At 37.2% G+C, this 72,089-nt stretch overlaps 2 protein-coding genes and 3 pseudogenes across 2 annotated transcripts; all 5 read left to right on the top strand.

Annotated features, from left to right (window-relative positions):
• The first annotated feature begins 17,270 nt into the window (after positions 1-17,270).
• On the top strand, positions 17,271-20,613 carry LOC118850971 (annotated as a pseudogene).
• Positions 20,614-23,724: 3,111 nt separating this feature from the next.
• On the top strand, positions 23,725-24,660 carry LOC118851460 (olfactory receptor 2A5-like). Its single transcript, XM_036760919.1, has one exon. It carries the CDS (start codon positions 23,728-23,730, stop codon positions 24,658-24,660), a length of 933 nt encoding a protein of 310 aa, XP_036616814.1. The 5' UTR covers positions 23,725-23,727.
• A 9,160-nt stretch (positions 24,661-33,820) lies between these two features.
• On the top strand, positions 33,821-35,613 carry LOC118850970 (annotated as a pseudogene).
• A 9,216-nt stretch (positions 35,614-44,829) lies between these two features.
• LOC118851459 (olfactory receptor 2A1/2A42-like) lies at positions 44,830-45,765 on the top strand. Its single transcript, XM_036760918.1, has one exon. The coding sequence runs from the start codon at positions 44,833-44,835 to the stop codon at positions 45,763-45,765; it is 933 nt and encodes a 310-aa protein (XP_036616813.1). The 5' UTR covers positions 44,830-44,832.
• Positions 45,766-64,570: 18,805 nt separating this feature from the next.
• On the top strand, positions 64,571-65,539 carry LOC118851511 (annotated as a pseudogene).
• The last annotated feature ends 6,550 nt before the right edge of the window (positions 65,540-72,089 follow it).

Genomic DNA, 72,089 nt, shown 5'->3' with positions numbered 1-72,089 from the left:
GGGGATATACACTTGCCCTTAAGGAACTTGCATTCTTTTTGTGAGAGGTGTGTGTGTGTGTGCGCGCGCGCGCGTGTCTGGTGATCGTTAAAAGAAGGGCTCTAGCATCTGGGGGCATAAAAAATGACTTCAAACAGAAGGTGGCTTTGAGCTGAAATGATTTTTTAGGAAGAATCTCAGGCAATTAGGCTCCAATCCACTAGGGCAACAGGGGTGGGGTACTTGCAGCCTCAAGGCCACATGTGGCCCTCCACTTTCCGGTCTACTTGTGATCCACACTTGAGGACCTAGAGGGCCACATGTGGTCTTGAGGCTGCAGGTTCCCCACCCCTGGGTAGAGTTTGATTGGGGTAAGGGTAGAAGTAATTCTAAGCTAAGTATGCCACATAAGATGGGTAATAATCATTTTTTGCAACTTTTTTTGAGGTGGTGGGGTAATAAGATTTGGGTTTTTTTAAATGTGGTTCATAAACTATCTCTGAAGTCAAACTGGAAAGTTCAAAAATATTTGAACTAATAGCTACATCATTGGAATAAGAACACAGCTTCCCCAGGGGACTACTGAGAAAAACAAGCCTGATTTGGATGGATAAGTTTTGGTATCCTTTTTCTTTCTTACAAGAATATGAAAGTTCCTGTCCTTAGAAAAACCCTGCAGCAGTGAAGAGGTAAGTCCCAGTTCTCTGCGGCATTCAGATGTCCCTCCCACATAAAAATGCAAGTTGTTTTTCTGTCATGTCTCTGCAAATCTCCTTTACAAATGATTTTGATTGTTATCACAATCCAGATATCTGTAGCCTTTGTAGGCTTACAATGAGTCTTTTTTTTAAAGCAGAAAAAAATAGTACAAATACTAAATGTATTTACAGGTGAGTAAACTGAGGGGCCGAGACTTTAAGTGACTGAGATCCAGGGTCACAGAGCTAACATTTGCCTTCTCAAACACCCAGAACTGTGTCTCTTTCGCCTTGCCTTGTACCTGAATTTGCAGTAGCTGACCAAGCTCCAATCTCACCTTTCCCCTAGTGTTCAATCCTTTGTGATCTGGTTTGACAACTACAAGATTGTATAACCCTCAGCCACAAACTGGCTTAACCAGATGTAACACTTGAAGTTAGAGTCAAAATTACATAGAAACATCTGTAACCCTCTTAATGTCTGAAACTAATTACTTCATTCAAGAAAGCAAAGTCATTTACAATTCTAGCTGGAAAGGAGAAAGGAAATACTAAATGTCCCATCTTCCAAATGAGGCTTGAATAGCCTCATTAGGATACTAAGCATCCTTTGCCAGAGAAATAGTCAGGAGAGTATCTAAGGACCTGAAAGCCTGATTAACTTTTAAAAAGGACAGTAAGAGACCCCCATTTAAGATCACATCAGGCATTATTATTCATACTTTGGGTTCATAATACAGATATTGCAGCGTAATGCATGGCTTATGCCTAATAGCTATTTGGTTACAAAAGGTATAACTCTTGTGAGCATCTGGCTTCATTTCCCAAGAGATGAAGGCCGCAAGACACAAACTGCTTTAGTTAAAGAAACACTCCCTGGGAAATGTCATTGAGCAAAGTTGCTGCAATGGAATTATAGGTTCTACTGCCCTCTCGTGACCAAAATGAGTAAGTATTCAGAAATAAAAGCCACATAGCACAACACAGTAAATCCATCAAAGGATTTAGAGCTAGAAGGGACCCTAGCCATCACTCAGTTTGAACTCCTCATTTTATAGATCAAGAAATTGATGCCTAGAAAGGAAAGTGGTTTACTTAAATTCACACAGGTAGCAATTAACAGACATCTCTGATCCATGTTCTCTGACTGTAAATGAAATGTTCTGTCCCCTGTAATCAATCAACAAGCATTTATTAAACTATGTGCCAGGTGCAGCATTAGAAGCTAGGGACACAAGTACTAAAGTGGTCTTCCAGGAGCTTACATTCTATAGGAGGAGATAACATTTATACTTATAAATACAAACAAAATGCAGACAAACCAACAGCAAGCAATGGGGTGGGGGTAGGGTGAGAACTATGAGGTAGTATTTTAAAACTGAAGGGAACCTTACAGCTCATCTAATTTAATTCTTTAATTTCACAGATAAGTAAACTGAGGACCAAAGAAATGAAATAACTTGATTTAGGTCAGAGATTCCTTTAGAAATCAGAACATCTTTATTTAGACCTATTCAAAGCAGCATATTAAGCAGTCTGGGGTAAACAAAAAACTGTAAAACCTCTTCTCAGACTTCAAAGAGCAAGCCTACCATTGAGATCAATGAGATAATAATTGTCAAGTGCTTAGCCCAGAACCTGGCACATAGTAGGTGCTACGTAAATGCTTATTCCTTTCCCTTCTCTACTTGGAGAGATGAGACATAAACACATGAAAAATTAAGCAGCAATAAAAATTTAGGCAGCAGCTGAACAACAATAAAAGAGACATCACAAGTTAGTACATAATTATTTCATGAATTCCATGGACTCTGATTTATATCAGTTCAGAAAATGAGAAGTCAGCCTGCGGCAGGTTGGATGGGTCAAGGAAATGTTCATTGAAGAGGTGGGTATGTTAAGTAGCACAGCAGAAGATTGAGATTGTCTCAGGAGAGAAGGAAGGGCCTTCTAGCTGGCTGGATAGATGTGACCCCATGTGCAGAGATAAGAAAGTGCAGTATATATTTGGGAATGGTGGGTAATGGGTTTATAACGAGTATCATATGAAATATTTACTTCAAGAGTCTAGGATTTCATTGGTATGGGGACTCCCTCCAACGATGCAGAGCTCAAGCTCTCTATGACTTTGTATATGATCTTCATGAGTCTCTCTGGCAAGAAATCGTTATCATTTCATAACCAATCATCTGGTGATGAGCCTCTCTTAGTTTTGCTAGGCTTGTCATCAGGCAATAGATGTACTGTCCATTGCCTTTATTCAATGACTTTCTAGTTTTATGAAACCTCACATGACATACTCAGTCTCATCTCCACCCCTATGATAAGGGTGCCATTGTGCCTTTAAGTAGAAGTGCAGGAAATGATAATCATGAAAATTCACATCATGTAAAATGATGAATGTGACAATTTTAAAGTATATTAATGTGTAGTGGATTAGTGCCATTATATTAGATTGATGGAAAGAGAAGGTTTGGGAAGGTGGATAGTAAGAAATGACTGGAAAGATAAGTTGTAGCCTGATTGTAGATAGAATTAATTACCCGGGTAATTTAATTTTTGAGGCATTGAAAAGCCACTAAAAACTTTTCAACAAAGTGGCAATATAACCCAAAATGGTGATTTAAGAAAACTTGTCTGGTAGCAGAATGTAGGCTATATTGTAGAGGTAGAAAAAATGTAGGATATGATAAAATAGAACTAAGGGATTTGCAGTGGGAATAGAAAGGAAGGAAAAGAGAATACAGATAATGTGAAATAAGAATCAATCAAAAATGGTTATTGAATAATGGGATGGGTAGTCAATGAAGACACTCTATGTGCCTGTCATGTGTGTGTACATATATATATATATATATACATATATAAATAAGATTATATGAAATTTTTACAAAATAAGTACAAGGTAATTGGACAAAAAAACTATTAGTGGTATGATCTTTGGTAAGTTACTTAAACTTTGTGGGCCTTAGTTTCTTCATCTGTAAAATGAGGTTGGACTAGACCTCTGAGGTCCCTCCTAGCCTTATAGCTGTGAGCCTATTATCTTAAGATCATCTGCTATTCCATACCTCCTTGATACCTTTCCTGCCTGGCACATAGTAAATGCTTAATAAATGAGTGCTGACTTGACTTGACTTAAGGTATAAGGGACAATAAAAAGGCACAGATTGGGATATGAGGGTCTTGTGTGAGGAACCCCAAGGGTCACTGGATTTTAGAGTATGTGTAGGGGAGTAAAATATAAGAAGACTGGGAAACTAGAAAAGGATTATATTATGAAGTATTTTAAAATCTAAACAAAGGATTTTACTTTTGATCCTGAAGGTAGTTAGAGGCCCCTAGTATTTATTGATTAGAAAGGTGACAACATCAGACCTACAATTTGGAAAGATCACTTTGGCATCTGAGTGGAGAATGGACTATAGTGGGGAGAGGCTTGAGGGAGGGAGACCAACCAGAAGGCATTAGTCTATACTAATACCAGAAGGTATTACTCTATATACCAGAAAGTATTAGTCTAGGTGTGAGGTGATGAGGGCCTGCACCATAGTAGAAGCAATGTCAGAGGAAAGAAGGTGGTTTATATATGAGAAATGTTATAAAGGTAAAAGCAACAGGGCTTGCAACTGATGCAGTGGGGGTGGTGGTGATTAGAGTTTGCACGTGTGGGTAAATTGGGAGGATAGTGGTACGCTTGACAGTACTGGGTAAGTTTGGAAGAGGGGTAGGATTTGGGGGAAAAGACCATGAGTTCAATTTTGAATATGTTGAGTTTAAGATGTCTATAGGATCTATGGGATATCTAGTTGGAAATATCCAATAGACAATTAGAAAGGTGAGACTACTCTGGTAACAGAACAGGAGTGAAACTGGATAAATAGACCTGAGAATCATCTGCATAGAGATAATAAGTAAGTCTATAGAAGTTGATGAAATCACTGAGCCAAGTAGCATAGAAGGAGAAGAGAATAAGGTCCAGGCCAGAGCCTGGGGGGACACCCTGCCCCATTAGTGGGCACAACCTGAATTGAAGATGCAGCAAAGGAGGCTGAGATGGAGCAGTCAGACATTTAAAAGGAGAACAAAGACAGAGCAGTGTCATGAAAACCTAGAGAAAAGAGAGTATCAAGGAGTAAAAGGTGATTGACAGTGTCAAAGACTGCAAAGAAGTCAAGATTAATGAGAACTGAGAAAATGCCATTGATATGGCAATTAAGAGATTTTTGGTAACTTGGGATCTATCCACACATAGAGTATAATAAATAATTTCAGGAGCAGAAGAGTGAGAAGAAAGGAAGTGGAGGTGTGCGTTGTAGATGGTTTTTTCAAGGGGGTTAGTCACAAAAGTGAAGAGAGCTGTAGGCCCACAATTAGTGGGGATGAACAGATCAAGGGAGGGTTTTTTGGGGTTTTTTTGGTTTTTAATGATGGGAAGACATGGGCATGTTTGTAAGCAGCAGAGAAGCAACCAGTAGGCAGGAACGGATTGAAGATTGGTGAAAGTGTGGAAATGGTAGAGAAAGGGTAGGATGAGATTATTTGTACACATAGGGAAATTTGTTTTAACAAGCACAAAGGCTCTTTATGTGAGACAGGAGTAAAGGAGGCATAGTTATGACACGAGAAAAAGAAAAGAGAAAAAGGAGCTTTCAGCAAATGGCCTAACATTTTTCAATGAAAGATAAGGAAAGATTCTCAGCCGAGAATGTGAAGCAAGGGGAAACCCTGGGAGGTTTGTGGAGTGATAAAAACCTCTGGAAAAGCTGCTGCAGTGAGTTGCATATTGAATCATTTAGGAATGGCCTAATTAAGATCATATTACATAAATTTGTAATAAACCTCTAATCACTCATTTTTCTCCAACTCTATTTAACAACAAATAAATAGGAGCAAAAGCAGTTGATACTAAGATTAATCCAAGTTTGGCAGGGCGTGACTGGTGACAGGATAACGGGTCAAAGGGATTCAAGAGTAAAGAGTATAAAGATGAGCTGATTCACCAAGAGATCAAGATGGGGAAAGGAAGAGAGTATGTTCAGTGTAAGAGTGATGACCTGGGAGAGAACTGAAGGATGGAGGAATTGAAGTTAATGGTGAGGAAAAAAAATCAAGGATAGAGACCATAAGACTGAGGGCCAGATGGAAGGATAAAATATTATGAACAGATAAAAGAGTTTCAGAGTTCATGAACATGGAAGAACATTTGTGGATGATGTATGACCGAATCTGTATGTACCTCTGATGGGATAGAGGAATAGGTTACAGTACACAAACAACCTGAGGAAGTGGAAAATTAGGGTGTTTTAGGGAGTATCAATGTATATGTCGAAGTCCCCTCGTGTGAGGATAGCAGTTGAGGAGCAGAAATGGATGGTAAGTCCAGCACTGAGCTCATTGAAGAAAGAAGAAAAGTGTCATGGAGTTTCATAGATAGCAGCTACAAGAATCTTAATTGCTGATAGATCTGCGATGAATGAACCTCAAAGAAAAAGAAGCTGCTTAGTGATGGGTTATAGAGGGAAAGACTGGAAGTGGCTATGAGTAACAAGTATTCTGACAACCCTGCCAGTCTAGGGAATGAGTGAAAGTGTAACCAGTGCTGGGAAAGGGTGGTAAAGAATACATGTTATCAAAAGGGAGCTAGGTTTCAGTGAGTAGCTGAATGTAGGAGTGGGAAAGGTAAAGTTTTAAGATTTAAGCAAATTTCTTAACAGTGGATAGGCATGCCAAAAAGCATAGTGGAAACAGTAAGTATATCTGAGCTGAAACATTAGGGATCATCAGGTTAAGGGGGATGGGAGTATACGAATGGGAAGGGAGGGACATGGAATATGGTTTGTACAATGACACACTGGTTCAGAATCACTGGGATAAGGAGAGCCTGTTGGGGTAGGAGTATGCCAGTCACTGAGGGGTGGGTTTAGGCAGATTATCAATGACTAGAGATAAGTTCTTTGAGGGTGGGAGGTGGTTAGACTATGATTAGATAGTTCTCCCTTAATGTTCAATATTGTGGTAGGTGATGACGATGAGAGCTATAAAGACCAAGAGGCCCAACTTATGACCAATAGGAGCAAAGCCAGGAACTGGCAATTTGAGGTTAGTCTTGGTCTGGGAAGAGCATCCTATGTACTTGGCAAAGTCCTTGGGATGAAGTAGAAGCCAAGGCCTGATGGCAAAATAACCTGGGAAACTGAGAAGGAAGTAGGCCATAGGCAGGTATGCCATATGGGGCTGTTCCAGAGATGAAGGCAGAGGGATAGCTAGACTAGGTCTGAATCTGGGTAAAGCAGCCCTACCTAGGAAGTCCCAGAGGCAAGAACAGAGGCCAAGACTATATAGCCACTATAAATCAGAGACAAGGCTGGAACACAGATCCTTTTTACTCTGAATCTATCTATCTACTTCACCATATTCCTCTTAGAAACTGCTTAATATTTGTTGAATGATGACAGGAAGATGTCATGAACAAAAATAGAGAAGTTAAGAGGAGAAGCTGATTTTAAGGAGATGTGAAGAGTCCAGTCTTAAGAAGTGATGTGTGTAAAGCAGAGTCAGAGCCTACAAGTGGAAATACCCAGAAGGCATTTGGAAACATGGGCCTGGAACTATGGAGGGAGGCCATTAACTTAAAGAGTAAAGGTGACCAGTAAAGTGATGAGCACAGTTAAGATATTGAAGGCAGAGTGCAGAAACAGGAGAAGGCCAAGGCTTGAACACTGACAGATTTTTTTTTATTTAAGGGGTGGGAAATGAATGAGAAGTCTGAAAAGAGGGAAAGCAAAAGCAGTCACAGAGATGAGACAAAAACCAAAAGAGTGCAGGTGGGATCGTGGAAGGGTAGAGAGAAGGAAGAGAAAGGTTATTTAGCAATGTCAAATACTAGAGAAAGGTCAAGAAGAGTGAGGGATAAGAAAAGTTCAGTGGATGTGATAATTTTAGGTGATGCCCTAGAAGAATTCAGTTTCTGTGTAGTAGAAGGAATGGAATCCCCATTGCAATGAGTAAAGGGAAGGCCAGTGATGAAGAATTAGAGGCAGTAGTTGCAAACTATGCTTTCAAGAAGTTTGGCAGTGAAAGTAAGAAGAAAAATGGAATAGCAGTTGAAAGGCCTGGAATGAAGTGAAACTTTTATTTGTTCACGTAGGCCAAACCTGGGTGTGGGGAAAGGAGATAGTAGGGGGAAAGACTGAAGACATTGGAAAGCTAAAGGATGATTTATGGACCCAATTCCCCCAAGTCTAAAGACATGTTCAAAGGCAGAGGGATATTAACTTTCAAAAGGCTTTCAGAAGACAGAAGGAAATTTTGATCTACGATGAGCTTTGCCTCTGGTAAAGGGTTTCTTCAGGTTGTTTCAGAAAGAGAAGAATGACTATGTAAGAGCTGGCCAGGGACAGCCAGGAGGCACAGTGGATAGAGTGTCAGGCCTAGAATGAGGAAGACTCATCTTCCGTAGTTCAAATCCCATCTCAGACACTTCCTAGCTGTGTGATCCTGGGCAAGTCATTTAACCCTATTTTCCTCAGTTCCTCATCCGTAAAATGAGCCAAAGAAGAAAATGGCAAACTACTCCAATATCTCTGCCAAGAAAACCCCAAATGGGGTCATGAAGAGTCGTATGTGACTGAAAAATGATTCAACAACAAAAGAAGCTGGCTAGTGATAGTTCCGACTTTGTGCTTTTCAAGAGACTTGTGAGTAGAAAAGCTTTATTAACTTGGAATTTTCAGACTTTTGACCAGAAAAATAAATCTGCAAATGGGCTATTAGAGAGGATCAAAGATAATTTGTTATTTAGACCATTCTTGAGACTTCATCAATGTACGGGGCTAACGGTAAAAACTTCCACCACCAATGCAGATCACTCAACGTGGCAACTATGTCATCGTCCTTTTGTGGCCTAGAGTTTTGTAGCGAGGTCTGGTCCTCTTGGTGTTCTCAGTTCTCAGCTTCGTCATGGACTGCCTCCCACCCCCAATCCTGCTAAGCTTTCCCTCCCCATGCTTTATCTTTCATTACTGTGCTGCCATTAACAAGCAGGTTATGACCAGGCCTCCAATAAAGATCTATTTTATGCCTACAGACACCATGCAATGCTCAGTTTGAGAGTAATACCTCAGTACACCCTGCAGTTGGTGTAGAGCAAACAAAATGCTAAAAGGCAGTCATAGGAATAAAAATCAATTGCAATGAACCCCAGCAAACTCTAGAGTGCTTGAACTCTAGTAAAATTGATCCTGTGTCAGTTTCCTCACATACAACTATACATACATGCTATGAGCCTGAGCTATGGGGCTCTGTCGTAATCCTTTTAAATTCCGACGAGTTGTCCAGAAGTATACCTCAGAGTGTATATATAGTACTTTACTACTATTTTAACATTGATTTATATATAAATTTTCTTTGTCCTCAAAAAGTTTTTATTTGAAATAAAGATTTATTTTCCTGTGGAATATATAGATTTATTTTTTTATGGAAAGCAATGAGTTTGGATGTGAGGTTGCTTATTTAGGATGTGGAGGTAACTTTAATATTTAAATGAAATTGACCATTTTAGGCCAATGTCTTAGGATATAGATCCTATTAACATTAAAAAGTTAAATTTGTTTCATCAAATTGTTCTATGGCACACCAGGCTGCTGCCTGAATGGAATTGATTTGTGTGATTCAAAACATATCCAAGATGGAGAAAGAAAAGAAAATAGTTATTTTGAAGAAATGTTTCCAATTCACTCAAATAGGTCTTTATTTTAACTCTGTGACCACAGTGTTTCTCTCAAAGACAGAGCCAGAGCTGTATACACAGTAGATGTGAATGAATGCCAGAAAGATCCTTGACCAAGAGGTGACGTGGAAATATGGAATGGGAAAGAGAGTGGAGAAAATACAGAAGATGTAATTCCTGTTAGTAGTAATAGGAGGTGGGGTGCAGAAGTGCCAGAGATGGTACGAAAATGAAGTGATAGGACCGAGGACTAAAGCTGAGATTTTGGGGACAGAGGTATCCCAAGATGGAGAAGGTGGAGTGTTAAGTGGAGGAAGGCCCTGAATGAAAGCCTTTACTTCCAAGTCCCCATGCACTAATCAGGGTTAGGTTGGTCCCTCCCCTCAATAACGCCTTAGCCAGTTACATAGTCTGTTTTTTCTTCTTAGGGAAAGAGGGAGTTGCATACTGAACCAGGGACTCTAGACAGAGGGCTCAGGGGGAGCAGTGAGATGAAGTAGGATCTCTGTTGGGCTCACTCAGCCTCCTTCCATTGTATGGTAAAGGACAAGACATAATTGAGGGAGAAGATTGCTGGAGCCCTAGTCTGTAGAGTATCTGAAGCAGTCCCTCAGCAACCCTTAGATACTGGTGTGGGCCTTACAGCTGAGCAACCTAGAGTCTCTCACAAAGGCTCTGTTGGCCCAAAGCATTCTGTACCAAATTCCATTGAGACTGGGGCTTCTGTAATTAACAAATGACAAAGTTTTAATGAACTCTTCAAGGAGAGTTTCTTGACACTTTCTTCTCTGAGTCCTAGAATGGTTAATATTCCTTTGAGATCAATTAAAAAGTTTTTTTTTTCTTCTCACCAAAATTCCTGAGGGCATGTTGCAGGTTCTTTAATGAAGTCTCTAGCTGACACCTAAGTTATAGGCATTGAGAGTTCACTAACTGACACTACAGGAGGTCTTGGAGGACTAGAAACTTTTAGATGTTAGAACAGCTGGTATCCCTGAGGAGAGGGCCTTATGGGCATATACCTTCCACTTCCATAGCTCTCAGGGTTCATTCCTGGCTTCAGGACAATGAAGGAGATCAATTCATTTCAACAAGCATTTAGGAAATATTTACAGCATGCTAAGGATTCAAAGATGGGAGAAAACACAGTCCCTCCCCTCCTGGAGTTTATAGTTTAAAAGTAGCAATTGGACAACATTTCCACAAATACTCTTCATACAAGGTAGAATGTGATAGGTGCAAAGGAAAATCAAGACAAATTTGTTGCCAATTAAAAGAAAAGTTTAAGGCATCGCTGTCAGCCCTGTATTGTGTGTGCGTGTGTGTTGGGGCTGGGAGGGGATCAGAAAAGCTTGAGGGAGGACATGACACCTTTGAGTTGAACCCATTAGGGAAACAAGGATTCCAGCATGAGGGAGAGGAGGAAGGAATGTATTTGTCAACTAAAACAAATGACCAAAGCATCACAGAGGTTATGTAGCCACGGATAACTGTGAAAAATAAAGCACCAAAGAGCTCACACAGGTTATCACAACCACAGTTAACTCTAAATAATAGTAGTAATAATGAAATCAAACTGAAGAGCTAGCAGTAGTCATAAGCAGAAATAAAAAGCTTTCTTTATTGCATTGGAAGAGGGAAACCAGAAACATGTCCCAGGACCTCCTCTAAGGGGAGACCTTCTTTAGGCAGATCAAGTCTTGATACATATAGCAGTGTCTATGCAGTGAACTGTGACCATTTCAGTGAGGGGTAACAGGAACAATGAGACACGTTTGATTCATAGTAGGGCTACATGACCAAAACATGGTTCCTGCAGGTGTTTGCCTGAGCTCAGGGACCCCCTGGGGCTGGTGTGGAAACAATTCTGAGATTTTGCTTTGACAGAGTTCATCCAGAGGGTGAGAGCAAAGGATTGTCATTACGCCAAACAGAGTATAGCCTGCTTGTTAGGCCTTAGCTCTGGAAACAGGGTGTCTTCTAATAGAAAAAGAGAGGGGTGGTCTTGGTATGGGGATACTGACGTGTTCTAGGCAGGAGAATGCTGGTAAATTTTTATAGACTTTGTTGTTTAGTCATTTTAAGTCATGCCTAACTCTTCGTGACCCCTTTCGGGGTTTTCTTGCTGAAGATATTGAAGTGTTTGCCTTTTCCTGCTCCATTTTACAGATTAGGAAAATGAACAAACAAGGTTAAAAGTGACTTGTCTGGAGTCACACGGCTAGTAAGTGTCTGAGACCGAATTTGAATTCAGGTTTTCCTGACTTCAAACCTTGCACTCTATCCACTGTGCCACCTAGCTTCTGAAACTAGTTTTAACAGCTAGCTTTCCATAAAAAAGTATCCATGACACGCTTTTAAATTTAATCTGCATTGCTAACATTTTCTTCATTATTTTCTTAAATTTGGAAATCAACAAAACATTAATTAAGCCCAGATTTTTTGTTTGCTGATTTCTGGGGTGCAAAATGCTCACAACAGAAATTTAACAATTAGTTCTTATTAGCAAATTTGGCTTTAGCACACCCCTGGCTCTAGGCATGGGGGGTGTGCATAACAAAGATAGAAGAGGACTAGGAGATTAGGGAGTACCAGGTATTGCAGTCTGGATGTAATCCAATAAAAGAGTAGTATAGATTATTCTACTGACCTCTTCTTAGCTCTTAATACAAGTATTGCCCTTTTGTTCAGGAGTGTATTAGGGCTACAGACACAAAGGCCTCAGTTATATCGTAGTAGACCCCCAAGCCAATTGGTTAGAATTACTGACCAGGGGCCTGCTTGCTACACAACAAACCAAAGCAGGCCAGGCATACTTCTTGCAATGTTGCCTGCATCGAGGTAGTTCTTTAATAACCAAACAATCCACAAGAATTTTATTAATTGTTTACTATATGCCTGCTAGGCAATGGGCTTAACAGCCATGATTAATATACACAATACCAAACCCAAAGACAAGCTCCTGAAACTCCATTGCACCATTGCTCAGCTGAAAATTCACTGATATCAACATTCCTATGGAACCAGTGAATGACTTTGAGTATCAGTAGTCTTCCCTCCAACATCTCTAGACCTGATTTCCTTTGTTTCCTCATCTGAAAAAGGGGGGCGGTGTCAAATGATTGCTAAGGTTCCCCTCAACCCTACATTCTTTGATTCAATTTCGTTCTACAGTGATTTAGCTAAACATTTGAACTCTTCTAGGCACTGGGAATATAAGGCCCAAATTAAGTAAGTAAGTACCTAACTTCAAGAAGCTTCAATTATATTGGAGGAATGTGAACAAACAGATAAGTGAATATAGAATATACATACATACATATACATATATATACATATAAAGTAAAAGAAAATTATTTGGAGAGAGAACACTAATGATTAGTGTTGGAGGAGGGAGTGTTCAGGAAACACCCTTTTAGGAAATGGCACCTGAGCTGAAACTTGAAATAACAAGTACACATCAACAGTATTTAAATGTTTATATGATTAAATCAACTTTTGCATTTTTACCAATTTAACCATTCAGTTAAAAAATGGTTAAATTCAAACAATTGTTTGGATTTTTGTAAATGTCAAGTACAAATACAAGGTAGTATTATGATTTATTATAGGGTGGAGAAGAGAGAAAAGGACCACAAAAACAATCAAGTTGTATTCATTTTGTAACTGTTAAGATTGTAGACCTAAGTTAGAACCCTAGTGCTAAGAAAAAAATATATAGTTCCCTATTTGCTGCAACAGCCATTTTACTCTGCTTTTTAGCAGTTGACAGATTTTAATACATAAGTGCTGAATCATGTTAAAGCTCATATAGACGTTAGCAACAGATTATACCTTGGTGAAAGCCCTCAATAATTCATGCTTGGATCATTAAACTGGCCTTCTGGTTGGTCTTTTTGCCTCAAGTCTCTCTCTACTCCAAACCATCATCCACTCAGATGCCAAAGTGATTTTCCCAACTTGCAGGTCTGGCCATGGCACTTAACTACCCTCCCATTCAATAAATTACAGTGGTTCCTTGTTACTGCCATTAAATTGACAGTTAAAGCCCTTCATACTCTGACTTTACCTTAACTTTCCATTATTTTTATACTCTACCTCCTTCCACATTCTCTATTATCCAGCTGTACTGACCTACTTGCTGTTCCTTTGGCTGGATATTTCATCTCCAATTAAAAAAAATCCATTTCTCTCCCTCTTACTTCTCACTCCATCATTGGAGGAGAAAAGAACAAAACCCTCACAAAAAAAATATTCAATCAAGCAAAACAAACTTTTTCATTGGCCATGTTTAAAAATTATAATCTCATTTGATGCTGAGTCCATTCACGCTCTTGCTCTTATGCCTGTTCCCTGGCTGTCCCTCATGCTTGTAATGTTGTCTCTCGCCTTCTACATCTTCTGCCTTCCCTGGCTTTATTCAAAATTCAGCTCAAATCCTACCGACTGCAAAAGTCTTTTTATCCAGCCTCCCTTCCACTGATAGCACCTTCCCTCTGAAATCATCTTCCACTTGTACTACCTATTTTGTATGTACATAGTTGGAGTTTTTTGTATGTTATTTCTCCCATAAGAAAGTGTGTGCCTTGAAGGCAGGGACCATGTTTCTGCCTTTCTTTTTATCTCCAGGGCTTCACATGAAGCACATAATGAGCTTAATAAATGCTTGTTGATTGACTGGACACAAACTTAGAGATCATCTCTTCCAATTCATTGATTTACAGACAAGCAAACTGAGGACCAGAAAGATTAAGTGACTTTGCTTTTCCTTCCTACATCTCTGTTGGTTTTTTAAAAAGTATTTATTTTTAGTTTTTAGCATTCACTTTTCTAAGATTTTGAGTTTTAATTTTTTCCCCTCCTTTCCCTTCCCTGTCCCCCAAACACCATGCAATCTGATATAGGCTATATTTGTACAATCATATTAAGCATATTTTCACATTAGTCATATTGTGAAAAAAGAATCAGAACAAAAGGGAAAAACAACGAAAAAGAAAAAAAAGAGAAAATAGTATGCTTCAATCTGCATTCAGACTTCATAGTTCTTTCTCTAGATATGGATAGCATTTTCCAACATGAGTGTAAATGAACCCAATTGTATGTATGTATAATCTTTGCTCCTTGACCTAGTTCAGATAAGATTAAGGTTCAACTGTTGCCTGCTCCCCCCATCCTCCCCTCCTTTGTATAAACTCTTCTTTGCATGCCCCATTTATGTAAGGTAATTTTCACCTTTCTTCTTCTCCCTTACCTCCCTCACTCAGTGCATTTTTCTTTCTCTCTCTTCCATTCTTCTTTTGAGATCCTCTTAAAATAATAGAATCACACCCAGAGGCTCTAAGTAGACTTCCTCTAAAACCTCTGTCAGTGACAAAGTTCTTGGTGAGTACATACATCATCTCACATAAAAGCATAAAAAGTTTAACCTTGTTAGTTCCTTACTATTTTTAATTCTTTACCTTTATATGCTTCTCTTTAGTCTTATGTCTCAATGCCAAATTTTCTATTAAGCTCTAGTATCTTCATCAGGAAAGCTTGAAAGCCTCTATTTTATTAAATATCCATTTCTCCTCCCTTTAGGATTATACTAGGTTTTACTGAGTAGGTTACACTTTGATACAATCTCATCTCTTTTGTCTTCCAAAATATCTATTGTAGCTCCTAAATTTTGTGTGATCCTGATTGTGTCTCTACAGTACTTGAGTTCTTTCTGGCTGCTTGTAGAATTTTCTTCTTGATCTGGGAATTCTGGGTTTTGATTATAATACTCCTGGGAATTTTCATTTTGGCATTTCTTTCAGGGGGTGACTGGTGGATTTTTCCAATTTCTATTTCAATTTTCAATTTCAATTTCTACTTTGTTTTGTTTCTAAGATATTTGGGCAGTTTTCCCTGATAATTTCTTGAAATATCAAGTCTAGGCTCTTTTTTTGTTCATAGCTTTCAGGTAGTCCAAACATTCTTAAGTTATCTCTCCTTAATGTATTTTCCATATCAGTTGTTTCCCCTATGAAGTATTCCACATTGTTTTCTATTTTTGATTTCTTTTTACTTTATTTTATTTTTTCTTGGTGTTTCATTGGCTTCCATTTGGCCAATTCGAATGGGAACTATTTTTCTTCAGCAAGTTTTTTTAAACCACTCTAACAAGCTGTCAATTCTATTTCCATAATTTTCTTGCATAACTCTCACTTCTTTCCCCAGTTTCTTTCCTCTACTCCTCTTATTTTTTTAATTCATTTTTTGGCTCTTTTTTCATGTTTTCTTTAAGTCTTCTAGGAATTCTTGTCAGGCTTGTGTCCAATCTACATTTTCTGAGTCACCATTCTGCTCTTGGCATCAGAGTCACACAGCTATCTTTCTGGAACTTGTTCCTTGCTCCTGATACAAGCAGGGCCCCTTTTTTCTTATGAACACTCCTCTCCTTCCTGGAACTGTGACATTTTATTTGGGAGACTGTTTATTCACAAGCAGAAAGCTCCCTGAAAGAAGGCTGAACACTGTCTTTCCAGTTTATTGTTCTATGGTGCCAGTAGGACCCTCACTTCAGCAAAGGAGTGGGGTGGGATTATCTTATATCTCTTCTATATAGACAAACTTTTAAAAAATTTTGAAACATTCATTTTTAATTAATTTGTGGCTATTCTGTCCATTTGCATTATCGAATTCATTGTGTTTATTGTTTTCTTGGCTCTGCTCACTTTACCTCATATTAGTTACGTAAGTCTTCTCAAGCTTATCTGGACTCACCATATTATTTCTTACATCAGAATAATCTTCCGTTACATTCAGATCTACAATTTGTTAAGCCTCCCCAGTTGATGACTATCTACTTTGTTTTCATATCTTTGCTACCACAATAATGTTACTATAAGTATTTTGTATATATGAAACCTTACTTTTTGAACTTTGACCTGAGTGAGATAGTTGCCAACCAGTGGTACTGTAAAGAGATTATTTCTAAAAGCAACAAGTTTTCTTTCAGAAGAACAGACTAGACCTTATAACAGACTGCAATCTTATAGTTATTCTAATTAACAAGTGTTTCTTAATGAATTCCACCTTGAATTCTCTGATCATGAATTCCTTGGCTTGACTGCTGTCGGGGCTCTTCTGGCAAAGGCTGTGACCTTTTGCTATGTGTATTTTAAAGATTAAGCTAGATAGCCACTGAGGTCTTTTCCAATTCTGTGATTCTGAGTATGTGACTGAAATGATTGGGGGGGGGACAAATATAATGAATGTAATTTTAGATGAGTTAGATATGAGGTGATAGAGCAGCAAGTGTAGTGTAAATAGAGGTATCAAATTTAAAAACCAGAAAGAGACCCTATAGACTTTCTAATCCACATGTCTTCTCCCCCTGATTTCCTGACACAATCGGTAATATTGATATTATTATCATATTCAGCATTACAAACACAGGATACCCTCTAGCTCTACATAAGCCTCATTTTCTCCAATCTAAATAAACTTCCTTTAAATTGGATTTTCTCTCATACTTGGGCAAGCATCTTCTTGGTTAAGACTCATCTTCAGACTCAGCCTAAGAATCTCTTCATATTTCACAGACTTAAGAATGGCGATCACACAGTAGTGACTGAGTTCCTTCTGAAATTTCCTGTTGGTTCAGAGATGCACATATTTCTCTATGGAGTCTTTCTGTTGTGTTATGTTCTCACTCTGCTGGGGAATGAGATAATTCATCTGTCTCTACACCCAATTCCACACGCCCATGTGCTTTTACTCTAAAACCTGATCGTTGTCAATATTTTTTATGTTTCAAATAATATTCTGAAAATACTGTTCTGAAAAAACAAAATCATTCTTGATATTTCTTATGCTTCAGATAATATTCAAGCCTCCTAAACAAAAACAGAACTATCTCTTTTGCTCCCTGTATAATACAAATTTTTCTCCACTTGGCTCTGGAAGAGCAGAATGTTTCCTCCTAATAGTGATGTCTTATAAGAGGTATGTGGGTATCTGTCACCCCCTCAGATACTCTGTGATCATGAGATTGAGAGTCTGCTCTGTTCTACCATCGAGTCCTGGGCTCATGGTTCTCTTTGGGCCTTGGTCCATGTGATTCCCATCATGAGGCTGCCCTTCTGTGGGCCTCAGGGAGTCAATCACTTCTTTTGTGAAATTCCATCCATATTCAAGTTAGCCTATGCCAACACCCGATTTAACCAAACCATTGTCCTTATTACTTGTGCTATAGTTTTACTAGGGCCTTTCTGTTTGGTCCTCATCTCCTTCATGCATATTATCTGTGCTATACTAAGCATCCAATCTGGGGTTGGGGAGAACAAAAAGAAAGCCTCCTCCACCTGCTCCTCCCACCTCTGTATTGTTGGACTCTTCTTTGGTACTGCCATTGTCGTATACATGACCTCCCACTCCCGGCACCTGGAGGAACAATAGAAAATATTCTCCCTGTTCTCTTGAACCCATCACTGAATGTCATGATCTACAGCCTGAGGAATGGAGATGTGAAGGGGGCTCTGAGAAGAGTGATAGAGGATATGATGAGGGAGAATATGGAGTGTACAGCAGGTAGCCTCATCTCATCCTCAACTATTCTCTCATGCACACCCCATATGTCTATGCAGTTGCCAAATCTTTTATACACAAATACGTGTAAACACATACATACACGTATACATATACACATATACACATTCCCCTACGTGGTCTCTCACATAAGTTCCTTCTACCTAGTCTTATGACTACTCTCCTAACTCAAGCCCTCATAATCTCTAACCTGAATTATTATAGTATCCTCCCAGCTGATCTCTCTACCTCATATCTCCCCCCCTCCAATCTACTCATTGTCTGGCTTCCAAAGAGATCTTCCTAAAGCATGGATGTAATCATGCCATCCCTCCACCCCCTTAAATAAATTCTTACGCCTCCTTACCACCTCTAAGGTAAAATTTAACATCCTTTCTTAGGCATTTAAAACTCTTAGCAACATTGTCACTTTTTTTTTATTTTTCCCATTTTCTTACATTGTACCACCCTCTGCCCACTTCATGATCCAGCCATACATGTTCTTTGCACATGATACTCCATTTCTCGTCTCCATGCCTTTGCACTGGCTGTTCCCCAGTACCTCCCTCCCAATTTCTGACTTCTGGAATTCTAAACTTCCTATAAGGATCATTTCAAAAGGTCCCAGTTACTATCACCCTTCTTACTTTCCATCAACTCTGTATTTATCTTACAAGTTCTGATGTGTATATATGCATACTTATATACATATATATGTATGTATATATACACATACATATACCCACATATATTTATATATGTACACAAACATATATATTATATATATGTATATGCATATATACACATATGTGTATATACACACATAAATCTAGATCTCTATGTCTACACACATGTATACACAGAGATTTTGTCATTCTTGTGGTTGAGTCATTTCAGTTGTGTCTGACTCTTTGAGATCCCATCTTGACAGAGATACTGGAGTGGTTTGCCATTTCCTTCTCTGGCCCATTTTACAGATGAGGAACTGAAGGACACAGGGTAAAGTGACTTGCCCAAGGTCACACATCTTGTAAATATCTGAAGCCAGATTTAAGCTCAGGAAGATGAATCTTCCTGACTCTGGGTGCCACTAAATTCATTGGATTTGCCTTGGAAAGATGGTGAAATTGGCAAATTCTGCAAGTTATCTTCCTGTGCGTGAATCACCGTTCAACTTGACTCTGCCACTGTGCCACCTAGCTGCCCATCCACATGCTTATGTATACACATATACAAACAATAAGTATATATATATATATGTATGTATATATATATATACCTACCTATCTCACCTATGTACAGTACACATGTACATATATATGTATGCATACACATGCTTATGTAAATACATAAACATACATATATAATATGCATATGTCTGTATAGTCTCCCCAATTAGAATGTAAGCTCCTTGAGGCCAGGCATTATTTTTGTCTTTTCTTTAAAATAGATAGTGCTTAGCAATTAGTGATGGTGATGACATTACCCTCTAGTGTGATGGAGAGGATACAGAGCAAGAATTGGAATCAAGATCTGAATTCAAATTCTGCCTCAGATACTTCCTAGAGATGTGAGTCTGGGCAAGTTTATTTAACCACTTCTGCCACGTGATGATTTGCTTTGGTTGACTGTATTTTTTGGGACAAGGGAAGGTTTATTGGGGAGGGGTAGAATCATTGGCAAGTGATATTTATATAAAAAGAGAAAATATGTAAATGAAACATTAAAAATAGTAATTCAAATGAAGAAACAGAGATCCGGATATCATAAGGAACTTATTCAAGATCACATACCAAGGTAGTGGAAGAGCTGGATATAAAATCTTGACCACTTCTAGCCTTCAGAATTTGGTATCTTTATAAAAACAATCCTTTGCCATGGCTACATCCAGATATAATAACAGGATTTTTAAAATTCAGAGATAATTTAAACCACATCATACCAGCATGTGTAGTCCTGAGATTCCCTGAGCTGTATTGCCAAATACATCATTTATTATTCCACAGATGAGAGGTCAGTATTAGTCACCCACTCAGAGAAAAAATCTGTTTTTATAGTGTTGCACTCCTTTAGTGATGGAGAAAATTCAGTTTCCCTTAACTGAAAAACAAGAAGATTTCAATCCAAAGGCAAACCTTCCTCATTGATTTGTGCCTTCTAACAAATTCTCTAAGAATTAGAGTCTAATAAACCCCTTTGGGAGTCCCTGACTCTTCTTCATTTTTTTTCATGTGAAGCAATCAGGATTAAGTGACTTGCCCAGGATCACACAGCTAGTAAGTGTCAAGTGTCTGATGCCAGAGTTGAACTTAGATATTTCTGACTCCAGAGCGGGTGCTCCATCTACTGTACCACTTAGCTGCCCCTGACTCTTTAGACTTTCAAAATCCTCTGTACTGACTCCCCGATGCTATCCCCGTAGCCTCTACTGACTTTGGATCCTGGCTCTAATTTCTGATATGTGGAACTTGGAGTGATTTTCTGGTATAAGGATCCTGGATTCAAATTCATTTGTCTATCAGCTTAGGTGCAAGGGATGTAGGTGGTGGCAGCCAGTGTTAAGAAAAATAACATGAAATGTAAATGTTAATGTCAGCTTCATCCAGTAAGGTTGATACACGGGCTCTGCCTCCTCAAGCTCCCAAATAACCTGTTTGAGAAGTGTTCTGGTGGGGGTGGTTAAGTTTAAGGATCTGACACACCATGTGTATTCACAAAACTACAATAAGTCCAAATACTTGAGGGAAAATAATATGTGTTGTGGTCTCAGGAGTATGACTCGTTATCATTTGAGTTTCCTTTGTGTGTATCCTTTTCTGTGTCACCTGCAGATCTTCTCCCCATGGGCCCCATAGAGACAGACTGACATTCCTGGTCCCTCCAAAGGGAAGAGATAGATGCTCCTCCTCAATAGAATTCTCAAGAGTGCCAGGGGATGGGGAGGAGTAGGATTGATTAGAGGATAAAATCTTTGCTGATGGTGTTTATTGTACAGAATTCCAGGGGTACTTCCTCCACCTCTCTCGGGTTGTGGAGTGATTCTTTTAAGGGGTTCATCTGTCATAGAAATTGCAAAAGGGCTGAGAATTTTCAGATCCATCTTAAAATGCTTTCCCTACTTATGTAGGTACAGATCTAATTTTGAAATTACTACTCAGCATACACCATTGTAAGTAAGAGTTCCTTTTGTACTGGAAGTTGTTAAAGAGGAAGTAAGTGGGGTCACCATGGAGAACTGAAGTCACTGGATTCAGTCTGTGAATATGATGCAACTGGCAATTTCTGCAAGTTATCTTCCTGCCTGAGAGTCTAAATACAATTTGAGTCAGAAATTATTATCAGAGATAAGAGCCTATAGTCAGACTTTAGACATGTGACCTTCTAACTTTTCATATGGAGCATCACAGGAAGCAGAAGGGTAGAGGTTTAAAAATAAACTAATTCATCTCAATCATTTTACAAGGGATTGAGTTCCAGAAGATGAAGTGACTTCTTTTTAGTAAGTAATATGTAGCTGAGTTGAGGAAAGTTGGGATTTGAATTCAGATCTTCTGCTTCCTGGTTAAGGATTCTCCACAGTGCTCGGCTTTCTATGCTCCTCCACAGTGAGTGATTGGTGGTCACTTCCTGGTGGTCACCAGTCACTGAAGTGAGGGGGTAAATCCTCCTATCCCAGTAGATGACCATTCCTGAGCTGCTTCTGGTAATGACTGCTTACCTCTCTCACACTGCAAAAATAGCCTCTATAAGACCATAAACAAAGAAAAAAGCTTGACCCCTTCTGTAGCTGTGATATAGTGGGGTAAGTGCTAGAGTTGAGCTCAGGTCTGGGGCTTGACTCTTAGACCTGTGACTTACTGGCTGGAAAGTATTTTTTCTTCTCTAGGTCTTAGTTCCCTCATCTTTACAATTAAAGCATTGGGCATCCCTTCTGCCTCTAACAACCTGTAAATCCTCCTCTCCATAATACAGGAAAGAAGTAGACAGGCCCTGCTAGGAGCATCATGGGGTTAATAGCTAAATACCAGAAGCAAATACTCTTGCTTTTGTTTCTTGTGATCCCTTTAACATGATAAGTTCTTGCAAAGCTAAAGTTAACAAGTGACAATAAATGTCACAGGAAAGCAGGAAGAGAGTGAATATGAGAATCAAACCAGAAAGTGAGAAAAGTATCTGAAAAGTGGAAAATACATCTGTTTTCCTGGGAAAAAAAACACCCAAAATTGTGGGAATGATTTTTCATAATTTGTTGCCTGTCTGTGCTGATGAAATACATTAAAAACTCAGAGTTGGAACCTCTGGTCTTGGCAACTGAAAAGGAGTGTTTTAAAAGGGAAAAGAAAGAGTTCATGATGAAACATGAGTAAATGGTACCATTTTAAAAAATAAAGAAGGGAAAAAAGTTTCGGTGGAAAGAAGATAAGTATAGTGTAAGACATTGTGAACTTGCTGTGCTGGTGTGTTATCTTAACAGAGATGTCCAATAGGCAAATGGAGTTGGGAGCCGGGAGCTTGGGATAAATGTACAGGTTGGAAATGAAGATTTGGAGATCATTTGCATTGAGATGATATTTGAAGCAGTGAGAGTGGATGAGTTCTTTAAGGCACTGGGTAGATACAGAGAGGATCTTAGCATTTAAAGTAATTTGAAATCTAGGCCTAGCCTGTATTTTTGGGTAAGTTTTTCTGTTACTCCCCCCTCATATACTCTGCAAACCAGTGCACGCTCTACCAGCAAAACTGGCTTGCTTCCATGCTTTCCTACCTCAATGCACTTGAATTGGCTACCTCTTATGCCTGGGAAAGACATTTTCTTCATCTCTACCTATACTCTGTTTTGGGGGCTCAGCTCATGTGTTACCTCTGATGGGAAACCTCACTTGATATTCCTGGTTCTTAGTGCTTTTGCTCTCTTCCAGTTATTATGTATATGTCTGTTTACATGTAGCAAACTCCTTGAGGGAACAATTTGTTTCCATTTTGTCTTTAAATTTCCTAGAACTTAGCACAATGCCTTGCTCATATTTAATAAATTCTCAATGGATTGAAATGAATTGGAAAATATAAGAGGGATGCATAGAGAACCTTGGGAATGCCTATGTTAATAGAGAAGGAAGAGCCAATGAACAGAGAAGATTCAGTTAAAGAGGTATGAGGAGAATGAGGAAAGTAGTTTCCCCGGATCCAAAGAAAGAAAGCGTATCAAGAATAACAGTGTGGTCAACAGTGACCTTTGAAAGAGAAATTTAGAAATATATCTCCCATAGGCCCCATTTTCTCCTCTGACACTGCATCCACTCTGAGGCAGCCCTTTATCACCTCATGCCTATACTGTTAAAATAGCCTGCTTCAAGTCTCTCCCTACTGCAATCTATTCTCCACTAGCTGCCCTTTTAAATGGTGAGTATGGGACTTACTCTCTTTCAACAGTATTCCCCCAATAAACATAACTCCAAGGTGGTCATCTTGTCTTGGGAACCTAGAATTAGCAGTGTAAGGTAGCTTGGAGTGAGTGATCCAACAGAGAAAGCAAATTGGTGTTAAAATGCTCATAAAAGATGTGTGAGTCACTGCAGTAGGTAGACATGCCTTACCAGATATATAACAAAATAAATTCTGAAAAATTCAGCTGGCACATAGAATGGCATTTAAACTTTGAATCAAATTTAGGGTTTATTCAATAATTAATATGTATCTTCATTTATTTCTCAGCTCTGTTTTTACTGCATTGTTTGTGGATGGGATAATTTCCATCATAAAGGCATGGAGAACAATCAAACATTGATCACAGAATTCATCCTGCTAGGATTTCCTATTGGCCCTGAGATGAAGCTTTTCCTTTTTACTGTTTTCTCTCTGCTTTATATTCTCACTGTTCTTGGAAACACAGTGATATTAGGTCTCATCTGTTTGAACTTCAGACTTCACACTCCAATGTACTTCTTCCTCTCACATTTGGCAATTGTTGATATCTCCTATGCTTCCAACAATGTCCCAAAGATGCTGGCAAACTTTCTGAACAAAAATAGGACCATCTCGTTTGATCCGTGTGTGACACAGACCTTTTTATACATGGCTTTTGCCCACACAGAATGTCTTATCTTGGTGGTAATGTCTTATGATCGCTACGTAGCAATATGTCACCCCCTCAGATATTCTGTCATCATGAGCTGGAGATTGTGTACCATGTTAGCCATTATTTCCTGGTTATTTGGCTCCTTGTTGGCTCTCATGCATGTGCTTCTCCTTCTGAGGCTGCCCTTTTGCGGGCCCCAAGAAGTCAATCATTTCTTCTGTGAACTCCTGTCTGTGCTCAAGCTTGCCTGTGCAGACACCAGGCTAAACCAACTTGTGATTTTTATTGCTTCTGTATTTATCCTAGTTGGGCCCCTCCTCTTGGTCCTGGTCTCCTATATGCACATTCTCTGTGCCATCTTGCGGATACAGTCTGGGGAGGGAAGAAAGAAAGCCTTTTCCACCTGTTCTTCCCACCTCTGTGTGGTTGGGCTCTTCTTTGGCAGTGCCATTGTCATGTACATGACCCCTAAAAGCAGTCATCCTGAAGAACAGCAGAAAATTCTCTCTCTGTTTTATAGCCTCTTCAATCCTACACTGAACCCCCTGATCTACAGCCTGAGGAATTCAGAGGTGAAGGGTGCTCTGAGGAGAACACTAGGGAAAGATAGATCAGTGTGAGGTACTGCATAGTACCTGTGAATTGAAGGAGTCTTGGGAATATCTTGGTTTATTGAAAAGTGGGGACATCATTTGCTCTGATGCTTACAATTCTTGTCAACGACAATGCTGGTACACCCAGTCAACCAGAATTTACTAAATACCTTCCATGTATGAGCACAGCCCAAGCACAACCCTGGTTCAAAGAATTTGCAAGCTTTTCACTCTCCCCCACCTCCAATTCATACATTTTCTTTCTCCCCAAAGTACCTAGATATTTTAGAAATCTTAGAATTCTGAAGTTATGTTTCTCCCATTTAACTATTTTATAGCAATCTCAAGCCCATGCTGGAAGTCACTCAACAAGGGTAGACAAATCCCTAGAATGTGAGGAATGCAGAAATGATGGTACTCCCTAAGAAGAGGTGTTTTAGAATGAACATCATTTCATCTGAGAATCTTCAAATTGTTCCTTGGCTTCCTCTGAATGCAGAATATGTGTACTCAGTCCACTCTAACTTTTTTTGCCATGAGGGACCTGAATAGCTACCCCATCCCTGTACTTCATACTCTCCCTCAGTAGAATAGACCTATAATCACGGAATAAGGTTATGGGGATTCAAGGCATATGAATGGATTCAGAATAGCTCTGTGAAAGAGAAGGGATGTTTCTTTATGTGGGTTACTTTTCAGTTTTGTTTGTAGGTGATGGAATTTCAGTTCTAGTTATTTTTATTTGGGGGCCACTTTCTTAGAAAGTAAGCCTTGTATCCTTTCAAAGAATATATCATAGTGCTGTAAATGTCAGGGGAAATAGCAGAATTGGAATGCAAAGGTCCGTATTCAAACCTGGGCATTCCAGACTTTGGGCCCAGTCCTCTTCCCCTTGATGTTGCTCTTTCTCTGACACAATGCTATTCCAAAAGCTTGAGATTTTTGAAGAAGTGTCAAAACATTTGAAAAGTGTTATTTGATGTTCCCCAAGAATGACAAGATGGACCAAAAACGATATATAAAAATAAGTATGTAGGAAGGAGTTTAGCAATTCCCTCTCCTATTTATTTATAGCTTACCCAGAAGCTACAGCAATAGAAACCAGCTAACATCCCTGGCACAAATCAATGGGGAAATCTAGATGATAAGTGCAAAGTGAGACATCGGTTTAAGTGAAATGAAAGGCCTGCTACATTTATCGGATTCATTTGGGAAGCAGCCAGATCCTGTTTTAAAGGGGGAATTAAAAAAAAAAGCGATGCTTTGTTGGGCTTACTTGCAGTGTAGAAGGGAGAAATAAAGGCCAAGCAGGTGGATGTTGAAACGTCTTCCAATTTGGAAATGCAAAACTATTATGTAGAAGAATCCTTCTAAAGTTTCATGGAACAAATAATGATATAGCATTTAATTGTGGAAAATTTCCAAGACAATAAGTGAGATTTATTATTGAAAAATACAACACAATCTGTAATTTTTCACCCATAGAGGCCGAAAGTTCCTTTGGACTTTGGATAAAAACACATGGGAATGAGATTTTTAGAGGAAATCTATTGAAATACTAATACCATTGCTTTCTGTGACGTTACAAAAACTAACCTTCTCACCATACTTGGCAATCAGTGGTAACTTATTCGTTACTTATGAATACCTGAATGATTGGGAATTTTTGAAGAAGTAGAAAGATGAGTCTCTGTGGTTCAGAAATCTTAGAAAATATCTGTTTACTGTTGTAGGTTTATTCTAATCCTTCTATCCTTTAATATTTTGTGGCATATTTGATAGTATTGCTAACCTGATAGCGCTGATACTTTCAAAGACGTTAGATCTGAAGACTCAGCATCCCATGCTTCATGGAATATAAGATTGTAAGTAGGTTTTAGAAAACATAACAACTGGGACATATGTTATCTTACTGGGCATATGTCCAAAATATGATGGAGAACCACTGTGTCATATCAATACTTATGAACACTATGCATTAAATCTACTTGTTTGTGTAGGAATGGATGACACTGGCACCCATCTGTGGTAGGATTTTTGTCCTTTATGGTTTAGATCTAATTCTCTTTACAATGGGGTGTTATAGAGCCAAGACAGGATAACACCTACATGGCATCTTCTGAGTCTGTCATATGAATCATATTAGAGATACAATGCTTTGAGGGTTAATTCTATATCAGCAGCATGTACCACAACAGCTTGTACAAATATAGGTTCTAAATAATTTTTCTTGGAATTGGATTAGATTGCCTACCTTCTCTAATACTCTAAACATCTCTCTTATACCCTAACCTCCTTTTCCCTGCCTATTATCCTTTAAGGTTTTAATATACAATACAATAGTTTAAATATATAATTTTTAAGTTAACAAGAATAAAAGTTTACATATAATTTTACTGTTTCTATTTAAACAAGAATGTATAATTTTAAAATTTACCTTGAACTTTTAGAGATTTAGGTCAATTGACAAGAGCAAGCCTAGAAGCCAGTGCTCTACATGCAGAAATAGAATTAATAAATTTTTGTTAAATGAATACACTGATTAATGAATGAAAGTCTCCTTGACATACAAGAGATTATCTTAAAGGATCCTGTGAATAAGAAATATTATTTTTAAGAGATTGGGATGGCATCATTCCACAATGTTTGAAAGATATATATGAGCCATCAAGAGGCAGTTTACACACACACACACACACACACACACATACACACACATGTGTTGGTGTTGTGAGAGATAAAAATTAATATGTCCTCTTACTTCTGCTGTATTAACTTTACAACATAAGTAAGTTTATGCTGCATTGATTTTTTTCATATTTTAGTACCTGCCTGAACTAACCCCACTCTAAATTGTGGTCTCTCACACCCTGAATTAAAGGCATGGTTGAATAATATGACTGCCCTTAGTCCCCCAGGGGTATTTGCTTGCCAATCATTTTAAGCTGGGACTGCTTTTTGTTTACCTGTAAACAGGGATACATGGGGTGTATAGGGCAGATTTGCCCCTCTCATGTGAGGGCTTGACAAACCTTTGTTAGGGCTGCTAATTCATCTTTAGTGTTTTCCTGCCACCCAACTCTCACCTGTGGCTCCAAGAAACTGTAGCATGCATAGCAGCAACACCATGTTAAAACCACCTTGGTAGACAAGCTAACTAAGGGTTAGAGGGTGACCAAGGGGCCTCAAACCTATCCATGAGTTACGGTAATGTCTACCCCAAACATATGAAGACTTCCCCTTGTGGAATGAGAAGATCAGAACAATTTGTTCCAATGCCCATGAAGATGCCTGAAGCTAGTGTTATTGAACTCTTAGAGCCTGGTCAGATATCAAAGAAGCCAAGGTCATCCACTGTATCCTGGACCATTGCTGATAGTCTTGACTTTTGTCTTGCCACTGGATTTTGATGTCTCTGGAAGGGAGAGTGAGACTGACAATTTTGTGCAACTCGGCTTCACTTAAATCCAATTTACATGGAAGTCAAGAAATCACTTCCTGATGTCGTTGGTCTTCTTTGAAAACAAAGGATGAAGAACAATGACAGCCTGTAAACAGAAGCCAGTCTAAGCTGCATCCCAAAGGGGCAGGTTCTATGTCCTTGTCTCTCCTTATAAAAAATAGAGGTGGTTTGGTCTCCCCAAGGGGACAGCTAACCTGATGATCATGATTGGAGTGGTTCTGATTTTCTTGCCAAGATCACTAGAGACAGTTAAGGTCCATAAAGCAATCAATATTCCTTATTGTCAGAGAGGCGCAAGATCAGCCTGAAGGCCTACCCACTTTCCCCAGTAGCAGACAGTTGTAAAGGCTTCTCAACTACCCTGACCCCTTCTTTTCCTGTGTCTCAATTAAAAAAAATGGATTTTTCTATACCATCTGGATCCCTGGTCTTGCTGAGGTGGGCAGAGTGACACATTTTATTAACAGCTATGTGTGTCACTGTTAATATATTGTTATTTTCCCCAGAAAAATTCCTCAGTTTACCTCAGTTTCCTTATATTCACTATGGTATTTACATATGACACCTATGTACATATATTTATCTGTCTAATTTTTTTTCCTTGAAGAATTTCTTTTGTTAATTTTTCAAAAAGGAAGAGAAAATCACAAGTTTTCATGCAAATGGGAGAGGGAGAGAAGAGAAAACATTACTGATGGGAAAGGTTAGGATACCTCATAGGATCTACAAGTACAGTGGAGAGACACTAGAACAAATTGTGAAGACATATGGATTACTTGGTGAATTTTCAAGTAGTTTTGGGGAGGAGTAAATGAGGATGGTAAAAGATAGAGTGAAAAGAGGAAAGAAAATGGAAGAGCAGAGAAGTAAGGAGAAAAAAATTACAGAAAGGAAGTAGAAAAGAGACAATCATATCTTATTCCTAATCAGTAGTTACATTTAGAGGAGAAAGTCAGAGAGGCTTATCAGTCTACCCTGAATCCTGCATTCTAGGTCAGAAATTGCCCAATCTCCAGGCTCAATGTCAAAATTTCAAGAAGTGGAATTTTAGAGAATTAATTGGACCTTCAGAATACCTGAAGAAGCTCTCATTTACTATAAAAGACAAAGCTACATATCTCTCCTCTCTACAATCCTTTACTATGCTCTCTCACTACTGAACACTCTCCTCAGGGCACCCTTTACCTCTGCATTCCTCAAGCTTTAGGACATGGAGTTCAGTGTAGGGTTGAATAGACTGTATAAAAAGGGAAATACACAGGGAGAAGACTGTTTTTCTTCAGGGTGACTCAAGTTTGATGTAAGATTGTATTGGGGATTCCTGAAGAGTTTGGCCTTTGTTTCCTTTGATTCATTCAGTGTCTTCAATTGAGTCTTACTAGGTGCTAAACCCCAGGCCCAAATCCCTATCTAGGTGCTAAGCCTACGTGGGTGTGAATTGGTAACTAAGGTGGGGCTCCAGGTGGGGCCAGTGAAGGGAGGTGCTAACACCACAGCCAATCATAGGAGCCTAAGTTCTGGTCGCTCAGATGATGTTCGATGATGTCTGAAAGTGTACAAAAAAGAACAGAGCTATTTGCTTAGGGCTCTCACTCTTGGTGGTGTGCTGATGTGGAGACTCCTGGCAGCTGTAAGGGCCTTCTGGCTGAACTCAGATGTTGATAGTTCTCTTGGTAACTATGATGTTGATGTTTGTAATTTGTTTGTATTTGCTCTGAAGCTCAGGGTGCTGGCTTTTCCCCCTGAGCTGAGTGAATGACATTTGCATGCTGGATTAAATTGAGATTGTTAACCCCTTAACCTGCTTTCCTTAGTAAAGCAGACCAAAAGAACCTGGACTTGCAGCATTCCGTGAGCTGGTTGTTGTTGGTTTTACACCCCCACAGCAGCTGCTAGCCGGATTGTTGAAACACAGATACATGATGATGGCATTGCCAAAGAAGAGCCTGTATCCCCAGAATGACATGGGAGATATTTGTGTAAGAAATGAGAACCAAGGAGAGGGCCCATCTAAGAGCACAATTTGGTTGACACACATTAGCACAGGCACACTTAAACATAGTATTTCACAAAAGTGATTGACTTCCCAAAGCCCCTGAAAAGGCAGCATCAGTATATGAATCACATAGACTAAAGCCAGGAATGGACCATATGTCTAAGAAAAGATGGTCAGTACAACACACAATCTCTCTGCTACAAAAAAAGTTAGAAAAAATGAATAATTACACTGAAGAGAATGATGACAGAAAGACAATTTATAAAAACATATAGAATGCAATTAAAGTGTTATTTATAGGAAAAGTTATAGAACTTTTAAAGCATATTAAAATAGAAAACAAGGATTAGCACACCACAGGAAGTAATAGAAAAAAATCTTACTACTTCCATATCCTGTCTAACTATGTGCTAAGGTAGTCTATGTTTCCTGTGCTGAGTTATGGGATACAGATACTCGGCTCTATGATGGCCTCTTTGTATGCTGGTTTTGACTTCTTCAAGGAGAAACTGTGAGCATATCTATACTCACAACCTACACATGAATGAAGCAAAATTCCCAAGTGATTTCTGTGGGGTGAGAGAGTGTCAATAACTTTATTGCTATGCCTTTGTGTTTAGGGATTTTCCTTTTCTGAGAAGTCGTCTTTTTGTTTCCTACTCAATCTTGGCCCTTCCATATTTTCAAATTGTTGAGGGAGCAACTCTTGCCTCTACTTTATGTATTGGAATCTTTGGATATTACAGTTCTATGAGGTAAATAAAAAGGAACCTATGCACCCTGTGGTTTGCATTTGAGATTTATAATATACCATATATAATTCATATCTATTTATATGGCCATGTGAATGATTAACTAGCTACATATTACTCTTTGGAATAGGATGCATGCTACAGAGGAGCTTTTTGCAAAGTTCACAAGCAAAACAGACTCCCAAAAGTATTACAATGCATAGATAGATAATCAGTCAGCAAGCATTTATAAAGTATTCATAATGAGTCAGGCACTGGGAAATACAAAGAAAAGCAGTCCTTTCCTGTAAAGAATTCACATTCTTTTTTTTGTTTTTTAATATATTATTATTTCCAATTACATGTAAAAACCATTTTAATATTCTTTTATTTTTCAAATTTTGAGTCCCAAATTCTCACCTTCCCTCCCCACCCCACCCCACCCCCATTGAGAAGGCAAGCAATTTGACATGGATAACCTAGATATACATAGTCATGTAAAATACATTCCCATATAAGTCATTCTGTGAAAGAAAACACAGACAAAAAACCCAAGAAAAATAAAGTAAAGAAAAAGTATCTTTGGTCAGGCTCCACCAGTACTTTCACCAAAAGTCCTACAGAATTGTCTTGGACCATTGTACACTAAGAATAGCTAAGTTATTCATAGTAGAGCATCATACAGTATCGCTATTGCTGTGTACAATGTTCTTCTGGTTCTGCTCATTTCATTTTTCAGCAAATCACATAAGCCCAGTTTTTTTTTTTCTGAGAGCATCCTGCTCATCATTTCTTAAAGCATAATAGTATTCCATCACAATCACATATGGCAATTTGTCTAGCCATTGCCTAACTGATGGACATCCCCTCAATTTCCAATTCTTTGCCACCACTAAAAGAGTTGCTATAAATATTTTTGTACACATAGGTCCCTTTCCTTTTTTTTATTTCTTTGGGATACAGTCCTAGTAGTGGTATTGCTTGGTCAAAAGGTATGCATGGTTTTATAGGTCCTTGGCCATATTTCCAAATTGTTCTCCAGATTGGTTGAATCAATATACAACTTCACCAATAGTACAGTAGTGTTCCAGTTCTCCCAGATCCCCTCCAATATTTGTCATTTTTCTTTTCTGTCATATTGGCCAATCTGACAGGTGTAAGGTAGTAGATCACAGTTGTTTTAATTTGCATTTCTCTTATCAATAGTGATTCAGAGCATTTTTATATGACTATAGATAGCTTTGATTATTTTATCTGCAAGCTACATGTTCATACTTTTTTACCATTTATCAATTGAAGAATATCTCTTATTTGCATAAATTTGACCTAGTTTTCTATATGTTTGAAAAATCAAGTCTTTATCAGAGAAACTCAGTGTAAAGTATTTTTACAGTAATGATTACCAATTATGTATTTCCCTCCATCTTGTTTTCCCCGTGTATCCTAATCTCTTCTTTTACTCTGTCCATTCTCAAAAGTGTTTTGCTCCTGACTTCACCTCCTGAAATGGCCATCCCTTCCATGAGCTCCCCAACTTTTCTTGTCCCCTTCCCTTCATACTGTGTGGCAAGGTATATTTCTACATCCATCTGAATGTGTATATTATTCCCTCCTTCAGCCAATTCTGATGAGAGTAAGGTTCATGTTCCCTCCTCCTTGCTTCCCCCATTTTCACCTCCACTGTAAAATCTCTTTCAGGTCCCTCATGTCAGATAATTTATCCTATTCTACCTCTACCTTTCCTCTTCTCCCAGTGCATTCTTCTTTCTCATCTCTTAATTTTATTTTTTAAATAATCATACCATCATCTTCAACTCATACCTCTGCTTTTTGTCCATGTATACTCATTCTAACTGCCCTAATGATGAGAAAGATTTTACTAATTATAAATATAATTTCCCATGTAGGAATATAAACAGTTTGACCATACCAAATCCTTTATGATTTCTCTTTCCTATTTACCTTTTTATGTTTCTTTTGCATTTTTTTTGAAAATCAAATTTTCTATCCGGCTCTGGTCTTTTCATCAGGAGTACTTGAAAGATCTCTATTTGAATGTCCATTTTCCCCTAAAGGATTATACTCAGTTTTGCTGGATAGGTGATTCTTGTTTGTAATCTTAGTTCTTTTGCCTTCCAGAATATCATATCCCAAGCCCTATGATCCTTTAGTGTAGAAGCTGCTAAATCTTGTGTTTTCCTGACTCTGGCCCCACTATAATTGAATTGTTTCTTTTTTGGCTGCTTGCAGTATTTTCTCCTTGATCTGAGGAGTCTTGAAGTTAGTTATAATATTCCTGGGAGCTTTCATTTGGGGATCACTTTCCAAAGATGATCAGGGAATTCTTTTGATTTCTTTTTTTACACTCTGGTCCTACAATATCAGGGCAGTTTTCCTTGGTAATTTCTCCAAAGGTGATGTCCAGATTCTTTTTTTGACAGCTATATTTGTATTATCTGTTGTCTATATTTATGTCTATATCTGTCCATTTTACCAACAAGCAAAAGTCCTATAATGTGCACATGTGCATGTGTATGAGTGAGTGTGTGGGTGTATGTGTGTGCGCATGTGTGTATATGGGGCAGCTAGGTGGCACAGTGGACAGAGTGGTAGGCCCGGAGTCAGGAAGAGTCATCTTCATGAATTCAAATCTGGCCTCAGACACTTATTAGCTTTGTGATCCTGCGCAAGTCCCTTAACTCTGTTTGCCTCAGTTTCCTCATCTGTAAAATGAGCTGGAGAAGGAAATGGCAAACCACTCCATTATCTTTGTCAAGAAAGCCACAAATGAGGTCACAAAGGGTCAGGCACAACTTAAAAATAACAAAAAAATCAGTATACAATATTACTTAATAAATAATAGTGATAACAGAGGCAGCCAAGTTGGCCCACTCCCTTCCCGACCTAGCAGGCAGGCCCATGGGAGGCGGCCCCAGCATGTGGAACATGGAGCCATGGCCATAAAAGCCAGCACCATGAGGATCCACAGCAAAGGCCATGACCCAGAGAGTTGAAGAATTTCTCAGCAAAGATATGTCACTTAATTTCAAATAAAAAAGAAGCAAAATATGCTCAGACATTGGGGTGTACTTCTCCTGTCCCAAGTCTGGATCAACATGTACAGGAGGAAATACTTCACCTCATCTTAGCTGTGATGGAAGTTCATTCAAGACTCCAGAGCCAGTATGTAGGAGTAGAGGAAAATTATCAGTTGAAAAAGCTATCAAGGAACATGAATTCATCCCTTCAAATAGCATCCCGTCAAATGCTTTATCTTGGGGAGTGAAAATTCTTCGTATTGATGATATTAAATACTATATTGAACAAAAGAAAAAAAGAACTGTATCTGATCAAGAAATCAAGCACATCACTAAGAGAGGTGGGAAAATGAATAGGTATTCAGAAAACAAAAACAGGAAGACTCAAAAAGCCATTTGTAAAGGGCGTTACAGACCGTTTTACCTTTAGCTGTCCAATATACCTCTTTTAAAGTACTCTGTTCCTAAGCCCTGTAGTCAGTTTGATATGGATAAAACATCTGGTCTGCAGAAACAAACATAAGCTAAACAAACGAACAGAATAGGCGGTGAAGCCGATGAAGGGCGCTGCCCTCCGCCTCAGAGAGAGCAAGAAGAAGGGCTACTGTGAGTGCTGCTCCCAGAGGTACAGGGCACTTCAGGCTCATCTTCTAAGTGAACAACACAGATACTTCGCACAAAGTACCCAGTATTATGTTGAGGATATCATATCCAAGTTGGTCTATGACTTCATAGAATACAAAAGCAATATATCCAGAAGAGTAAAATGCAGTATTGGATCTTTTGCCCCCATCATTAGAAATACTTTTAAAAGGAATGAACCTGAAAAACAGCTGCAATTGCATAGTATTTCCCCAATGACTTTTAGGGAAATACTACCAAATAGGTGATAAACCAGTATTTTCAATATGAAGAAAGCAGGGATCCTTCACAGAAGGTTGCTTCAGTTCAGAGCCCATAGATTCATTTGCTTCATGCAATCCATGTCCTTACAACTCAGCAAGCAAATTCGGGGATCATTTGGATTGTAGGAGATCTTATATAATAAATACAGTGAAGAAAGACATTGAGCTGTATTTGAAACAACCACCTCTGTATAAACATATACAGGGATATACTCTGGAAGTTTCTGAAGAACCAAAAACAGATTGCTGCCCATATATCCTAGAGGCATTTATGCACATTTCTGATTTTGACAAAACAGACAAAAACGTGTCTCAACTAAAATGAAAGTCAGATAGTACAATTTTTCCAGATGCCCGTCAGAAGAAGAAAGGCACTAGTTCCCCACACAATAATGGTTCTAGTCTTAAAGTCATTGGCAATTCACTAGAGCAACCTGCTGGTCAAGCTGAGATAATATCCCATAATTCTCGTGGTGAAGAACCCAAAGAAGCAGACTTAGAAAGTACAGAAAGTTTACCTTGAGGGAAGCTGTACCAAAAAGTAAAAATGGTATTAGGGAGAAAAAGAAAAAGAAGTCAGTAGAAGAATGTCAAATCACATTTAAAGAACAAAATGCAATTTCCTGCTACAAAAGAAGAAAACAGTATTTGTAGTTCACCAATGTAGTCTTTAGTGGAATTATTTCAAACCAGCAAAGATGGCTCTGAGTTTCTGGGTTTTATAAGCTGTTCAGAAAACCACAGTTCATGTGACATGTTAGAGGTTTGGGAGGAAGAAAATGGGAATAGCTTGTTGTCCATGTTTCTCTCTTCCCCATTTTTGACCTCTACGTTTACTGGATTTTAGAGGAGTTTTTTGGTTTTGTTTTTAAATGAATTTTTCAAATTAAATTAATACACCTGAAAATATTTTATATATATATGTAAAAATTCTTGTTTTATTATTTGTGTATCATCTGTACATTTTAATAACCAAATGTAAATATTAAGAATAAAGATGATTATTAGTATTTTCTTTTAAAAATAAATAAATAATAGTGTTCTACCAATTGAAAGGCCAAGGCAATACTTTATATGTCTAATAATAACAAATAAATGGAGGAAGCAATGTTTAAAAATTTAATAGAAAATAATGAATACAGGAATAAATTGGGCCTAGCATTGCTACATTTCAAATCATGTTATAATTTGATAATGTAATAATGATAAAGTTGTCAGAAAATAGAAAATTCAATCAGCACATTAGAGTACATAAACAAGGCATAGAATGAAAAGATCTGATATACCCCCAAACACTGTTTATTGGAAGCAGGACTTCATCAGACAAGAACTCCTGAGAAAACAAAACAAAAAAATTTAGGATAAAATAGGTTTAGCCCAATATCTTATACAATATACCACATAAAATTCCAAATGGATAAATGATCCAAAATAAAGCATATAGTAAATATTAAAGAATAACAAGTCATATTTTTCATAACAATGGTTGGGTGGAAATTCATAACTAAAGACGGGATGAAAGAGATTTTAAAAGGTTTAATGGACAATTTTGATCATGCAAAATTTAAGAGTCTCTGCATGGACAAAATCAATGTACCTAGAATAGGAAAGTATTGATTTGGAAAATATTTATATCAGACATTTTGGATAAAAGTTTCACATACAAAATCTATAGGGAATTGACCCATTTATAACACTGAGCTTTAAACTCCTCTAATAGTTGGGAGTAGTCAAAGGATATCAATGGACAATTTTCTAAAGAAACGCCATGGGTTTTGAAGATGCTTTCCTCCTAGTGACATTTGACACTGTGGCAGTTCTGTAAAAGGCCATTACTCCACTAATACCTGGCTTTCAGACTCCAGGAAGCCCATAATGTTATTCCAGAGCCTAGACAGACCAGACAGAACTCTTTGTAAAAAAAAAATCATATATTGATCCAACTTCCTAGTCAAACAAAACAAAACAAAACAAAACAAAACCACACACTTTCTGCATCCTGAAGATTCACTCTTCCTGTTATAGACCAGTAATTATTGTGATAGACAAGATTGCTGGTTTTTCTAGATGGAATTTAGGGGCAGTGTCAAAGCCTTGCAAACCAGTTCAAGCTTGACTCAGCCTTACATATCTTTTGGTAAGGAGGATTCCATATATCTTGCAAGAGCCACAGGTGTTGGTAGGGTTTGCTCTTCTATTTCTCTGATATTACTGTGCTTTCACAAATGAAAGTGTTTTGTTTTTTATTTTAATATAAAATATCTTTATCTTCCTAATAATTCTTTGAGACACATGCTATTTAATATCCCTATTTTACAGATTAGGAAACTGAGTCTGAGAAAGATTAAGTAACTTGCCCAGGTCACACAGCTAGTAAATGTCTGAGGCATGATTTGACCTAAGTTCTTTCAGACTCCATGGACTGATTTCAAAAAAGGATAGAGTTGCTGGTAGGTATGGGCAAACATATGCCAAGTAGAGTAGCTTGTGTCTATTGCTTGAGAGTAATATAGACCAGTGAGACATCCTGGCTTTTCTTTGGGTTCCCCATTGTAGATTCAAATTCATTTCCCTCACATAAGGAAGGGGAGAATAATAAATAAACCTAGTTTTCCTCCATTTCCTATCTAACCTATAGAATGGTGATGAAGGTGATAGGAAAGAGGAGGGAGAGAATTTGGAGGCTAAAATGATATTGGAATTCATGGAACTATAACAAATCTAAACATCTGGGGATCATATTTGTGATGTGGTCCCTAGATATATAACTTGCTGCTTTTCCTTCCTATGTATCAATCCTACTGGGTGTGAAGATGTTTTCTCCTCCTTTTTCCCCCCTGAACATATCTCCCTGGGGACTTAAGAGACAGAAATGGGTCAAAACAGTCTTTGTTTTTCCTTCAGTGTTATGGCCAGTGAATATGATATCCCACGATCTTTTCAAGAGCACTAAAAATTCTGAGTATCTGGGGACAGGATTAGATTGACTTGATCAGAGAATAAAACCTTACAGATGTCACAGTGAAAATCCTACAGTCCTTCCTCCAGGATTATCAGAAATGGGTTGCTGGGGCTTCTGTACCAACTCTACAGAAGGATTCAGGCTTAACTTAATTGCACATTCTCCACTTCACTGATTGTTCTTCTGGTACTGGGTACAATATTCACATAAAGATATCCAAGTTGCCTACTTGTCCAGAACTGTGAGTTCTCTGGAAACCTAGTTAGATATCCTGCTTGTAATTGATACCACAGTTATTTATGAAGAGAAGCAATTATTCTTCATTGAGGTTGAATTTATTGTCTTGAATAGACCAGAGCACTAGTCTGATGATCCAAGTAAAATCTATTCTAAAAATTTGACAAATAGGATATAGAAAAAGTGAATTTTTTTTCCTTTTAACATTTGTTACTTTTTAATGGTGAGGAAAGATCTATATTAGACTGTCTTCCTTGCATTATGTGATCAATGATCCTTACATAATTCCTGACCATAGACTGAAGCATAAGGGATTTTGGCTTGAGATATTTTCCTGCTGTTTAAGATTGTTACATGGCAATGCATCACAGATGGAACTTGTGAATCTCCTTTTCCTGCATTAAATAGACATAGGATCATGGGCTTTAAGCTAGAAGGGACTCTTGAGGACATCTAGTTCAATCCCTCATGTTATAAGTGAGGGAGCTGAGACGCCCAGAAATGAAATAATTTGCCCAGAGTCACACACATAAAATTTATTAAAAAACCAATGATTTGGACCCAGTCAATCCAAGAAATTTGTTATTTTTTTATATGTTAGCCTTATCAAATGACCCGCATTATAAATTCTTTGATGGCAGTCATATATTTCTTGTATCCATCACAGCACTTAACATGGTGCTGGGTAATTGATAAGCAGTAACTGTTGTGGAATGAGAAGTTTCAATTTAGATCAGGCAGGATGAGGTGAGATTTGTTTGATAGCCTATTTAAAAATAAAAAAAGGATTGCTTTACCACTCAATGATCTTTCCTTTACTATATTTATAAGACTGGATATTCAGTATATGAGGAATTGCTCATGCCTGTTATCTCTGCTAACATCATCTTACAACAAAGCTGAGGTACAACTTAAGAATAAGGATGTTTTTCTCTTCTGACTTAGAATCAAAGCACCTTGGAAATGACCTCATTCAACCTCTCTCCAATGCAGAATTCCCTTCTCCAGGTACCTATAGGTGATAATACAGCCTCTGTCTCAGCCCTTCTGATATTGATAGAATGGAGAGTTGAGCAGAAGGTCTTTAGAGCAAGGATGATTTTATTCTTTGTGTTTGTAGTTCCTGACACATAAGAGGTGCTTAACAAATGCTTGTTCATTAAGTAACAGATTAAGGCAAATTATTCCTCCTTGTAATGTCAACCTATTATCTCTTGTTCTACCCACTGGAGCAAGGCAGGGTATAGAAATTCTTCATAAGTGAATTCAGCAGGAGATTTGAGAATGTTGTAATTGAGAATGGCTTTTTTCTGCTTGGCCACAGAAAATTTTTCAGATTTTCATTTTGGTGAAGTGAAGAAAGATGCTAGAGGGGAAGAGGTTGTGGAGACATACAGAAAAGAGGAAGTGAATGTCATGCACAGGTGCCAATCCTCAGTTTAGCTCTCAAGTAATGTTTTCTACAAATTCACTGACTTCTGCTGCTGATTGAAGATTTTCCCAGCCTAAAAACTAGCAACATCTGCACCATCTACTTTAACAATGGCTTTTTACTGATGTAACTTCCATCTAGTTCAAATTGCCAGGCATGGATTAGAGCAAGACTTTAAGGTGAGTGGAAAATTAAGCATGAAAGTCCAGACTATGTAAATCATGAAGAAAGACTAAAAGTCAGGTATCTACATAGATTAATTGTACCTTTGAGGTGCAGTTAGATTATTGCATTTAGAGAAAATGTGGTTACTCTTTTTGAGATCTATACAAGTTAGCATGTAGAGCTCATGACTTCCTCAAGCCACCAGGATTTACCCATTCTCCTCTGAACAACCTTGGACTCATATTTTTCATTTTATTGTAATTTTTCCCCTTTCTTTCTCTATCCAACACTATGACTATCATAATCTCAAAAGTGTTTGGATGGATATGGATATACTGAATGCAAGATAAAGTAGATATGAACTATGGTGAAAATTAATTGTGAAAATAGGAAAACAAAGCAGTAAGTGGTTGTCACATGTTTGCTATCAAAGGTGAATTAGGCTGTCTTGGGAAGTAGCTTTCTCTTCACTGAAGCACTTTCAGGAGAATCTGGATGACTCATTATTGAGAATGTAATAGGAATAATTATTCTGCTATTGATTGACTTAGATGATCTTTAAGGTAACTCACAATTCTAAGATTCTCTGATTCTAGATTATGGGGAGTCTAAAGAAAAAAACTGACCAGAGCAAAATGATTGGAAAATTTTCAACATCACTAATAACAGAATCATGGTATTCTATAAAGACTCACCATCTTAATTTAATGACTGTTTACCTGTTTTGCTACATTTTGCTACTGACAGTACTACTCATGTAGTAACTTACACTAAATTAATTACACTTCCCTTTTTAAAATTTTCTAACCTCACCTTTTTCACCTTGTTTGAAACACCAAGTAAAATAATATACCAAAGTTGGTCCTACAGTTTTTGCTTTTAATTCCATCCCTTCCCATCTACTATGACAGCTTGCTTTATAAACTTATTTCATGAACACTATTAAATGTCTGTTATGTGAAGGATATTGTGCTAACCTTTGGAGATACACAGATTAAAAAATAACACAGTCCCTGCTCTTGATGAGCCTTAAGTCCACTGAGTACAAGTGAAGGTGCCTAACAAACACTCACGTTAAGTGTCCAAGTTAAAAGGGAGGGGGTGGAGTATAAAAGAGACAGAGGGCAAATCTTGACTAAGTACTTTAGGGAAATTTGAGAAAAAGGAAAGACAGGTGAATCAGGGATGGTTTCATAGAAGAGGTAGTTCCTGACCTGAGCTTTGAAGGAATAGAAGGGTTTTAATAGATAAAGAAACAGCCCATATCTGGTATGGAAGGGTGGCATGTGTTAATGCCCAGAGCTAGAGTTTAGGACAAATTTAGGGAACATTTTAGCTCAAACCTAGGAAGGAAAATAAGGTAAAATGAAACTAAAAGTGTTAGTTGGAAGTAAATTATGGTAGGATTTGAAAGCAAGGTTAAGTGATTTATATTTTGTCTTGTAGGTGATGGGCAGTCAATGGAAGCTTTTGAATGTAGAGAAAAAATAACATGGTAGGAAGATTATTTGTGGAAGTTTAATGAATGGGATAGCAGAAGTGAGATAAGTTACAAGGCTATTATATTAACCTAGGATATTAGGCTGTTGAGTTCATTCCTCCTCTTTCACATTCAATCTCTTCTATTGCCTCCTTCCCATTGCTTAAAACATGTTCAGATGTGACCTATCCTTAAACAAACAAAATGCCCTCCCTTGACTTTGCTGTCCCCTATAAGATACACCTCTTCTCCACTTTAATGTGAAATTTCAGGGAAGGATAGTCTTTTTGCCTCCACTTCCTGAAAACCCATCCACTCCTCGACCACTGGCAATCTGAGGCAATGTTGCCCCTATCACTCTACTGTGACCTTGTGACTAAGGTGACCTTGACCAAAATTTTCTAAGCTCATCGACCTTTGATCAAGTCTCATCTCCCTTGCTATTTCTGTAGTATTTGACACTATTGACTACTCTTCCTTCTAGATATTTTATCTTCCTCTAACTGATCTCTTTTTTCTTCTCTTAGTTGACTGACCAGTCTTCTTTGATTCATTCACTGATTCATTGTCCTTCTACTCTCCTACATGTAAACCAGGGCTACATCCTTAAACATATCTATTCTCAGCACTCTTTACTTTTGGTGGTAATTTACAAACATAATCATCACATTTGAACAGGTTGCTTATCAAAGTTTTTAGTGCATTTTGGCTGGATTCCTCCTTTGCCCCATTCCCAGGCTACCTTGTTTTATCATTACATATGGATACTATATATCCTTTATTCAAGTATAATCACTTTAAGAATGGAGGCTATGTTGTTTTTTACCTATTAGCTTGTATGGTACCTAGCATATAATAGATTTTTAATAAATGTTTCCTTAATCAATTTGACTAAATAAAAAAATTCCCCTTGCTAATTTTTGTAATTTCCCTTTGTAGATATCTTCTATACAATAATTAAAGTTGGAAGAGTCTGTGTCATGTGATCTAGCCACTCATTTCTTTAGGTAGGCTTATATTTAAGTCATTCAAGATGTATCAGTATGTGTATATATATATATATATGCATATATACATATTATATATACATACATATATATTTAAAGATCTCTGTGGATAGAGATTTTACAACATTTCTTAGAAAGCTGTCTGAATTCACAATATCTCTGAAGTATTGTTGTTGTTCAGTCACTTCTCCGTTATGTCCAACTCTCCATGACCCCATTTCTGATTTTCTTGGCAAAGGTACTGTAGTGGTTTGCCATATCCTTCTCTAGCAAGAGAACAAATAGGCAAATAGGGCAAAGTGACTTGCCCAGGGTCACACAGATATTAAGTTCTGAGGCCAGATTTGAACTTTGGAAGATGAGTCTTCCTGACTCCAGGCCTGGGACTCCATTCATTGTGCCACCTAGATAAGAATGTCAGAATTCACAAAATATAAAATCTCAAGTATGAGGATTTTTTTAAATTTTGATCTTGATGTCGGCAGCCTGTAGTCACAGCATCATATTTAAAGTCAATGATCATGTTCTTAATGCCATTATCTACATCCTTGAAAAAAAAGAGTCAGCAGCAGACTTAGAATTGCTTTTTTAAGGGGAAGTAACATTTGTCAAAATCATCAACAATAGTGCCTTTACTCAGTGTGTCAAGAAAAAAGAAGTAATAAACGATATATAAGGTCCTTCTTTTTACCAGTTATTCATCAACAGAAATTGCTTGATTACTACTGGCTCCAGTCCATTCCCATATGACTTATTGAAGCAGTTTCTAAACTTATGTCTCAATGAAATATTTTACCAGAGACCACATTTATCAAAAGCTCTTTTTTCTTTCTTTGTAGCCAGCCTATCTCTGTCACAAAAGGAAATCCAATTCCATTGACATGATTTGATATTAATATGGTATGTAAGTTACAACCTAATACCTGGTGAGCTTATTAAGTGGTGACTGAATTAGTAAATGATTTTTTAAAGTTATGATATAGTGCACCAGTCTCTCTCTGAATGACTTATTTTGTCTTCTTGGACTCAGATGGCAAAATATCAACTAAGAGAGAGAGGGAGAGAGAGAGAGAGAGAGAGAGAGAGAGAGAGAGAGAGAGAGAGAGAGAGAGAGAGAGAGAGAGAGAGGAAAGAGAGAGAGAGAGAAAGAGAGAGAGAGAGAGAGGAAGAGAGAGAGAGAGAGAGAGAGAGAGAGAGAGAGAGGAAGAGAGACAGTTCATCAGATTTCAGATCATTATAAGGAAGAACTTCTTGACAATCAGAAATATCCATAAAATGTATTTATTAACTTAAAAGTTAATGAATTTTCCACCACTAAAAATATTCAAGTGGAGGTTAGCTGAGCACATGGCAGGGATTTAATGACCTCTAAGGTCCCTTCCATATATAAGATTCATAATTTCTATAATTCTATATAAGACCAACAGATAGTATCATCAAGTCAAATCAAATTAGGTCATATCAAGTCAAGAAGCAGTGCCAGGCACTATGCTAAGTGCAGGGAATACAAAGAATGAAAAAAAAATCTCTGCTGTCAAGGAGATCATGGTCTAATAAGGGAGAAACATGCAAATAACTATATACAAACAAGATATACATAGGATAAATTGGAAACAATCTCAGAGGAAAGGCAGTAATATTAAGAAGGATGAGGAAAGTCTTCTTGCCAAAGGTGGGACTTTTAACTAGAATTTGAAGGAAGCCAGAGAAGTCAGGAGGTACAGATGGAGAAGGACAGACTTCTAGCCTTCTAGGTTCTGGAGAACAGCCAGTGAACATGTCTAGAATCAGCAGATGGAATGTCTTCTTCAAAGAATAGTAAGGAGGACAACTTCATTGAATCACAGAATACATGGAAGTGAAAGAAACCTAGAAAAGTAGGAAAGGGCTAGATCGTGACAGGCTTTAAAGTCCAGACATAGGATTTTATATTTTATCTTGGACATAATAGTAACTGAATTTTTTTAAGTAGGGGAGAGGGTGACATGGTCTGACCTGTACTTTGGCAAGATTAAGTCTCTCAGTGTGGCTCAGACTTACGGAATAGGACCTGTCTCGTGGTCCATGTGCTGGAGATGGACATATTTTGACAGGTTACGACTGTCTGTGCACATGAGTATTTAAGTGGACCCCAACAAATTACATCATAATTTTCAATATAGTCTTCTAACATTCTTTCTCATCATTAAGAGAAACCCTGGTTTTATCATGTTTATAACAGTAAATATTCACTTTGATTTGGTAGGCATGTCGATCTTTAAGTTTACATATTATAAGACTATCTCATTAGTATCCTGCTTCAATTCCTCATTAAGGAATGGTGGTGGCCTTGGGATTGACAGATGCCAACAGAACACAAGCCTCATAATGACTGTGTATCTGTTGCTGGATAATTAGCCTACATAAGCTCAGAGAAAATGATCATTTTTGACACAGAAACCCATGAAACTTTCTATTAAGGTTTTAGAAGTCTTTTGGTTGTCATAGATACAAGAAGTATGAAGTATGAATTAAGTTCCTAGGCAACATTTTGAGAATTTAATTTTGGAAAGAGCAATAATATATATTTGCATTGAAAATCAAGTTTTAAGACTTTACTAATAATATAGAGTCTCATTTGAAATATTTTAAACTCATTATTCCACAAATAAAAAAAATCTTATCTCATAAAACGGTGTTTATACAGAGCCATAGCTATTTATTGAATTGAGTTGAAATGGCATTTTTAAATATGACAGACACATATTTGACTTTTTCAATTTCTTTATCCCTCAAATAGGATTATGGGAGAAAATCAGACAATTGTGACTGAATTCATTCTGCTGGGATTTTTTCTTGAGCCAAAGATGAAGATGTTTCTATTTGGGCTTTTCTCTTTTCTCTATACTCTTACTCTTTTGGGGAATTCAGCGATTTTGGGCCTTATCTGCTTGGACTCCCGACTACATACTCCCATGTATTTTTTCATATCACACTTGGCCATTGTTGACATCTCCTATGCCTCAAATACAGTACCCCAGTTGTTGGGAAACAACCTGGATCCAGGCAAGCCAATCTCTTTTGCAGGATGTCTGATCCAAACGTTTTTCTTTCTAACTTTTGCTCTCACAGAATGTCTTCTCCTCCTGGTAATGAGCTATGATAGGTATGTGGCAATCTGCCACCCTCTCAGATATTCTGTCATCATGAACTGGAAAGTATGTACAGGACTAGCTATCACACCCTGGGGAAGTTCTGCCTTCTTGGCCCTGGTTAATGTGATTCTCATCCTGACAGTGCCCTTCTGTGGGAACTTGGAAGTCAATCACTTTTTCTGTGAACTCCTATCCATACTGAGGTTGGCTTGTGGCAACATCTGGGTCAACCAGGTCATGGTTTTAATCACCAGTGTTTTATTTTTACTGGGTCCCTTCTGCTTGGTTCTGGTCTCCTACATGCATATCATCTGTGCTATCCTAAGGATCCAATCTGGGGAAGGACGAAAAAAAGCATTCTCCACTTGCTCCTCTCACCTCTGTGTCGTTGGGCTCTACTTTGGTAGCGGCATTGTCATGTACATGATCCCCAATTCTAGCAATCCTGAGCAGCAGAAGAAAATCCTTTCCCTATTTTATAGCTTCTTCAATCCTACACTGAACCCTCTGATTTATAGCCTGAGAAATACAGAAGTGAAAGGAGCCCTGAGGAGAGTGTTGGGGAAAGAGAGACCAAAATGAGGTTCTTTGGGGAATATCTAAATGTACAAAGAAGGAAGGTAATGGCATGAAGAATGTGAGAGAAGAAGTGAAATATTTGTCTTCTCCTATAACTTGGCATCTTGGTACCTTGAATCAGTAATAAATTCCCCAAAATATTCTGTCTTGAAAAATTCATGTTAAGTCTACATATTTGCTAGTTTCTAATCAAAACCTCTGAGCTGAATTCTGGACCTATTACACCTTGTGTCATTATCTCTCCTTTTGTCCTTCCCATCTACCCCTAACATTATGTACTATATCGCTATACCATAATATTGGTATCCTCCTTTGTTTCCATTTTGGTTGCTCTTTCTACACTGTTTCCCTGCCTCTTCTTATTCCTTTGCCTCTTTACTGCTCTTTTATCACCCTTATTCAATACTCCCTAAATTCATCTGAAACCAAGAAGACCTATTTTTCATACCATATTCTTAATAAATGTTTGTTGAACCATGGATAAATATTTTATCTATTCCCCTGCCCCTGTCTGAAGAGAACAAGGAATAACACTTAGAGGGGAAAATGCTATTTCCTGCTAGTCACCTTCAAATATTGCAAAATGATATTACTCTAACATTTTAAGGCCAAAAATAAAGAAACCTAACAATTTTTGCTTGTGAAAGAACTTTATTCATTCACCCAAAACTTGTCAGGTGTTCAATTATAGGCAAAGTAGAGCATGCCCCTATGGTCTGAAAAGGATGAAGGCCAATCACAAAGCAAGAACAAAGGATAACAAATGTGAGTGTTGCCCTAGTATCCATATAATATTAAACATTTATATGCAAGACTTCCAGTATATTGGGTGAATCTTCTATGGAGACTGAGATGCAACGTGAGCAATCAGTAAAGTGCAGTTCCACACTAATTCAAAGCACAGATGGATTTGATTATCAATCAATCAGCCAGGATATATTAAGTCCTTACTATGTACTAGGCACTGGTGATACAAACTTTAAAATTGGATACATTCTGACCTCGTGGAGCTTACACTCTACTAAAGGGAATACATTCTATTCATAAAGAAATAGATAAAGGATATATAAAAAATTAATACTAATGAAATCACTAACAACTTGATGAGACAGAAGTCTTTTGAAGGATATGTGATGAACTGAGTCTTGAGAGGAGTTAGGGTTTTCAAAAGGCAGAAATTTTGAGGGAGACCATTCTAGGCAGAGGGCAATATCCAAAGTTCCAAAGATAACTTCCTAATTTAACTTATCCTTATTGCAAATAAACTTTAAAAAGCTGTATTCTGTAACAACAGCTTTAATAAGATCTCCTACAGTCACTATAAATAACTGTACTATATATTAAGAGACAATGGAATCCTATGATGAGATAGAGAATTTAACTGTCATTCTGCAGAGACTTCTTGGTGATGGCTGAAGAGAGGATAGAGAAAAAGAACTGAGAATATGTTCTTAAGAGAACAGAATTACTCTTGTATCATGAAGAAACAAGAGGAGAATCTTTGGGGGAGGAAAGCCTTAATTGACATTCTGAGAGAAATGAATGTTTGGTTCTATGTTTCCAGAACTGAAGGGAAGTCAGCTGTTGTAGTAATGATTAAAGGTGAATTTGCCAGTGATCTTTTCCTCAGATAATAGACTGTTAATATTTATTTATGTATTTATTTTATTTATTATACTCTGAAGAAATATTATAACTAGTAACCTTTATATTTACTTAAGTCTAAGATAAGGGGACGAGAAATGTTTCAAACAGTTAAATACATATTTAACAGGCTAGTATTTTATTTATTAAATACATATTTAACAACTGATTAATACGATATGTAATTTTAATAGTGAATGAAGGGATATCTGAGCATATTCTTTGATTACTTTAGTACCCAGAGTAAAAAATGAATAAGGATAATGAGCTAGTTATAGATAGAAAGATGATCACCCTACCTATGTTGTATGAACGATTTGACCTTAAAAATCCTTGTTACCATTCTTTCCCTAAATCTTCAGTTAAAAACCACTCTGTTGGTTTTAATATGGCCTTGTGTTCTATGGATTGTTTGTCTTTGTTTTATATAGTTGGTGAGGAATTGAAGGGGGAAGCAGTCTCATTTCTTCTGTTGACAGAGAAAAGGCCTTTCTTACTAAGGATTACTAAATTAGGAATCAGGTGGGATAGTTAGAGGATGCCAGTCATCCTGGGGTAACTATAAAAATCTAGGAAATTAGGAAGGGCAGGCTTAAAGAACTGAGGGTCTGCTGAACCCATCTAGGATAGGTCATTACCATTCTGTTGCAACTGATTTAGGAAGACTTAGAGATGTCCACTGAGGGGAGAAAAGATCAGTAAGTAGATCCTGAAAGCAATAGGCCTTTATTTGGCAATTTTACTTCATGAAAAGAAAGTTTCTAACTTGAGATACCTGTGAGGAAGGGACAAGGGTTAATCCAACAAATAACCAGTAGTGAAACATAGATCCATCTAAACCTCTGGAAGGGCAAGATATATCCATAATTCAATCATTGTCAAAGTGCCCAAGTTATGGAAGAGATGATCTTTAGGAAGAGGAAAGTGATCAGTGATTCAGAGAGAGGCTGTGTCTTAACCTAGTACTCAGTTTTTACCAGGTTCTGAGTGAGAACTCTTAGTTTGGTACAAGCATTCCTGCATTCTTCTCATTTCTGTTGCCAAAAAATAGAAAGGCATTGATAAATTTGTCAGTATGGAAGGTACTAAAGATAATAAATTCAAGCAAAGGGAATGGGGGTACTAGAAAGAGGACATGCAGCACCTCAAACAGAAATAGCCTTTCATAAGAAAGCCTAGGCCCCAGAAAATTGAGAAATTTTTGTACTGTCACATTACCTCATAAAAAAAATCTTTAAAAGAGAGAATTCTGAGAAGATAGCAGAGTAGGTCAGAAATTCCAAGCTCTTAAGATTTTCCCCCACAAAAGAGATGAAATAGTGCCCCAGGGTGAATATTGAAAAGTAAAAATGAATATGAGTAGGGGCAGAACAGGGGTCCTCCTGGTACAATCAGAGAAGTTCTGAAGAAAAGTCCCAGTTATGAGGTTTGGTCTGTGGGAGAGTAAACACCTCCAGGCTAGATTCTTAAACAACAAGTAGCAACCCTGGGGTTAGCTGGGTGGGAGTCTGCCTTGCCCCAGCTGCAAGAACTTTAACACCCCCCCACCACACCCCCTGATGGTGAGTGGTGTTGGGGATCTGAGCCTGGGAAGATCAAAGGAACCTCTGCTGACAAGGAATACCAGCCTCGTGGCTGGGGGGTGAGAAGGAATCAGCAATGCCTAGTGAGTGCAGAAGCAGGGAGACAGGGATGCTACTGGTGTAGGCACTTATGGGAGGCTAGAGGTCTTGATTCCAGTTCCAAGTCAGAGGGGAGAACTGAAGGAGGATCTGAGCCAAAGACACCATCTCCCATACCCCAGAAAATAGAGGTGATTATAAAACTGAGCTAGTACCCAATTTTTTAAAATACACAAGAGAAAAAAATTCAAACATAGAGAGTTATTATACGAATTGAGAAATCCAGGGTTCATCTTCAGAAGTGGATACTGAAGCAAAAAAATCCTCTTCTATCCCAAAGATGGCTCCTTCTCCTTCCTCTTCTCCTTCTCCTCTTCTGCTTCTTCCTACTTCTTTCCCTTCTCTTCCTTCCTTTCTCTCCCATTTTCATATTCTTTCTTTTCCTTTTTATTCTACTCTTTGCTCTCCTTTCTCTTCCTTTTCTTATTCTTCTTATCTCTGATCATCTTTTTGTTCTTTCTTCTTCCTCCTCTTTCTTTTGTTCTAATTTTTTTCTCTTTCTTTAAATATTACACATATGTAGATAGGCTTCATCCATATCTCATTGAACTTGAATGCTCACATTCTGACACAAAGAAGCAATATGGTTGGATGACCTTGGCCATCATCTAAATCAGTAATATTTTTAAGGTGATGTACATACAGTATTTTACAGCAACTGGCTAGAAAAACTTTAAAACCAGGTTTTGAAAACAACTGTAGTTGCCCATAAATCTTAACGTGGCTGCCAAAGAGCTAGAAGAAATTGATAGTTGTATCTGCTCAGAGCACAAGTATTTTGAGACCTATAAGCAAACATTGGTTTTAATTTTAAAATCCTTCTATGACTTCTCAACAAAGATGTTAAATGAACTTTAGATGCTTTAAATTTAATTCTAGTTCCTTTTTCTCTTAATAATATAAGTTCTAGAGGCAGAACCAAGATCAAAGAAGGAAGCAAGGAAGCTGCAGAGCTCTCCCCAGTTTTCCCTCAGAAACAGGTTAAATCAAGCCTCTAGATGGACTCTAGAGTAACAGAACCCACAAAAAGATGGAATAAACAATTTTCCAGTGAAAGATAACTTAGAAGGACTTCAGGAAAGGTGTGTCTCACTTGGGTAAAGGTAAGCATAGCTCAGCAGAGAGAGTATCCAGGCAAGCTAGTGGGAGGTTCTTAGCCACAGCACAGAGAAACAACCAAGGCCCCTTGGTTCTGGTTCAGCAGGCCAGTGGCACAGGACAGCTGTGAGACCTCCAGCCATAGTGCAGAAGTCAATTTACTAGCCGTGGAAACCAGGTAACAACAGGCAAGAGTAAGCCATGCTGCCCAAGCACCTGAGGCCACAGCATACAAAGTCAGTGACTAGGTCCTTAGCCTCTAGCACAAGAATTTTGGGACAATGCCTATGGTGCTTCAGCAGGAGAGCTCAAATTTATAAACCATGAAATAGGCAGACAAGATGAGCAAGAAGCAAAAAAAGGACTTTGACCATAAAAAATTGCTATGGTGACAGGGAAGATCAAAACACAAACTCAGAAGTGGACAACATTATCAATATACCTACATTCAAAACCTCAAAGGGGAATATAAATTGGTCTCAAACTCAAAAAGCTTTCTTGGAATAATTCAAAAAGGATTTTAAAAGTCAAATAAGAGAAGTAGAAGAAAAAATAGGAAATGAGAAGTATGCAAGAGAGTGTCAATAGCTTGGGAAAGGAAGGAAAAAATTGACTGAAGAAAATGATTACTTAAAAAATATAATTGGCCAGCTGGAAGGAAAACCATTAAGGAAAACAACTCCTTAAAAAGTAGAATTGTCCAAATGGAAAAAGAGGCATAAAATCTAACTGAAGAAAAATATTCCTTAAAAATAGAATTGGACAAATGAAAGCTAATGACACTGAGACATCAAGAATTAAAGAAAATGAAAAGAATGAAAAAATAGAAGAAATATAAAATGCCTCATTGGAAAAACAACTGACCTGAAAAACAGATACAGAGGAAATAATTTAAAAATTGCTGGACTACCTGAAGCCCTGATCAAAAAAGAGCCTGGCCAACATCTTTCAAGAGATATGAAGGAAAACTGCCCTGATATCCTAGAAGCAGAACGTAAATAGTCATTGAAAAAATCCACCAATCACCTCTATAAAGAGATCCCAAACTATAGGGAATATTGTAGCCAAATTTGAGAATTCTCAGGTCAAGGAGAAAATATAGCACACTGCCAGAAAGAAACAATTTAAATATTGTGGAACCACAGTCAGGATTACACAGGACTTAGCTTCTACATTAAGGAATCAGAGGGTTTGGAGTATGATATGCCAGAAGGCAAAGGAGCTTGGATTACAACCAAGCATCAACTACCCAGCAACAATGAGCATAATCTTTCAAGGACAAAGATGAATATTCAATGAAATAGAGGACTTTCAATCTTCCCTGATGAAAAGACCAAAGTTTGACAGAATATTTGATGTTCAAATACAAGACACAAGAGAAGCATGAAAAGGTAAACAGGAAAGAAAAAATGTTATTCAATAAGGTTAAACTGTTATATCCCTACATGGGAAGATGATTCTTGTAAATCTTGAGAGCTGTATCTTTATGAGGTCAGTTAGAAGGGGTAGATATAGACAGAGGGTGTGGATATAAGTTGATTTTGATGTGATGATATTAAAAAAAACTAATAAAGGGGTGAAAAAGGATTATACTGGGAGAAGAGAAAAGAGGGAGGCAGAATAAGATAAATTACATCACCTGAAGATGTGCAATAAGACCTTTTACAGTACAGGGGAAAAAGGAGAAGGGGTGACCATTATTTGAGCCTTATTCTCATCAGATTTAGCTCAAAGAGTGGAATAACATACACATTCTGTTGGGTATAGAAATCTATCTTACCCTGTAGGGAAGTAGGAGGAGAAAGGGGAAAGAAAAGGGTGGGGGGTGGATAGAAGACAGGGCAGAAGTATAAGGAGGAAAAGGAAAGAAAAGGGAAGGGGGCTGATAAAAGGAAGAGCAGATAGAGAGAGGCAGTGGTCAGAAGCAAAACACTGGTGAGGAGGGAAAGAGTGAAGGAGACAGAAAAGTATAAACAGGGTGAAAATTGGATGGAGAGAAAGACATAGTTAACAATCACAACTGTGAATATGATTAGGATGAAATATCCCATAAAATAAAAGTGGATATCAGAGCAGATTTAAAAAACATAATCCAACAATATGTTGTTTACAAAGAAACACATTTCAAGCAGAGATATACACAGACTAAAGTTTCAAGGCTAGAGTAGAATATATTATGCTTCAGCTGAAGTTCAAAGTGCAGGGGTAGCAAACGATGTCAGACAAAGCAAAACCATGAATAGATCTAATTAAATGAGGTAAGAAAGGAAACTACTGCTGGAAAAGGAAAAAAAATCCAGCTAAATGTACCATAGATGATAGTACCATAGACAATGAAGTAATATCAATGCTAAACATATATGCACCAGATAGACCTCTAGAGAAAACTGAATAGTGATAGAAAGGAATATATCTTTTTCTCAGTGGTACATGGCACCTACATAAAAATTGACCACATATTACAACATTAAAAACTTCACACTCTAATGCAGAAAGGCAGCAATGCTAAATGCATACTTTTCACATCATGATGCAGTAAAAATTATGTATAATTAAGGGCCATGGAAAGATAGGCTAAAAATTAATTGGAAACTAAATAATCTAATCCTAAAGAATGAGGGGATCAAACACAAATCACAGGAACAATCAATAATTTAGTCAAGAACAATAATAATGAAAGAACATACCAAAACTTATGAAATGCAGCCAAAGCAGTTCTTAGGGCAAATTTTCTATCTCTAAATGCTTACATGAACAAAATAGAGAAAGAGGATATCAATGAATTGGGCATGCAACTAAAAAAGCTAGAAAAACAAAAAATTAAAAATACCCAATTAAATACCAAGTTAGAAATTTTGAAAATCAAAGGAGAGATTACTAAAATTGAAATTGACAATATTGAACTAATAAATTAAACTAAGAGCTGTTTGTATGAAAACACCAATAAAACACATGAACCTTTGGTTGATTTGATTAAAAAAAAGAAGGAAGAGTGGAAAGAGCCAAGATGATGGCAGGAAAGCAGGGATTTGCTTAATCTACCTGCCCAAATCCTTCCAAACACCTGTAAAAATGCTCTGAACAAATTCTAGAGCTTCAGAACCCACAAAATAGCAGAGAGAAACAGATCTCCAGCCCAGGAGAGCTGGATGGTTGCTGGGAAGGGTCTATCACAATGGTGCTGAGAGTGAAAGGACAGCCCAGCATGGGCCATGCTGGGACAGACCAGACCCAGAGTCAGCCAGCTGGAACAGGTCTTGGGGCCATGAAACAGTGAGCTGTGACAGTTTCCTAGTTAGGGGGAAATTGCAGATCAAGTTCAGAGTGGTCAGGCTGCCAAGCTCTGGGGGTGGAGGAGGTCATGTAGTGATGGTGGTAGCAGCAGCAGGAAGCTCCTGAGGCTTCCTCCAGAACTCCAACATCAGTGGCTTCCCAAGTCCCTGGCTCACACAGTGGGAGAAATCTAGCAGCAGATCAGAGCAGGAATGCAAGGAGCGCTTTGTGGGCACAAAGGCAGATTCTCTTACTGTGCCCTGCTTGGATCTGAATTGGGGTCCTGCTTGGCAGTTCTTGGGGGAGAAGGAGCTGTGCTGTGACAGAGCCTAGGGTGATAGTGGAGTAGAAGTACCTCTGAAAACAGCAATGCTTGGACCCTAAAGCTTGGGACAAAGTACTCTCTGCTCTACAAGGAGTCATATCCTGACAAAAAGCTCAAGGGTCGAGTAGTTGGCTGGGAACATGAACAGGGAGTGAAAATGAACTCAGACTCAAACTCAGACTCAAAATCAAACTCTAGATTCTTTTTTTGGTCACAAAGATAAAATCATACAGCCAGAAGAAGTCAACAAAGTCAAAGAGCCTACCTCAAAAGCCTTCAAGAAAGATATGAATTGGGCTCAGACCATGGAAGAGCTCAAAAAGTATTTGGAAAAGCAAGTTAGAGACATAGAGGAAAAATTGGAAAGAGAAATGAGAGTGATACAAGAAAACCATGAAAAACAAGTCAAGGACTTGCTAAAGGAGACCCAAAAAATACTGAAGAAAACAACACCTTAAAAAATAGACTAACTCAAATGGCAAAAGAGCTCCAAAAAGCCAATGAGGAGAAGAATGCCTTGAAAGGCAGAATTAGCCAAATGGAAAAGGAGGTCCAAAAGACCACTGAAGAAAATACCACCTTAAAAATCAGATTGGAGCAAGTGGAAATTAGTGACTTTATGAGAAACCAGGATACTATAAAACAGAACCAAAGGGATGAAAAAATGGAAGACAATGTGAAATATCTCATTGGAAAAACACTGACCTGGAAAATAGATCCAGGAGAGATAATATAAAAATTATTGGACTACCTGAAAGCCACAATCAGAAAAGAGCCTAGACATCATCTTTCAAGAAATTATCAAGGAAACTGCCCTGACATTCTAGAACCAGAGGGTAAAATAGAAGGTGAAAGAATCCACCAATCACCTCTTGAAAAAGATCCCAAAAAGAAAACTCCTAGGAATACTGTAGCCAAATTCCAGAGGTTTCCAGGTCAGGGAGAAAATACTGCAAGCAGCCAGAAAGAAACAATTTGAATATTGTGGAAACAATCGGGATAACACAAGATCTAGCAGCTTCTACATTAAGAGATCGAAGGGTTTGGAATATGATATTCTGGAGATCAAAGGAGCTAGGATTAAAACCAAGAATCACCTACCCAGCAAAACTGAGGATAGTGCTCCAAGGCAAAATATGGATTTTCAACAAAATAGAGGACTTTCAAACTTTCTCAATGAAAAGACCAGAGCTGAATAGAAAATTTGACTTTCAAATACAAGAAAAAGAGAAGCATGAAAAGGTAAACAAAAAAGAGAATTCATAAGGGACTTACTAAGGTTGAACTGTGCTGTTTACATTTCTACATGGAAAGATGATGTGTGTAATTCATGAGACCTTTCTCAGTATCAGGGGAGTTGAAGGGAATATAGGCAAAGGCCACAAGATGAGTTGAATATAAAGGGATGATATCTAAAAAATGAAATAAATTTAAGGGATGAGAGAGGAATATAGAGAGAGAAGGAGAAAGGGAGAATAGAATGGGGCAAATTATCTCACCTAAAGGTGGCAAGAAAAAAGCAGTTCTGTTGGAAGGGAAGAGGGAGCAGGTGAGGGGGAATGAGTGATCTTGCTCTCACTGGATTCAACTTGAGGAGGGCATAACATAAACACTCAATTGGGTATCTTACTCCACAGGAAAGTTAAGGGAAGGGGATAAAAAAGGGGGGATAATAAAAGGGTGGGCAGATATGGGGGAGAAGTAATCAAAAGAAAATACTTTTGAAAAGGGACAGGGTCAAGGGAGAAAATTGAATAAAGGGGGACAGGATAGGATGGAAGATAATATAGTTAGCCTTTCACAACATGAACATTGTGGAAGTGTTTTACATAATGATACATGTGTGATCTATGTTGAATTGCTTGCCTTTCTAGGGAGGGTGGGTGGGAAGGGAAAAGGGGAGAGAATTTGGAACTCAAAGTTTTAAAAGCTGATGCTTAAAAAAAGTTGTTTTTTACATACAGCTGGGAAACAAGATATATAAGGAATGGAGGCATAGAAATCTATCCTGCCCTACAATAAAGTAAAGGGAAAGGGGATGGGGGGGTGGTGAAAGAAGGGAGGCCTGACTGGGGAATGAGGCAATCAGAATATGTGACATCTTGGAATGGGGCGGGGAGTGTAGAAATGGGGAGAAAATTTGTAATTCAAAATCAATGTCGAGAACTAAAGCATTAAATAAAATGATAAATGGAAAAAGACTGAATAACATGTAACATGATATTCTAAAGAGCAATGAAGCTGGGTTTGCAACTAAGTCTAACTGAGCCAGTAAAGTTGAGTGTAATCCTACGAGGAAAAAGAAAGATCTTTAATGAAATAAGGACTTTCAGATATTCTTGAAAAAAGAACCATAAGTGAACAGAAAATTTGACCTACAAGAATCAGGAGAAACACAAGAAGGTAAACATGAAAGACCAAATATAAGGGATTTAATAATGTCAAACTCTTTACTTCTTATATGGGAAAATATTATCTATAACTTAAGAATGTTAACATTACTAGGTAGTTTGAAAGAGCATATGTAGATTAACGGCTTGGAGTTGTTATGTATGATGGAATGATCCTAAAAATAAGACTGGTTACAGAGAGGCAAAATGCAGACATTACCTCAAACAAATGAGTTGTGAATGGAAGAAAAGTCACAGTAAAGGACAGGAGGGAGTGGAGAGCTGGTAGTACTAGAACTTATTCTCATCAGAACTGCATTAAAAAGGAAACAACATATGCATCTAGAAGGGTGTAAAAGTCTTCTTAACTTAAATGATATAGAAAAATGAGGGGACAGAATGAAGAAGGGAGTCTTAGAACATGTGTAGTTCAAGAAATAGGAGAGTAAGGGGAGAATGTAGGGGAGGAATTCTTAGATTGTGGAAAAATTAAGGAATGGGAGGGGAAGGAGAGAGGATAAAGGAAGGATTATTAGAAGGGGTGCAGATTAGGGTGGTGGTGGTAAGAAATACATTAGGACATATAAGGACAGATAGGGTAACTAAAAGGGGGAGAAGGATAAACTGAGGAAACATAGGGTGGAGGGGAATACACAACTAGTATTATAACTTTGAATGTCAATAGAATGAACTCACTGATAAAATGAAAATAATATAATGGATTAAAAATCAGAATCTAACAATATAGTCTTTACAAGAAACACATTTAAAAATGAGACATGCACATAGAGTAAAAGTAACTGGATGCAGAAAAATTTATTGTGCTTTAGCTGATGCAGTAAAAAACAGGGGAAGTAATCATGATATTAAACAAGTTAAACCTAAAATAGATATACTTAAAAAAAGAGAATAAACAGGGAAACCACATTATTTTAAAAGGTAGCATGGTTAATGAAGTAATATTAATACTAATTCTATATTCACCAATGCCATAGCACCCAAAAATTTCAAGGAAAACTAAATGAAGTATAGATGGAAATAGATAGCAAAGCTAAAAGTATGGGGGACTTCAACCTTCACTTTGCAGAATTAGAAAAATCTAACCAAAAAAAAAGAAGTTACGGAGATGAATATAATCTTAATTAAGCTATATTTGATCAATATCTGAAGAAAATTGAATGGGAATAGAAGGAAAATATACACTTTTTTCCTAATGGTACATGATACCTTTGCAAAAATTGACCATTTGTCAAAACATAAAACTTATAGTTAAATGCAGAAAGGCACAAATATTAAATGCATTTTTTTCAGATCATAATGCCATAACATTATCTAAAAAGGGACCATTCAAACAGATTAAAAAATAATCAGAGACTAAATAACATAATTTTAAAGATGAGTAGGATAAAAAACAAGTCATAAAAACAAATAATTCTTAAAGAGAATGATACAATGAGAACATATACAAATATATGAGATGTAGCAAAAGAAGTAATCAGAGGAAAACTCATGTCTCTAAATTCTTAAATGAATAAAATAGAGAAGAACAGATGAATTGCCGCCTCTTGCTGCCAGCAACCGTGGCCAGCAAACAGTGAAAAGGATGCCACAGAGACTGAAAAGAAAACACCAGCCAGGTGGAAGACTAAAGGACAGCTCCGTTTAGTATACAGAGGGACAGGGCTTGTATACCTTTTTAGGCAAGCAGATCAACAAATTCACTTGCAAGGCATTTGTTATATAGCATGACTTCCTCATGCTTAGTTCCCCTTTGCATGATTTCCTTGTCCTTTTGTTCCACTTTGCCTTAAACAATATTGTGGTTAACAGCCCACAAGTGGTGTTTAGCACATGTGTGCCGTGGAGGTTTTGGAGAGAGCATGTGTATATGGAGGAGGCCTTGGAGAGCCTTCATCCTGAGCAGCATTTGTATGCCGAGGTGGGGTATGGAGAGCTCATGTGCCAAGTTATCAGCCCAAGGGCAAGAACAGGCCTCAGGGAAACCTGTCCTGTATCTTATCCCAGAATGGACTTCTCAGAGCTGGCCCTCTACAATGAATGAATTGGGTATAAAATATGACTATGTCATTCTGAGTATTATACATATTCAAATCAACTACAGAGTATCTATGAAGGAAGTTGCTATACACTTTCAGAAAAAGAACTGATAAATAGAAGTACATAGTATGTTTGTGTGTGTGTGTGTGTGTGTGAGAGAGAGAGAGAGACAGACAGACAGACAGACAGAGACAGATAGAGACATAAACAGAGAACAGAGACAGAGACACAGAGGCAGAGAGAGAATATGGTGACCTTCTTTAGTGAGGTGTAAGAGGGAAGAAGAGAGACAGTTCTGAACTTAGAATATAACAAAAAATAAATTTAATCTTTTAAAAAAATATTTGTATACTAGAGATATCTCAGAGTCTTTTTTGCCATGATTCTGGATACGAGGAAGCAGGAACAGTCACTATTGTATAGAGGACCCACACTTCAACATGCTCTATTTCTCTCCTGATGGTCAGGACTTAGAGTATATCCAACCGCAGAGCTGGGAATATTTCCTTTGGGAAATCTACTGTTTGTGTCTCAACTGAAAGTCAGTGATAGAATCTAATAAGCCCCATTGGGATGTACAATTCTTGGCCTCCCTATCCTGCTGGCAAAATCACTAGGACTGTTGCTACGGCTACTGATAATGTATGAGCTATGCCTTCCTTCAACTTACACTTAATTCTAAGGGGATGGTGATACGAGCTCAAAAAGTATAGGGGTTCATGGACATGTAACTAGATCAAGCATTTTTAGCTTATACATTTGTAAAATGATTCTTCCTCTCCCCTGAAATTTCACCCCCCCAGGGTCCTCATGAAAAAGTCTTAAATTTTCCTCATGTAGAATTATATTTTTGCTTCTCTGTGGGAGGAGGTGGTATTTGGGAAGGTCTCTGATCCTCCACCTATATTGAATCTGCAGGAGTCTAAATCAAAGCTAATCAAGAGGGAAATCTTTACTACTGGAGGACACGGGCATCCTCCTCAAGCTGAACAAGAAGCCACAGACAGTGGACCTGAATCTCACCTGCGGATCCTAAAGATAGTCAAAGTTTTAATCCCATCTCAAAGACCACCTTGTTAGAACTTGCTCCAGGTTTCTGTATAGCCTCCACATGAGCATAACCAGGTAGCCTTCTAGCACTTGGCTGTGAGTTCTGATCAAAAAAAAATGTATACCATCTAATTCTATGTAGACTACGCCTTTTGTTCTCACACTTCTTTATGCATTGGAAAGGGCAATTTTTCCTTATTAATGACTTTAGGTAGGAAGATGGCTCAATAAAAATTTATTGTAAAAATTACCTATAGGCATTGTGGGCAAATGTGGGTAGATAGGGAGATGGCTCAATTAAAATTTATTGTAAAAATTGCCTATAGGCAATGTGGGCAAAAGCCTCTGGTATGTCTATTACTTGACTGGTTTTTATTTTAACAGGTAAGAAAGGTCTTTTGAAAATTCAACAAAACTGGTTTAGAGACTTATTGTTAGATTTTCTCATAAAAAAGTATAAGAGAATAGGAATCCATGATTCTTTGGAAAATATTAAGAAGAGAATTATGTTTAATATAAAAAATTCCTATTGTTGAAAGTTGGTATATAGCGATCTATTAATTAACTAATAAGCATTTATTAAGTACCTCCAAGGTTCCAGGAGCTCTTAAATTTGGGGGAATATACATGCAAAGTACTTAGTCTCTCAAGTAGCTTATATTCTATTTGAATTCTTGAAAAATGGCAAGTTATTAGTGTTTTCCTGTCTATCTGCTCAGCTAATGTGGTATTTGATATGTGTATAAGTGTATGTGTGGTGTATATATGTGTGCATATATATCTACATCCATAGTACAATAACATACATTTATATATATATATATATATATATATATATATATATATATATATATATAATATATATATATACGCACATGTGTGTGTGTGCCCAAGTGGCTGCCTGGTGTAGTGGATAGAGACACAGCTTTAAAGTCAATGGAACCCAGGTTCAAATCCCAGTCCTCTGACACCTATTGGTTCCATTACCCTGAGAGTCACTTCAATTGTCAGGGGTATTAGGCAAATCTCATGTTGGAGAACAGTCAACATTCTGCACAAGTGGAAGAGTTTCTCACTAGGACCTCCCTACAACAATAAACACAACTCTTTGCAAATATATACATATATAAAAACATGTGTATTTAGACTTTTGGAATATCTTATACCACTACATATATATGATTGCATATGCATATATATATATATACCTACATTTTCTCCTTGTATATTTAAGAATGTATACACACATATAGTATAAATAGAATTAGTTTACTCAGATTCTAATGTTGTAGGGAGTTCTTGGTAAGGAAACTCTTTAGCAATATAGAGCAAAAAACACTTCCTAGAGAGTTCCCAGGGTTACTGTCAGGCTGTTGTTGTTGTTGTCATTTTGTTGTTGTGAGTGTGTGTATGTGTCTTTTATTATTTTGATTTTTTTTAAATCCATACAAATATCACTCTTGAGAATTTCAGAAGATCTACTTTTTTTCCTTTTGTTTCCTCTGTTGTATTTTCTTCAGTTTCAGTACTTCCTCCAGGGACATAGAACCAATGGATGTCAAAGGTGGAGACTGGGTTGCATAGTCTCTTAGGCCAGCTTTCTATCAACTGAATTGGTCTGTCACTTGGGTTACAATATATACCCATAAAATAAGATAGATTTTCTTCTCACTAGGCTGTGTGGGTTGTGTCCTACTGAAGGTGAAGGGAAGTACAGACTATCTACTCAATGATTGGTGCCAAATTTAGAGGATTCTTTGTGACCTATATGAACTGTTCTTTATCCCTGACATCACATTTTTACCAGAAAGCTAAAGTGAATTTCAGTAGTTACAATAACATTCTTTGTTGCCTAGTTTTAGATTTCTGAATCTTTGAGCTGGACGGGAACTAAGGGTTATACTAATCCAATCTCCCACCCAATGAGACAATTTCTTCCACAACATCTTTTGCCAATAGTCATTAGTTTCTACTTAAATACTTCATGTGAGTCCTGCTTGAACTTTCAATTGACACAAAATCTTACTTACATTAACCCAAGATCTGCCTCTCGAAATTTCCACCTATTGGTCCTAGCTTTGGCCTTCTAGGGCAATCTAGCAAAATGTGCCCCTTTTCTCTATGACAATCCATTAAAAATTAATGTGATCAGAAGTTGGAGAAGGATCACAACTAAGAATGTTAATTTAAGGATGATCAGGGAGAATTTTTCCTCTAATTTTTTCTATTAAAATGAAGGAAATTACAGGACTGGGGATTTCATGGATTCTAACTGAGTATGTTATTTGAAGAATGGAACCTTCTATCTCACTGACTTTTCTGCTGAAGTTCCAACATCTGTAATCCCTCAGCAATTTGACATTTGGGTTACTTATTTCAATTGTCATTGATTTATTCATCCCTCACATAGGAAAGTATTCTCTAGGGAAAGTGATGTGGTTGATGATAAAAGCTGAAAGAATAAGGGGAGTAAAATGCTATAATGAAGATTTTGTATATAGAAACTAGTATGTGCTTTAGACATGAAACTGAAATCATTGCATCCAAGAAGCAGTTAGGTGGGCTATCATTATATAAACTAATTTGTCTTTTGGAGCACTGATACAAAAGAGCATGTGAAGAGACCTTATGACTTCTTTTCATCTCTGGATTTTGATTACTTAGCTCTCAACAATCTCATCACTTGCCACTCTGTCCATTCATATTGTTCTCCCTGTTTTTTCCCTTCAATACACTACATGGGAAAGTCCCTGTTTCAATATTATAAATGTCAGTTTCTATTTTTACAGTTATAGTAAAAGTGGGTGGGGAGGAGTTTTGAAAATTTTTCTGCCCTTTCTAAGATTTCCATGCTTAATACATATTTCTTTGACATTGTATGGTAATGATGGATGGGATATAATGAATTATCAGTTTTCTTAAAAATTGGAAAAGCAACAAAGTTGACTATTTGTGAATTATAGCATGGGGAAGGTGGGGGATTTTGTCATTCCTTTTGAAGAATGAATGCCAAAATGGTTACACTTGTTTATTTTATAATGAATTTTTTATTGCCCACTTTATATAATATTGTAAAAGATTACTTTTGGACCTCTACAGTCCATTAGACAAGCCTATACCCAAACTATCCAGGACACTGAATTACAATGTTTTTGACTTTCTGAAAAAATATATTTTCTGTAATATTGACTGGAAGACTGTTTTAATTAACAGTAATTTGCAGTCAGATGTCAGAATCCATGACATAAAGTGAAAACCAGTATTATAAAACATGATTATATCAAGAATCTTTGATATCTTTAGCATTGTTATAATATACGCAACAACTTCACTCAGTTTAAGGTTTTAAGAGTCTCTCTCTGACCAAAAATTGCATTATCCTTCAGCCCACATAGTAATGAGATTCTCTATACTTATCTGTGATGCTACAAAATGGAAAGTATAGAATCCATTATGAAGTCTGTGCTCAAAGTCATTCCTGCTTGATAGAACCAGCCAGGTTGCTCTTGTGATGGACTGACACAGCCTTTTTGAATCCAGGGTCTCCTCCATGACATGAAGATGTGTTGAAGGTGAACAATTATCTAGATATATGATTGAAATGTTGAGTTTTTAACTTAATCAATTTTATTCACATTCCAAGAACAGATTCTTGATTCTATTATTTGCAAGAATTAAAATTTTGAATCATCAGTGGATCCAGATGTTTTTTCTAGATATGTGCCAATTACTAAAAGCATTGAAACTATTCATCTTCTTCTAGTGAATCCTAGTGAAACTTTCTTTGTCCAGTAATAAGGAAAAACTAACAGTAGGTGATATAAAGTGTTTTTTTTAATCTAGCCAGGTAGATAGCATAGTGCATAGTGTTGGGCTTGGAGTCAGGCTGTCCTGTGTTTGAATCCTCACAGAGGCACTTATTAGTTATGTGATCCTACCTTCAGCCTCAATTTCTACATCTGCAAAATAGGATTAATAGTATCACTTACTTTCCAGAAGTGTTGTGAGGATCAAATGAAACAACGTATTCAAAGCAATACTAATCTTAAAGCTTCTATATAAAAATTATTTTAGTTATTACTGTCCTACCAAAGATGTTGACAAACAGAAGTCCGATTATATTTGAATGTTCTCTGAGGACGTCAAATTAACAGTTACTATATCCCAGGTAGATTAAAAATGACACTTTCTTCCCAGGTATACCACATTTTATTGATAATTAAAGGAAAATGCATTGCTCTTGTGTAAGTTAATCTTCATAATGTCATAAACATGACAATCGGGTATTTGGTGCAGTTATGTTTCATCCTTTTTCTAAAGCGGTAATGGAAATTAGGCAGTCCTTGATTTTATTTCCATTGTCATCCTCTCCTGATATAGGCTCTCTTTAGTGTTCAGTGACTAGATGATAGTAAATGGTGTTTTCTCCTTCTGTGTTCTATATCAACGACATCTGAAAATTTGTGTGTTTAGCTTCTCTCACATTCAACATACTGAAATTATATTGACAAAGTGAAAGTTGATGAAGTAAATGAGAAATTTTCCAGTGGGAGAAATGAAAGGTCAGGAAAATGTGCTCAGATGCAATTATTGGCTACATCCTAATGGGAAAATCATGAAAACTTTTATCATCAAAGTGACTTTGATGACTAGACTTTTAAGAACATTGACCTATTATAATGCATAGTAACAGAATCATCCATTTCAAATTAACCTTGGGCTCACAGGGACAGGATGAATGGTAAATTTGTTTTGTTTTGTTTTTGCTTTTTGTTTATTGTTTTTGGGGTTTTTTGACCAGGAGTTAGAGGCAGATCTACTCAGACTTGGTTAGTGGGTGGCAGTGATAATGCATCCTCACTTCTTTCTGCCTCTGAGCCAGACCAATGGTTCTAAAAACCTTGATATAAGTCACCACCTCAATGAAAACTTAGAAAATTACAACTGTTGGAGAATTTCCTTTCCTAAGATAATACAACACTCTATCTTCTCTTACACTATAACATTTTGCATAGTACTTCTATATCCTTGTGTAGCTGCACACATAAGTAGTTTCCTGGATTACCAGACCATTTTTAAAGTTTACTTTGGGAAGGGAAACAATTATATAGCTGATCAAAATAGTCTATAAATTTATTGTAGGAGAGCAAGGTAAAGAATCATTAGAAGTGTATCTTACTCATTTTGGCCTTCTTCTCTCTGTCTGCTTCCCCATTGTCAAAAAGAATTAACAAAGATAAGCAGATATCTGTTTCATGGAATTGAGTGGAAGTGAATTAACTATACATTTCAATATCTTCCTTCTAACATCTTTGTTTCATCATAGGGTTATGGAGAACAACCAGACGACAGTGACAGATTTCATTCTGGTGGGATTTCTTGTTAGCCCTAGGATGCACCTAATTCTCTTGGGCTCTTCTTCCTACTCTACACCCTCACTCTGGTAGGAAATGGAGCTATCCTGGGGCTGATTTGTCTTGACTCCCAACTCCACACTCCCATGTACTTCTTCCTCTCACAACTGGCCATCGTTGACATCTCTTATGCCTCCACCACAGTTCCCCAGATTCTGACAAATCTCCTAGACCCTGCCAAGCCCATATCCTTTGCAGGCTGCATAATGCAGACCTCCTTCTTTTGATTTTTGCCCACACTGAATGTCTTCTGCTGGTAATGATGAGCTATGACCGGTATGTGGCAATCTGCCATCCACTCAGATATACTCTTATTATGAACTGGAGAATGTGTATTGCACTGGCTATCACATCCTGGGCAATTGGATCCCTCCTGGCATTGGTCCATGTGCTTCTTCTCCTTAGGCTGCCCTTCTATGGGCCTCGGGAAATCAACCACTTCTTCTGTGAACTCCTATCTGTCTTGAACTTGCCTGTGCAGACATATGGCTCAACAAAATGGTCATCTTTGTTGCTTGTGTGCTTATTGTAGTTGTACCCCTCTGCTTAGTCCTAATATCCTACACCCGTATCCTTGGTGCTATCTTGAGAATCCAGTCAGGGGAAGGTCAAAAGAAAGCCTTCTCCACCTGCTCCTCCCACCTCTGTGTGGTTGGGCTCTTCTTTGGTAGTGCCATCATCACTTACATGGCTCCTAACTCCAAGAACTCTGAGGAGCAGCAGAAAATTCTCTTCCTGTTTTACAGCTTCTTTAATCCTACCTAATCCTTTGATCTATAGCCTAAGAAATGCAGAAGTAAAGGGGGCCCTACAAGATTGCTTAGGAAGGAGAGATTAGGCTAAGGAATTGAAGGAATTTCTTTTTATGGAGAAGGGACAGGAATGGAGCCTTTGGAATTTATAACAAGTTGGGCATTAAATTTAATGAGATTAAATCACCCTTTTTAAAATCCAAAATTTTTTGTTCCTTTTTTCTACCTATGCCGCCTTCTGGAGCACTTTCACGGGTCTGAATCTCTTCATTTTGGCCCTTCATTCTTCTCTTTCTGTGACATGACAAATATTTCCTATATTTCCATTGAAACTTTTTTTTCTGTGTCCTGTCCTCTCCAACCCTGTATGTCAGTGCAGTGCAGGGAAACAACAAATCGGATGCACTAATGTATTATATTAAAATCAATTTTGATATAATTGCTTTTCTATCACATTCACTTTTGATAATATCCCTCTCTTCCCTATTCTAAGATTCTTCAATTATTATAAAGAATAAAAGTTAAAGAAAAAATGTAATTCAGCATGATTAACCAACAAGTGTGTTAATACTGGCAGTATCTGCAATGTTCCATATCCATATCCTTATCTATAATAACCAACATCCTCAAGAATACAGAGAAATGAATTTTTTTGTCTCTTCTCTTGGACCCTCTTTGTTCATTCATTCATTCATTCATTCATTCATTCAGTCAGTCAGTCAATAAGGATTTATTAAGTATTTACTAAGTAACAGGTACTGTGTCTTTAAGCACTGGGGCTATGTCCAAAGGCAAAACAGGATTCCCTGCTGACAATGGACATTGTCACGTTGTAATTGACATTTAATAGAGAAGTTAATTTTCAAACATCTATTTATATTCAATTTATGGTCAGAGTAAATGGAAAGTAATCTTAAAGGGAAAGTACTACTAGATTTTGGGATTATCAGAAAAGACAACTTGCAGAGGGTATGAGATATTTCTTTTATAAAACATACATTCTGTAAGTTATCTTCTTCCAGAATAAGCCTGTTAACCATTGTTAAAAGTTAGTTGATCAGTATGTCCGCATTTCTCAGATTTTCTTCAAAACAGAACATTTAGGTACTGAATCTTCATCTGCACTGTCAACCTGCCTAGTATTTTTTAATTATATAACTGAACTTGATGGTTAGAGTATCAAACTAAAATATTTTGGTATAATTTCTTCATTATCCACTTAATTTCCATTTCTTTCACTGCCTTACATTCACTTCAAGCTTTTGTGAAAATAATAATAAAAAGACAATAGCTAACATTTATAGAGTGCTTGCTATGTACCAGGTTCTGTTAAGCACTTTATAATTATCATATCATTTGTTGCTCAGAACAATCGTGAGAAGTAGGTGCTGTTATTATCCCAATTTTCCAGATGAAGAAACTGAGGCAAACACAGGTTTAAGAGATCAGGTGAAATAGCTAGTAATTGTCTGAGATTGCATTTGAACTTGTGTTCCTGACTCCAGGCCAAGTGTTCTGTCTCTTTGCTCTGCTAAGAAGAATGCATTTTTATTGAAAAAACATAATAGAGACAGAATAAAAGCTGTTCCATTTTTGTCATTGTAATGCTTCTGTTTCTTGTAGTTGTTTGCTAATCACAAAAATCTCACAACTTTGCCTTTTTCTTCTATTCTGCCTGTTTTTTAAAAATAATTTTCTGTAATGTAAATTCAAGCATTCTGATATCTCATCCTACTTTTGACTTACTATGACCACATTTATGCTACTCAAATACTTTCAATTTTTGTTCAAAGTTAATAACAAACATGTTGCTGCTGTTTTTTTTTTTGCGGGCACTCTTAGTAGTTGAAGTATTCTTCATGTCCATTTTATTAAAGACTCTTTAAATAAATTAGTGTAACTATGGGCAGTACAGCAGTACATCACATCTGCACACAATAACAGGATAGCAGAGGCAGACTATAGAGTGCCATGTTAACACCCTCAATGAACTTGTGTGCATCACATTAAATGAAATTTCACTCATTGAATGTAAACTGGTATCATCTTATAATTTGCACTAAATAGAATTTTGCATTATTTGGTCATAATCATAACCTAGATAAAATGATTTTTTTAACTTTAATTGAAGCATAATAGATTTTGCTCTAACCTTTTATTTCAAATCTATGTAAATCAATATAAGGGCCTTTTATATGCATCAGATTGTAGGATTCTATTTCTATCTCATCCATTCAACCCAAAGCATTTTTGTTTAGGGAAATTTTAGATTACTACACTTCTAATCTGGGCTTTGCAAACTTCTGACTATAATTTGGGTTTGGGTGCCACAACTGTAGGTTTGCCCCTGGTTGGAATTCTAGTAGACTCCTAGTGACCACTGGCCCTGTCAACTTACTAGAAAGCACTGCAGGGTCAGAAGGAAAAAATTCTGGCTATTTCTTTGTCTGAGTGCCTTGCCCTTGTTAATCATCTGTGGGACTTAGATCAACCTGAAAAATAAACCAGGTTGTGAATATTCTTTGCCCTTGTCCAATCCTCTTAGATTCAGATCATCTCCTCATCAGCATAGGATCTGTGACCCAGCCTTTGCTGCTGCTTATTATATTATTTATCTTTATAGGTGATTTATTATATTCTGTTAGTAGATATTAAAGTCTCTCATTATTAATGTTTTGTTGTATGTATATTTAATTAATGAATTTGTCATATATTTATATCATATATTTATTTAATTAATATATAACATTTAATTCAGTTAACTTTTTCTTTTTAAAATTATTTCTATAACTTTTAATCTGTGATACATTTTCATTACAGGTGCTTGAGAAATGTTTATTGACTTTAGTTGAGGTTGGCAATGCTTTTAAGTATGAAGTTGCTCCCATAGTTACTTCCAGCTTTCTAACTAAAATTCAGCCTTGTCCAATACTACATCAGTTTTTGACATTTTAAGTGCAAATGCCTGTCTAACTAAAGTGTGTTTACTAAAGATCTTGCATTTTTAATGAATTTGTAATATTTTCCCGTCAACTGAAGAATTAAATCCATTTACATTCCTAGTTATAATTATTATATTTGTTTTTATCTATCATATGCTGCCATAGTATCTGTTCCTTTAGTGCTTAAACCAAAGTCATATAATAAATGCTTTTTAAATTGAATTGAATAAAGATGATACTCTCCTTCAATTCATAGATTTACTTCAATTACTATTATTATATATATACAAGCTTCTCTGTTAGTAATTCCTTGAGGACAAGAACTGTTTTTATTCATTTTTTTCTTTGTGTCTTCAGGAATTAGTACAGTGGCTGGGCCGTAGAATAACTTAATAAATGTTTGTTGAATGATGAAATGCAGTGACTAAATTTTCTACTTTTACATGCATAAATTTTTCAAATTTTTGCTTCCCCCAACCTAGTCCATTTCTTAGAAAAAAATCACCTTGGAGAATCTCCTCTAGTTCCTTGGTCTTTGTTTATAAAAGTTTAAAAGTATTTCTAGTGGAGTTGACTTTTAACTGGTTTTGTTTCTTGTTGTCCCACTTTTGCAATTTTGTTTTTTCACCAGAATAGTTCTTTTACTCTCATTTATATTTCCCACATCTCCTCCATCATATGTTTCAATGCCATTTTGTTTGATTAATTTCCTATGTATGAAGACTCATCTAAATTAAATCAAATTTTTAGATATGACATTTCCTCATGTATTTATATCTACTTTTGATGTTCCTTACAGGAGTTTCATTCCATTCATGAAATTGTGATATTAATTCATAAATACAGTCTTCTTTGCATTGTTTTAGTCAATAAGATTTGTCATAAAGGATTTTTACTTACTTATCTGTTTTTATTTCTTCTTCCTTCCCTGGAACTTGCTCTTCCTGTTATGTACATCTGTTCTCCTTTGAAATTCTTAGATGTCCACCTTCTCTCTACCCTTTTTAGTGTGGAGTGTTTCTTTCTGTGTTCTTCAGAAAATATTTATCACCTATGTCTTTATGTGACTTCTCCTATGTTATCTCCTATCTTTTCTAAAACTCCCCTGTGTAATCTATTGCCATCCTGAGACCAAAGTTTTAAAAAATCTTTATTGATATATTTGATTTTTACATCAGTTTTAATTTCCATTTTATCTTTCCTTCCCATTCCAGACTAACATCTCTTAAAACAAAGGATAAATTTAATGTTCAAGAAAAAATACTAGTGCTTATATAATACTATATAACATATAATACTAACACTTTGTGACTTAGTCTCAAATCTACCAGTAATAGTTGTATTTAGCTTATCATTAAACTAATATTGAAGCGATTTCTGAATAAGTGAGAGGGAAAGTCCACACTGCAATAATTCCCTTATGCTTTATGATATGGAACTTTTAGCCCTACTTGAGGTGACATTTATAGGCAACTTCAATAAGAAAACCTATTTGCTTTCTTTTTTGCTTTAAATAGTATTTATTTTTCCCCAATTACATACCAAGAAAATTTTTTACATTCATTTTACAAGATTTGAATTCCAAATTTTTCTCCTCCCTCCCTCTCCTTCCTTCCTCTGTAAATGGTAGACAGTTTGGTATAGTTTTTACACATGCTATCATTTATTTAATATATTTCCATATTCATCTCAGTTGTGGAAGAAGAAAGAGATCAGAAAAAAAAAAAACACAAGAAAGAATAAAGTAAAAACATACGCTTTGGTCTGCATTCAGAATCCATAGTTGTTTATCTGGATATGGAAATCTTTTTTCCTTCATGAGTCCTTTGTACTCATCTTGGCCAAATGGAAAAGGAGATACAGAGAAGAGCCAGTCATTCATAGCTGATCATCCCACAATGTTGCTGATTCTGTGTGCAATGTTTTCCTGGTTCTTTTCATTTCACTTTGCCTTAGTTTGTTCAAGCCTTTCCAGGTTTTTCTAAAATCTGCCTGTTCATCATGTCTTATTGAACAATAGCATCCCATTACCTTCATATACCACGGCTTGTTCAGCCATTCCCCAACTGATGGACATCCCCTCAGTTTTGAAGATTTGCCACGACAATAGGGCTGCTATAAATATTTTTGCAAATGTAGTTTCTTTCCCATTTTTAATAATCTTTTTTGGTATAAAGACCTAGTATTGGTATTGTTGGATCAAAGAGTATGCAGAGTCTGGTTGCCCTTTGGGTATAGTTACAAATTGCCCTCCAGAATGATTGGATAAATTCACACCTCCACCAACAGTGCCCCAATTTTACCACATCCTCTCCAACATTTATTATTTTTCCTTTTTTGTCACATTAGCCAATCTGATTGGTGTGAGGTGGTATTTCAAAGTTGTTTTAATTTGCATTTCTCTAATCAAAAGTGATTTAGAACACTTCTTCATATGACTACAGATATATTTGTTTTCTTCAACTGAAAACTGCCTGTTCATATCCTTTGACCATTTATCAATTGGGGAATAGCTTGTATTCTCATAAATTTGACTCAGTTCACTATATATTTGAGAAATGAGGCTTATCAGAGACACTGGAAGTAAAAATTGTATCCCAGCTTTCTATTTTCCTTCTAATATTGGTTGCATTGGTTTTGTTTGTACAAAAGCTTTTAAATTTAATGTAATCAAAGTTATATATTCTACATTTTGTAATGCTCTCTATCTCTTGTTTGGTCATGAATTCTTCCCCTCACCATAGATCCGACAGGTAGATTATTCTTTGCTCTTCTAATTTGATTGCTTCATTGTCTATGGTACCTTTTGAAAAATTGTAGTTTCCTTCCTTATCTCATTTAATTAGGTCATTTTTGCTTTTACTTTGTATAAGATCAGGATTGCTACCCCTGTTTTTTTCTCTTACTTCAGCTAAAGCATAATAGATTCTGCTCCAATCTCTTACCTTTACTTTATGTGTGTGTGTGTGTGTGTGTGTGTGTGTGTGTGTGTGTGTGTCCGTGTGTCCTTCAACTGTGTTTCTTGTAAGCAACATATTGTAGGATTCTGGTTTTTGATGCACTCTGATATCCCTTTCCATTTTATGGGAGAGTTCATCCCATTCATATCCCATCCCATTCCCTCCATCCTATTCTTTCTGCTCTTTGTCTTCTCTCTCCTTTCACCCTTTCCTACCTCACCAGTGTTTTGCTTGTCTACCACCTCCCCTGATCTGCCCTCCCTACTGTCTCTTCCCACACACCCCACTTTACTTAATCTCCTCCCCTTCTACTACCTGTCAGGTAAGATAGATTTCTATATTCAATTGAAGGTTGATATTAGTCCCTCTTTGAGCCAATACTGATAAGGGTAAGGTTCAAGTGATGTCCGTTTCTCACTCTCACATCTTCCACTCCACTGCAATAGGTCTTTCTCACCTCTTCATCTGAGATAATTTACCTCGTTCTACCTCTCCCTTCCTTATCACCCATTATACACCTTTTCTCATCCCTAAATTTTTTATACCATTCCCCCAAATTCACCTTATACCTGTACTCCCTATGTATATTCCTTCTATCTGTACTGTTAGTGTTACATTTTTTATGAGACAGGTGGTTTATTCCTGTACAGATAGAAATGCTAAACATGGAAGAATCATAGTATACATTAATAAACTTAAGAAGATGACCAGGATGCAGCAAAAACTTTTCACTATGCAT

This window comes from Trichosurus vulpecula, chromosome 5 (assembly GCF_011100635.1).
Source record: "Trichosurus vulpecula isolate mTriVul1 chromosome 5, mTriVul1.pri, whole genome shotgun sequence".
NCBI lineage: Eukaryota > Metazoa > Chordata > Mammalia > Diprotodontia > Phalangeridae > Trichosurus > Trichosurus vulpecula.
Note: the sequence above shows the minus strand (reverse complement) of the source record. Positions and strands in the feature narration are given on the sequence as shown.

Excerpts from the sequence above, each read along its gene's own strand:
- LOC118851460 (XM_036760919.1), top strand. The coding sequence starts at position 23,728 with ATGGAGAACAATCAAACATTGATCACAGAATTCATCCTGCTAGGATTT.
- LOC118851459 (XM_036760918.1), top strand. The coding sequence starts at position 44,833 with ATGGGAGAAAATCAGACAATTGTGACTGAATTCATTCTGCTGGGATTT.